General features: G+C 46.7%; 1 protein-coding gene across 5 annotated transcripts; it reads right to left on the reverse strand.

Annotated features, from left to right (window-relative positions):
- Nucleotides 1–455: 455 nt before the first annotated feature.
- On the reverse strand, nt 456–30,451 carry CMBL (carboxymethylenebutenolidase homolog). 5 transcript variants are annotated; one of them, XM_063664665.1, is made up of 7 exons: nt 29,007–29,475; nt 24,141–24,297; nt 12,106–12,339; nt 9,565–9,672; nt 7,489–7,631; nt 3,366–3,457; nt 456–1,802 (listed from the first exon to the last, which is right to left on the reverse strand). In XM_063664665.1, the coding sequence occupies exons 3-7, from the start codon at nt 12,318–12,320 to the stop codon at nt 1,623–1,625; spliced, it is 738 nt and encodes a 245-aa protein (XP_063520735.1). In that variant the 5' UTR covers nt 12,321–12,339; nt 24,141–24,297; nt 29,007–29,475; the 3' UTR covers nt 456–1,622. The 5 variants fall into 5 exon arrangements, with proteins under 5 accessions (XP_063520735.1, XP_054343322.1, XP_054343321.1 ...); XM_054487347.2 differs by lacking the exons at nt 24,141–24,297; nt 29,007–29,475 and adding an exon at nt 30,237–30,451; XM_054487346.2 differs by lacking the exon at nt 24,141–24,297 and having other exon boundaries at nt 29,117–29,584.
- Nucleotides 30,452–62,842: the final 32,391 nt, after the last annotated feature.

The following is a 62,842-nucleotide window of genomic DNA, read 5'->3' on the forward strand; positions in this document are numbered from 1 at the left end:
CGTGTCAGGATAAACAAGCTTCCCGTGAGAGGGACACCTGGCCACAGGTTGGACACTTAGGAATCAGATCGTCTGCCAGGACAAAGAAGGATCCCATGAAAGGCACATGGGAAACACCCACGACCACATCCCCAGGATCCCCGTCAGGGCAGGGCTAGAGTTTACAGCCACTCTCTCCTGAGAAGGACGTCAAGACAAAATTAGGGAAAAAACTACAACATCAAGTCACTTGCCCAAAGTCACACGTACGCACCCCGCAGGTGCAGGTGCAGAGTTTCTCACCGGCTCTCCCCTTTACGCCACCACCAGAAACACAGGAGATATTTCTGAGGTAGCCTCAGGCCCTGGGACCCAAAAATGCCAATGCTTGGAAATCCACTGCTTAGGAGACAACAGCTGGGTGACAACTCTAGCCCACCGTTTTCTGCTATCTTTTTAAAGAAGCTGCAAATTCAAAAATTGAAAAAATTAGTTTATTAGCTTAATATAATTAGGTCAATGGAATCCTGTTTTGATCTCAATACTTCCCATATTGCAATATATACATGTGACAAATTCAGCTGTTTTGTGGCATAGATAAGTGTCTAAGCTGCGCAGTTAGTCTACCCCAGTTTACAGTTCATGTTCTTCACGGCTTTGCAGCATTTGTCACTTTCTATGATGTGTTCAAAGACCAGAAAAGGCCACACTTGACCTGTCAGCTGGTCCTTGAACAGCTGTAGGCTTTTTTTTTTGAGACAGAGTCTCCCTCTGTTGCCCAGTCTGGAGTGCAGTAGCGTAATCTCGACTTACTGCAACCTCTGCCTCCGGGTTCAAGTGGTTCTCCTGCCTCAGACTCCTGAGTAGGTGGGATTACAGGCACATGTCACCATGCCCGGCTGATTTTTGTATTTTTAGTAGAGATGGGGTTTCACCATGTTGGCCAGGCTGGTCTTGAACTCCTGACCTCAAGTGATCCACCCGCCTCGGCCTCCCAAAGTGATGGGATTACAGGCATGAGCCACCGCACCCGGCCTGTAAGTTTTAACTAATAGTTAGGGTATTACTCTATCATTCTCTATCATTCAAATTCTCCAGGTACTGACTTGGTTTTTATTTTATTTATTTATTTATTTATTTATTTATTTTTGAGACAGGGTCTCACTCTGTGGTCCAGGCTGGAGTACAGTGGTGGCACAATCTTGGCTCACTGCAGTCTCCACCTCCTGGGTTCTACTGATTCTTGTGCCTCAGCCTCCCAAGTAGCTGGGACTACAGGCATGCACCACCACACCAGGCTAATTTTTGTATTTTTTGTAGAGATGGGGTCTCACCATGTTGCTGGTCTCAAACTCCTGACCTCAGGGGATCCACCCACTTTGGCCTCCCAAAGTGCTGGAATTATAGGCATGAGGCACTACACCCGGTCAGACCTTGTTTTTAAATTATGATTCGATGTATGTGTTAAAAATTAAATTATTTCACGCATTACTTCTTACTGAATTTGTGTTTCAAATGAAATAATGAATTTTAGTATTCCTACACTTATTTTATAAAAGTGAAAATTAAATCAAATGATCTAAGTATTTCCAAGCAAATTCTGGGATGAAAGCTATTCTAGGAAGGCTTGCCCTTGATTCTTGCTACATGTACTTGTTCAGCCACTCAATTAAATTCCTTCTCGCCTCATCAATGTAGGGCTTGTCTGCAGGTGAGCAATCTTCTCTCTTCCGATGCACGAACCCATGAGTCTGCCCAGAAAATGTTTTAATTTGATATTCAACTTTGCAGTGTTCTTTCAACTTCTGAGTCAGCAAAGATACCTGGTGTGCAAAAGATTTCATGATTTTAACCCTTTAGTGATACTTTCCATTCTCCAAATCTTTAGTGAGTGTTCATAACAGAAATTTAACGTCAATGCTTTAAATTAGAAACAAATTCCACAGTTACACTGAATTCTTTCCCACTAATTTTTTTCTTTTTAGACAGGGTCTCACTCTGTTGCCCAGGTTGGAGTTCAGTGGCACCATCTCGGCTCACTGCAACCTCTGCCTCCCATGTTCAAGTGATTCTCCTGCCTCAGCCTCCAGAGAAGCCAGGATGACAGGCACCTGCCACCATGCCCAGCTAATTTTTGTACTTTTTGTAGAGACAGGGTCTCACCATGTTGACCAGGCTAGTCTCAAACTCCTGACCTCAAGCGATCTGCCTGCCTCCGCCTCCCAACATGTTGGAATTACAGGCGTGAGCCACTGCGCCCGGCCTTGATTGCTAATTTTATAACTAACACAGTTCTTATGTCTGGCAAAGGAGAGATTTCAGGGCAATGTAAAAATGATACATCTATTATTTGAAATAATTTGCATTAATATATTAGTTACTAATATTATAACACTAATTTCTAAATGACTGCTTTTTTTTCTTAAGAGTCAGGTCTCACTCTGTCACCCAGGCTGGAGTCCAGTGGCACAATCGTGGCTCACTGCAGCCTCCAACTCCTGTGCTCAAGCAATCTTCCTGCCTCAGGCTCCCAAATAGCTGGGACTACAGATGTGTGCCACCATCCCAGCTAATTTTTTTATATTTTTGTAGAGAAGGGATCTAGCTAGACTGCCTAGCCTGGTCTCAAACTCTCAGCCTCAATGAATCCTCCCACCTCAGCCTCCTGAGTTTCTGGAATTACAGGCATGAGCCACCACGCCCAGCTAAATGACCGCTTTTGAACCATACTTTTCTTCTGCTTTTTCCTTATCAACTGACTTTGTTTAATAAATTCTTGTCTTTAAGGTCACAGACTTTATTGTAATTTGTGGGTTAGCATGGAGGTGGGACAAGAGGTCCTGTTTCTCCACCAGGTAACCAGGCCATGCTGAGAATACTTCCCTCAGACATTTCCTTAGGCATGTTTTGGGAAGGTTATACTTCCACAGTGGAATTATATAAGTGGAATTGAATAAAATCCATCTTTAAAATGTTAATGTTGGAAATATTTGGAGCAACAAATGCATCCTTCAAGACTTCCCACTCGCCGCAGAATGTCAAATCGTGCTGTTGAATATATAAATGAGGCCAGGCGCGGTGGCTTACGCCTATAATCCCAGCACTTTGGGAGGCCAAGGCAGGCAGATCACCTGAAGTCAGGAGTTCAAGACCAGCCTGGTCAACATGGTGAAACCCCGTCTCTACTAAAAATACAAAAATTAGCCGGGCGTGGTGGCATGCGCGTGTAGTCCCAGCTACTCGGGAGGCTGAGGCACAAGAATGGCTTGAACCTGGGAGGTGGAGGTTGCAGTGAGCCGAGATCGAGCCACTGCACTCCAGCCTGGGCGACAGAGCGAGACTCCATCTCAAATAAATAAATACGAAGAGAAAAGATGCCAACTTACGTCCTTGAGTGGAATCACAACATCATTTTCAGCAAAAATGAACAAGGTGGGGTTCTTTAAATTGTAAATGTCTTCAGAATCCTTGACGATGCCTGAAAAATGAGCACAGAGGCATGATGTCTGATCCCCACACTCATGCCACAGAAAACTGCAACATTTGGGTTTGATTTTTCAAAGTAAAATCTCTGCTTTGCGGGCTTTATTTTCTTTTTTAGCCATTCCACAGAAGTGGCCCTACTTGTAAGATTAGCATAAAAGAAGGCCGGGTGCAGTGGCTCACGCCTGCAATCCCAGCCCTTCGGGAGGCTGAGGCAGGTGGGTGGCTTGGGCTCAGGAGTTTGAGAGCAGCCTGGGTAACATCGCAAAACCCTGTCTCTACAAAAAATACAAAAATAAGCCAGGTGTGGTGATGCGTGCCTGTAGTCTCAGCTACTTGGGGGGACTAAGGTGGGCGGATCGCTTGAGCCTGGAAAGTTGAGGCTGTAGTAAGACATGTTTGTGCCACTGCACTCCAGCTTGGGCAACAAAGTGAGACCCTGTCAAAAAAAAAAAAAAAAAACCCAAAGCCTGGGCACAATGACTCAAGCCTGTAATCCCAGCATTTTGGGAGGTTGAGGAGGGCGGATCATGAGGTCAGGAGTCCGAGACTAGCCTGGCCAACATGGTGAAACCCTGTCTCTACTAAAAATACAAAAATTAGCCAGGTGTGGTGGCACGCGCCTGCAATCTCAGCTACTCGGGAGGCTGAGGCAGGAGAACTGCTTGAACCCGGGAGGTGGAGGTTGCAGTGAGCTGAGATCATGCCGTTGCACTCCAGCTCTGGGCGACAAAGCAAGACTCCGTCTCGGGGAAAAAAAAAAAAAAGAGGATTATAAGAGTAAAAGAGAGATTTATTTAGTCAGATCTTCCTACTCTCTACCTCCCCACTTTATGGACTGGGAATCAGGCAATTAAATAATTGAATGAGACCTCATCCACTGCTTAGTATGGAAAGATGCAGAGCAGCCTGAGGAATGTCCCGCTGGGATGTACCTTCATTTACAAAGAGGATCAATTTTAAACCTTCGCTTGAGAAGTTTCTCAGGTCTACACAAGTCCCACAGGTTCTGGCTTAAATGCACTGAGTAGTTCTGTTTGTAAGAGGAGCTGTCTTTTGAATGGATATTTAGACTTGCACCAGACCACGAGTGTGGAAGTGTGGAAGTGCGAAACTGCCTGGGCCTAGCAGGTCAGTCTATAAAAATCAGTTTTTGGCCGGGCGAGGTGGCTCACACCTGTAATCCCAGCACTTTGGGAGGCCAAGGAGGGTGGATGACTTGAGGTCAGGAGTTCGAGACCAGCCTGGCCACCAATGCAAAACCTTGTCTCTACTAAAAATACAAAATTAGCTGGGTGTGGTAGCCCCAGCTACTCAGGAGGCTGAGGCAGGAGAATTGCTTGGACCCAGGAGGTGGAGGTTCAGTGAGCCAAGATCGTGCCACTGCACTCCAGCCTGGGTGACAGAACAAGATGCTGTCTCAAAAAATAATAATAATAGTTTTCATCTTTCATCTCAGCATTCATTCGAGATTAATTCTGAAATTAGAAGCATGCTCTGCCTGACCCAGATTGTCTGAAAACAACCTGTGGGTGTGTCCACTTCTATGGGAAAATAAGCAAGTAAAAGATTTGCAGCAAGTTACCATTTTAAGATAAGAAGAGGTAAATAACAACTTTTTTCCACTTCCTGCTGGCAGCAGAAGAGCTAAGTAACAGAGAGAGCCTCCTTCACCTGTAACTCCTCTTTAGGAGGCAGGGAGCCACGGGAAAGGTGGTCACGCTCCCGTCCCCACTCTAGCAAAGCTACTTCATGTGGACGGGCCTCTTTTGATATGCCTGGGCCTGAGCCCGGCCACGCTCTGCAGCTCACGCACTGCACAACAGCGGCCAGAAGGTGGCGCCGGGGAGGCATCCACTTCTGACGGCCTTTTGCTAAATCGCGCAAAAGCATGGTCTGGACAAAGCATCTCTCAGCTCCATTGTTCCCAGAGGCAGCTGGCCACTGCCTTTTGATTGATGTCCTTTTGCGTTGTCCTAAGTCAATATTTAAAGGGGTTTTTAACTCTAAAAGTAGTTGAAAATACCACAGTGAGGAACCATTAAGCCAAGAAAGAATCATTAGTGTAACTTTATGATCCACTTCAGATGGTCCCAGGCCTAACGATGGTTCCACTTGTCATTTTTTGACTTTACAATGGTGCACAAGCGACACTCATTCAGTAGAAACTGTTCCCCAAGTATCCAGACAACCATTCTGTTTTTCACTTTCAGTACAGAATTCAATAAACTGCATGAGATATTCAAGACTTTATTATAAAATAGGCCTTGTGTTAGATGATTTTGCCCAACTGTAGCCTGATGCAGGTATTTCGGGTCGGCCAGGTGAGGCTATGATGTTTGGCAGGTGAGGTGGATTAAATGCATTTTGGACTTGGGATATTTTCCATTTATGATGGGTTTATCAAGACTTAGCCCCATTGTAAGTAGAGAAGCATCTGCATTATTTTAAAGGCTGTATTTCCTATGTCTTTTTTGTTTTCGTTTATCTATTGGTCTGAATGCTTCTATATCATGAATTTAGCAAGCAGTTTCTATATACAGACATAATGTTATTTCATTGCTGTAGTAACTTTGGTTTGTTTTGGCCAAAAATGTATAAATTGCTCTTTACATTTTAGAGTGTGTTTTCCTTGGCTTTCTTTCCTTTTTTTTTTTTTTTTTTTTTTATTTTAAGAGACAAGGTCTCACTCCCTGTCACCCAGGTTGGAGTGCAGTGGTGCATTCATAGCTCACTGCAGCCTCAAACCTCTGGGCTCAAGTGATTCTCCTGCCTCAGCCTCCTGAGAGGCTGGGACCACAGGCACGTGCCAGTATACCCAAGTAATTTTTTTCTTTTTCTTTTGACAGAGTCTCACTCCGTTGCCTGGGTTGGAGTGCAGTGGCACGATATTGGTTCATTGCACCCTCCACCTCCCGGGTTCAAGAGATTCTCCTGCCTCAGCCTCCTGAATATCTGGGACTACAGGCACCCGCCACCATGCCCAGCTAATTTCTGTATTGTTAGTAGAGACGGGGTTTCACCATATTGGCCAGGCTGGTCTCGAACTCTTGACCTCACGATCCACCCACCTTGGCCTCCCAAAGTGCTAGGATTACAAGCATGAGCCATCACGCCCAGCCTTAAAATTTTTTATAGAGAGACAAGGTCTCTCTATGTTGCCTAGGCTGGTCTCAAACTCCTGGGCTCAAGCCATCTGCCCATCTTGGACTCCCAAAGTGCTAAGATTACAGGTGTGAGCCACACCGCACCTGGCTGCCTTTGCTTTCTTTCTGTCTTTAGTGTGTGTGCATGTTTGTGTACAGTTAGAGCAATTTGTATCTTGGAAAAAATCAATCTTTGTCTTTCTTTCTCTCTTTTCTTTTCTTTTTTTTTTTTTTTTTTTGAGACAGGGTCTTGCTCTGTCGCCCAGGCTGGAGTGCAGCGGCATGATCATAGCTCACTGCAGCCTTGACCTTCTTGGGCTCAAGCGATTTTGCCACCTCAGCCTCCTGAGTAGCTAGGACTACAGGTGCACGTGACCACACCCAGCTAATTTTTGTATTTTTTGTAGAGACAGGGTTTTGCCATGTTGCCCAGGCTGGTCTTGAACTCCTGAGCTCAAGTGATCTGCCCGCCTAAGCCTCCCAAAGTGTTGGGATTACAGGCATTAGCCACCACCAGAAAAATATTTTCATAGATGTTGCTCATAAAAATCTTGTGTGATACTGATCATCACTACATAAAAAAAAAAAAAAAAAATGCTATCCCCTTCATCCTAGGTGAAGAAATGGAGAGTTCAGATTAGGTGGCTTTCCCAAAGTCACACCACTGGGACCCAGGCCTCTTGACTCCCGGTGACATCCTCTGGTTAACTGCATGACAAACCTCCACCTCTATTTTCAGATTCTTAAAGCCCATTTCCATAAGATGGGCAGTCTTCACATTATTGGGGGTTGTGTTACACTGGATGGGGAGGCTTGTGATTGCTGTCACTCTTCCACACCTCCCTTTTGCATGGAATAAAAATGCACAAGGCAGATTTACCATAGACAGACACCCCTGCCCTGAATTCTGAGTATTTCATCATCAAATGATGGACAGCAGTTCCACCCCAGCAGAATCCCACGATGCCAATTTTCTGGGCATGACACTGTTGTTTCAGATACTTCAAGATAGCACTGATCTCTCTAGAACAGAAAGAAAAAATATTCAAGAATAAGGCTTATTTTGTGAACCCCTCAAAGAGCTGTGCTGATGATAACAAGGCTGTATCAGCAACTGTTTTTGAAGTTGCCAAGGATTCTTCTTTTGGGAGCTCCATCCTCACTACCTCTGGCCCAACTGATGCATCATCCCAGCACGTCTTCCTGCCAAGCCCAGCCCTCCTCCAACTGCCTGACAGCTGCAGGCAAGCTGGGCTCTTCCCAAAACACAGATCCAACCACCTCACTCCCAGCTGAGAGCTGAGCAGTCTTCCACAGCCTCGGGATGAAGGCCACAGCCCACAGCATGGTTCGTAAGACCCGAGTCCACGATCTGCTCCCTGCAGAGTGCCCCAATCTCCTCTGTCCCCTAAGTCTCCCAGGAGAAGAGTCTCCTCTCTCCTGTCTCCCATGACCAGCCATAACTACAGGCAGACGCCCAGACACTCTCTGATTTCACACGTTCACTCTCTCCCCAAAACTCCCCACTCTGCATTGCTCGTCTCCTCCCCCCGCCGCCCAGTGAAGCCAAATTTGGAAAGCCATCAGGACTATTTCAGCCATGAGGGGACCAAGAATAGTGGCCCTTGTCTGGCAAATGATTCATGTGCAAACTGATTGTTTGCAACTCAGAACACATTTTCAACTAGAAGCAATGTACCAAAGCGGAGGTGGGCTGCACGCACATGTTTATTGCAGCACAATTGCAAAGATATGCAACCGAAGCACCCATTGACCAATGAGTGGATAAAGAAAATGTGGCATATATACACTATGGACTATTACTCAGACATGAGAAAGAACAAAATGATATCTTTTGCAGCAACTTGGATGGAGCTGGAGGCCATTTTTCTACGGGAAGTAACTCAGGAATGGAAAACCAAATACTGTATGTTCTCACTTATAAGTGGGAGCTAAGCTATGAGTAGGTTCACAGAGGCACATAGAGTGATATAATGGACTATGGAGACTCAGAAGGGGGAGGGTGGGAGGGGGCGAGGGCTAAAAACGTGTATATTAGGTAAACTGTACACTACTCAGGTGACAGATGCACTAAAATCTCTATTTTCATAGATGGTGCTCATAAAAATATTGTTTGATATTAATCGTCATCACATAATGAATGCTATCCCACCTGGGTGCGGTGGTTCACACCTAGGGTGAGACCCCATCTCTATTTTATTTTAAAATTTTCAATTAATTTTTTTTCCTTTTTTTTTTTTTTTTTGAGACGGAGTCTCGCTCTGTCCCCCAGGCTGGAGTGCAGTGGTGCCATCTCGGCTCACTGCAACCTCCGTCTCCCAGGTTCAAGCGATTCTCACGCTTCAGCCTCCCAAGTAGCTGGGACTACAGGCGTGCGTCATGACACTCAGCTAAGTTTTTTGTTTGTTTGTTTGTTTTTTGTATTTTTAGTAGAGACAGTGTTTCACCATGTTGGCCAGCTGGTCTCAAACTCCTGATCTCAAGTGATCAGCCAGCCTCAGCCTGCCAAAGTGCTGGGATTACGGGTGTGAGCCACCACGCCCGGCCTAAAAATTTTAATTAAAAAAAAATCCCAGCACTTGAGACCAGCCTGGCCAACATGGTGAAACCCTGTCTACTAAAAATACAAAAATTAGCCAGGCGTGGTGGCAGGCACCTGTAATCCCAGCTACTCGGGAGGCTGAGGCAGGAGAATTGTTTGAACCTGGGAGGCGGAGGTTGCAGGGAGCCGAGATCATGCCACTGCTCTCCAGCCTGGGCTCCGACAGAGCAAAAACAAACAAAAAAATTTCTCCTTTGTGCCATAGGAGGGATTCTATTGACCATGGAGAAGTCCTACCCCGAGGTAAGGAGTAGTGTCTGAAAGGTGAAGCCCACCCAGCTCTCACCTCCCTGGCCCACGCCGCGCACATGGCCACATCTGCAGATAACTCACCTATCGATCTTCTGGGCATTTCTTGTTTTCAGCCACTCAGGGAAGATGGACCAGTCGCCAGAGGGGTCCCAAGGCTCTTGCCCTACAAAGAAGTCTGGAACAATGGTTCTGCAAAATATGGACATGAATTGATCTTAGTTTCAGAGTTGCTTGACTCAGTATTTTGCGTGCATTTATTTAAAAACTTGCTATGTTGGCGATTCTGGCTCAGAGAAAAAGAAAAGTAGTGGGTGTGAAGGCCAACTTTGATCGCAGCAAAGCAGCCACCTGGCACCGGGCCAAGCCATCTTAGGTTTCACAACCGCAGGTGCACAGCGTCTGGCAGCCTGCTGGTAACCCAGCCCTGGCAATGAGAAGGCTATCCACCGGGCACACTCCCATGGGATAGGCTGGCATGGGATGTGGGGGCACCTGGGGGAGTGGGCCTGATGCGGGTGGCTTTGAGGGCCCCTCCTGCCCCTCTCAGCCAGCCTGGGGGGACTCCTGGCCTTTCACATGACCCTCAGGCGGGAGGGCACACCTGGCTAACTTGTCCAGTCAGTATGACCAGGCAATGTTCCCAGCCTCCACCAAGACGCCGACGAAGCACAGTTTACTATCAGAGGGTATGTTCTAAGACGGGCAGCAGAGCGCAGACAAGCCTGGCCCCAGTCCAGGTCGCTCTTCCATTGCAAGTCAACCCAGAGGGATAGAGCCAACCGCTGGGGTCGAGTCCTGTTTCCCAAAATAGAACTGCCACCTGGTTGGAGGAACAGGGCTCCTCCTACAGGGGTAGAAGAACACTGAAACTGGAGTGAGAAAATCCAAGTTCGAGGCTCAGTACACCCCACGCTGCTGTGTGGCCTTCACATGTCACCACTTCTAGCCTCATTTTCTCATCTGACAAATAAACAGCACGCTTGCACTGCCTAACCCCAGAGGATCCTCTCGAGGGCAAAAAAAAGCTGTATATATGTGAAAGGGCTTTGTAAAACAGGGGTCTTTCCTCATCTTTTATGTCCTGACCCCTGCTAAAGGACCCGCCGTGAAACAACAGAAACAGCAGTGCCATTTGATCCGCGGCTTGGGCCAGTGATCTGGGGCAGCCGCAAAGCGCTCTCTTTATGGCCTGGTTCCCTAATCTGCAAAATGAGAGCAATAACAGCTCCTCCCTCAAGGGGCTGCCAGGAGGATTAAGGACAATGAGCCCAGTCATGCCCTTAGCACTGCGTCTAGCTGAGCAACTGAAACTAGCTATTTATTTACTTATTTATTTTTACTGGGCTTGCCTCTAGAAAGTTAAGTCCCCTCACATGGGGACGTGAAAAAGGAAAACTTCAAGGAAGGTCTTTTCATTCAGCACCGACTCTGCATCCAGCCAGGTGGGCAGGATTCCTTTAAGCCAGTTTCTCTTCCTAGAAAAACAAGGTAGGCTCACCCTCGGGTTTCCAGCTTCTGTTTCTGTGAAAACAAAGGAAATGCAGCCGTGCACCAAGCTCAGGGCTTGCTGGGTTGACGCTTTCCGATGCTGGAGAGGAAGGAAGGTTCTGGCCCTCCTCTGCGCTTTACACCGAAGCAAATAAGAAGCAATCGGGTATCAGCCTTGGCCAAAGGTGGCCACAGCCACTTGGCCAGACAAAGAGGTAAACTTGGGGAGGGGAGCAAGGTCTCACTGTGCCACTTCTGAACCCCAGTCTAATTCAGATGGGGCCATGACCGTACGTGTATGGACCAGGAGGAGCCTTGGACACCCCGCTCTCCAAATGGGCCTGTGAAATCTGACACGAGGCTGAGCTGCTTGAAGGACCAAGTCACGAGTCCATTTGAGAGCTGGTGAGGTCAGCCCAAGATGTCCAGTGCCTGTGTCTGGCCGAGGCCCCACACGGGAAAAGAATTCTCAATGTCCAGCAAGTCTAGAGGCCAGGTACTCCTAGGAGGACTGGAAGCCCAGGGATGGGGTTAGGAACACCAGGTGGGTGTTTAATTTCCCAAGACATTTCTCATCTATCTTCACCGCAGTGAGATAAGTTTCTAACGTACAGTAGATACTGTAGAGTCAGACCAGTGTGGTTTTATTTATTTTGTTTTATTTTTATTTTTTTTGAGACGGAGTCTCGCTCTGTCGCCCAGGCTGGAGTGCAGTGGCGCGATCTCGGCTCACTGCAAGCTCCGCCTCCCGGGTTCACGCCATTCTCCTGCCTCAGCCTCCCGAGTGGCTGGGACTACACGCGCGTGCCACCACGCCCGGCTAATTTTTTGTATTTTTTAATAGAGACAGGGTTTCACCATGTTAGCCAGGATGGTCTCGATCTCCTGACCTCGTGATCCACCCGCCTCGGCCTCCCAAAGTGCTGGGATTACAGGCGTGAGTCACCCCACCCGGCCAATTTTTTTGTATTTTTAGTAGAGACGGGGTTTCACCGTGTTAGCCAGGATGGTCTCGATCTCCTGACCTCGTGATCCGCCCGCCTCGGCCTCCCAAGGTTTTATTTTTTAAAGGGAACAAAATAAGCCACTGAAATTTATACGAATTTAAACAAAGAAACACAACTTTATACATACGTGTATCCATTTCCTGAGATCATGTCAGCCATATATCTGGTATTGGGCAACTGCCAGCCAAATATATCTTGAATGACAATCACAGCTTTGCCTGCATCAACGGGGGATTTGGTGACATAAGCCTTGATGTGCTCGACTTGAACTTCACGGCCTAGCCCTCCATACTCAAGTCTGTGGCCGATGTCACACGGACAAGGATAAGCTTCGTTAGCCATTGCAGAGATTTAAGTCGGGCTATGGAGAGAGAAACATGCGTTATATTCTGAATGCTGCAAATCTAAAGGCTGTAAATGGTAAGTAAACCTCAAATCAAGGTTATAGAAAAAAATGCATTTTAACTACATCTATGGTATTATGTAAGAAATCAGTGGTAACTTCTGGTTCTGGCGACACTGCAGAGTAAAGCTATAAACACTAGAAATGCCAGATTGAATAACAACAACAACAACAAATAGCGATGAAAGAACTCATAGGGAAAAGGGACTCTTCAGGGGCCAGGATTGGAGAGGAAACAGAAAGCCAGAGTGAGGGTGACACCCACAGATGCTGACGGGGCCCCGTGATGCTGCGGGACAGGGCCCGACCCAGGAGCACACCCTAACAGTCAGGTGCTTAGGATTTTGTGTCGAAGTGTAGAAAAAGCCATTGAAGCACATGAGACGGGAATTTGTAAGAGACCCACGCCTGCAATGTCGAGCCGCAAAGGTTCATGTCTCAGGGAAGGGGGCCAAAGCAAAAGGAGAAGAGCTCCATCCGCCAGGCTCAGGGGTGTGCGAAGAAACCCTCTCCGTCTAGATTCTGAGTGGAAGAAAAAAAGGAAAGCAATCCTCGGCCAGGCGCGCTGGCTCACGCCTGTAATCCCAGCACTCTGGGAGGCTGAGGCGGGTGGATCACGAGGTCAGGAGATGGAGACCATCCTGGCTAACAAAGTGAAACCCCGTCTCTACTAAAAAACAAAAAATTAGCCGGGCGTGGTGGCGGGCGCCTGTAGTCCCAGCTACTCGGGAGGCTGAGGCAGGAGAATGGTGTGAACCCGGGAGGTGGAGCTTGCAGTGCTGAGATAGCACCACTGCAGTCCGGCCTGGGCGAAAGGGCGAGACGCCGTCTCAAAAAAAAAAAAAAAAAAAGAAAGAAAGAAAGAAAGCAATCCTCAAATGTACACCATGCTGCAAAGTAGGAATACCTGGCTGAGAAATTAATACAATTGACCCCGGGCCAGTGAACCGCCTGGAACACCAGGCAGAGGCAAATGCAAATCCACTTTACCACAAGACTTCCACAATCCAGGCCAAAAATACGACCCGCTGAAGAGCAGCTCATCAGCAAAACCTATACACAAGAAGGCAATCCAAATAAACAAGAATCAGCAGACACAACATCCGGGAGGAATTTACAATGGGAATGGGGTTTGAAATTCACCTAGAAACACTTGGTGAATCAAAATAGAAAACCGGAAGGAATTAGGAAATTAAAAACCTGTTCATTAAAAAGCAGGAAATGAGGCGGTGAAAGTGGGAGAAGAGTAGAACAAGGGATTTGATTTGTAAATGACTCAACAATCAACTGAGATAACTCACCGCCATCAGGCCTGCCTAAATTTAAATAAATGGAAACAGATTAAACTCACTAGCTGAGACAGATTCTCAACTTGGATTTTTTTGTTTTGTTTTTTGAAACAGGATCTCGCCCCGGCTGGAGTGCAGTGTCACAAACACAGCTCACTGCAACCTCGACCTCCTCCCTAGGCTCACATAATCCCCCCACCTTAGCCTCCTAAGTAGCTGGGACTATGGCGCACACCACCACAATCAGATCCTTTTTTTAGAATAAAAATTTTATATAGACAAGGTCTCATTATATTGTCCAGGTTAGTCTCAAACTCCTAGGCTCAAGCAATCATCCCACCTCATACTCCCAAAGTGCTAGGATTACAGGTGTGACTCATCATGCCTGGCTCAAATTAGACTTTTTAAAAATTAAGATTCTGGACCAGGCATGGTGGCTCATGCCTGTAATCCCAGCACTTTGTGAGGCCGAGGCAGGCGGATCACAAGGTCAGGAGTTCGAGACCAGCTGGCCAACATGGTGAAACCCCTGTGTCTACTAAAAATACAAAAATTAGCCGGGTGTGGTGGGCAGGCGCCTGTAGTCCCAGCTACTTGGGAGGCTAAGGCAGGAGAATCGCTCGAACTCGGGAGGTGGAGGTTGCAGTGAGCCGAGATTACGCAACTGCACTCCAGCCTGGGCAACAAGAGCGAGACTCTGTCTCACCAAAAAAAAAAAAAAAAAAAAAAAATTAAGGTTCCATCAAAAAAGAGGAACTAGGAACACTAAACCCAAAGACATATGTAATTCCCTTCATGAACAACTGCAGAACAGAGTCTTTACAAGCAGATGTGAACTGCCTGCATATTAACCCACAATCAAAGTTTCAGTAAAGATTTTATATAACAAATGCTATACAAATACAATGAAGAAATTATAATAAAACCCAAAAGATTTAGAACTGGATTACCACGTTACCATGAAAACACTATATAGCAAAACTTGATACAATCAATACAGCAGTACTTAGAGACATCTTTACAGCCGAGACTACATATACTTGAACAAGAGGAAAGAATAAAAGTAAGCTAAATGTCAAGAAGTTAGAAGAAAAAAATAGAATGAAGCCTTAGTCCATTCAGACTGTTATAACAAAATACAGTAAACTGGGTGGCTCATAAATGCAGAGGTTTATTTCTTACAGTCCTGGAGGCTGGGAAGTCGCCGGTCAAGGGACTGGCAGATGCAATGTTGAGTGAGGGTCCCCTTTCTGGTTCATAGATGGTGCCCTCTCCTTGTATCCTCACGGGGTAGAAGGAACTAGCTGGCTCTCTGGGGTCTCCATTATAAGGACATTCCCTATAGTAAGAGGTCTGCCCTCAGACCTAATCACTTCCCAAAGACCCGACCTCCTGATACCATCACCTTGAGGGTTAGGATTTCAACATATGTTAAAACTAAAAAAAAGAGGTAAGAAACAAGAATAGCCACGATAACTGAAAGAAAATGAAGAAGGAGAAATTAATTTACCAAACAACAAAACCTATTAAAACAGTATGGTATTGCTGGATAGATGAATACATCAATAGAACAGACCAAAGACTCTAGACCCAGACTCATGTATATTCATCCAGTCATCCACAGAATGTTTACTGAGGCACCACTCTGTGACAAACACTGTCGAAGGTTCTGGGGAAACAGCAGAGCATGAAACAAATAAAAATCCCTGGCCTCAGGAAGCACATTCTAGTGGGATGAAATATACAAAAACAATATGCTTTTCAGATGGTAATCAATGCTAAGAAGAAAAACAGAGCAGAGAAGGAAAGAAGACAATGTTGGTTGAGGGTGTGGGTTGCAATTTACAATGGTGTATTGTTAGCTTGTTGGAAAGGCACCATTTGGACAAAGGAGGCGAGGGGTGGTGCCCTGCAGATATCTGGAGGAAGAGCGGTCAAGACAGAACAAACAGCAAGTGCAAAGGCCCTGAGGTAGAAGCATGTCTGACACGTCTGAGGAACAGCTAGACCAGTGTGGCTGCAACAGAAAGAGCAAGTCCGGAGACAACGGCAGAGAATAGTGTGAGTTCCCAGAGCTTTACTGGAAGAATTTAGTTTTTCCTCAGTGTGAGACAGAAGCCACTGGAGAATTTTGGGGAAATGAGTGGCTTTATTTGACTTGATTTACAGTATCATTGGCCTGACACAGTGGCTCATGCCTGTAATCTCAATACTTTGGGAGGCTGAGGTGGGAGGATTGTTTGAGACCAGCCTGGACAACACAGCAAGACCCCATGTCTGCAAAAAAAATTCAAAACTTAACTGGGCATGGTGGCACATGCCTGTATTCCCAGCTACTCGAGAGGCTGAGGTAGGGGGATCCCTTGAGCCTGGGAGGTCGAGGCTGCAGTGAGTCATGACTATGCCATGGCACTCCAGCCTGGATGACACAGACAGATCCTGTCTCCAAAAAAAAAAGGTATCATTGAAGATGCTGTTTTAAGAAGAGATCATCAAGTAGCAAAGGAAGAAAAGAAAGTCCAGTTGGATGGCTCCAGCAACAATCCAGCCAAGAGATGAAGCAGCTCACACCAGGATGGTGATGGTGAGAGGGAGGGAATGGTCCAGTGTGGACAGATTGTACGGCAGAGCCACTCAGTTCTGCTGACAGATTGTATGTGTGGGGACATCAGACAAGAGGAGGAGTCAGTGATGACTACAAGGGTTCCTGCCTAAGAAATTGGAGTGTAGAGTGTGTTTAAATGAGAAGGGATGCGGGAAGAGCTGGTTTGAGGAAATAAGGACTTCAGTTTGGGGCATATTAAGGCTGAGGTATCTATTACACATCCCAGAGAAAAGTTGGGTAACATGATAGAAGTCCAAGGGCCAGGGGCCCAAGCTAAAACTACAACTTTGAGAGTGATGTGAGTATACAGTTGACCCTCATTGTTTGCAATTGTGTATTGATGAATTCATCTACTTGCTGATTTTTTTTTTTTTTTTTTTTGAGACAGAGACTTGCTCTGGTTGCCCAGGCTGGAGCGTAGTGGCATGATCTCGGCTCACTGCAACCTCCACCTTCTGGGTTCAAGTGATTCTCCTGCCTCAGCCTCCCTAGTAGCTAGGATTACAGGCGCCTGCCACCATGCCTGGTTAATTTTTGTATTTTTAATAGAGACGGGGTTTCACCACGTTGGCCAGGCTGGTCTCAAACTCCTGACCTCGGGTGATCCCGCCCACCTTGGCTTCCCAAAGTGCTGGGGTTACAGATGTGAGCCACTGTGCCTGGCCATACCTGCTGAATGTATTTTGTAACCTCACCGTCATTCACGGACACTCAAAAAATGTGAACTGTCAATGTCCACATTCCCAGCTGAGGACACACACGGTGCAATAGATTGAATGTGTCCCCAAAAAGTCAGATGTTGAAACCCTATTCCAGTGGAATGATATTTGGAGGTACGGTCTTTGGGAGGCAAGTAGTTCACAAGTGCAGAGCCCTCAAGAATGGGATGAGTGCCTTTTATAAGGGGCCCAGAGAGCTGGCTTGCCTTCTTTCTGCCGGGTGAGAACACAGCCAGAAGGTGACCATCTGCAAACCAGAAACAGGCCCTCAGCAGCCACTGGATCTGCCAGCACCTCGATCTTGGACTTCCCAGCCTCCAGAACCGTGAGAAATGTTTGTTGTTGAAGCCACGTTTGTTAGAGCAGCCCAACTGTCCACAACACTCTGCTTCTCATTTCAGCTCTCACAGTGTAAACAAGTGTCCTTTGCACGGTCTTAGTGCACATTTTTTTGCTTTTTGAGGGGTTGATTTTGCTGTTTCAAAGGGCCCCGCACTTAGTGCTCACATGCTGTCTAGTGTTGCTAAGCACGGGAAGGCTGTGATGTGCCTTATGGAGAAAATGCGTGTATTGGAGAAGCTTTGTTCAGGCACGAGTTACAGTCCTGTTGGCCATGAGCTCCCTGTTAATGAGTCAACAATATATATTAGAGTGGTATCTTCCACAAAAACACACATAAAACCAGGGTTATGTATGGGTCAACTGAGGAAACCGCTGTGACCAGGCCAGAGGTTTACAGGAAGCTAACCCTGTATTTTCCCCAGGAGCAATGGTTTAGGATTTGCTAACTCAGTGTTTGTAGGGACTTTACCACTACAAATACCAAGAATGACTGTATGTGGGTTTGGTTTGTTTGTTTGTTTGAGACACAGTCTCACTCTGTCCCCTAGGCTGGAGTGCAGTGGCGCAATCTCGGCTCACTACAACCTCCACCTACCAGGTTCAAGCAATTCTCCTGCCTCAGCCTTCCGAGTAGCTGGTACTACAGGCGAGCACCACCATACCCGGCTAATTGTTGTATTTTTGGTAGAGATGGGGTTTCGCCATGTTGGCCAGGCTGGTCTCAAACTCCTGACCTCAGGTGATCCACTGCGCCGGGCCTGTAGGTGATATTTAAACTTTAAGAATGAATGATATCCTTCAGGGAATAATGGTGGATGAAGAAAAGAGAAATCTAGAAGACTGAGCCCTGGGGTCCTTCAACACTAACACTTCAGGGAGATCAGAAGGAATCAGCGAGTAAGGAATGAGCCTGAGAAGGAACAGCCAGTGACGGGGGAGGAAGACCCCAAGTGTGGTGTCCTGGACCCAAGTGAAGAATGGGTGTCGAGGGGAGAACAATGAATGCTGAGTGTTGCCCTCCGCACTTGGCAAAGTGAAGGTCATTGGTGACCTCCACAAGGACAGGCTTGCACGAGGGCGTGGGTGACAGCATAATCATAGTGGGCTTAAAGGAAACTGAGAGGAGACTGGGCGTGGTGGCTCATGCCTGTAATCCCAGCACTTTAAGAAGCCAAAGTGGGTGGTTTGCTTGAGGCCTGGAGTTCAAAACCAGCCTGGCCAACATGGTAAAATCCCATCTCTACTAAAAATACAAAAATTAGCCAGGCGTGGTGGCGTATGCCTATAATCCCAGCTATTTGGGAGGCTGAGGCAGGAGAACTGCTTGAACCTGGGAAGGGAGGTTGCAGTGAGCCGAGATCACACCATTGCACTGCAGCCTGGGCAACAGAGTGAGACTCCGTCTCAAAAAAAAAAAAAAAAAAAGAGAAAGAGAATGAGAGAATGAGAGAGGAGAGAACTAAAGACAGTGAACACAGAAAACTCTTAGAAGACTTTTGACAGAAAAAGGAGCAAAGAGGCCGGGCGTGGTGGCTCTCGCCTGTAATCCCAGCACTTTGGGAGTCGGAGGCAGGTGGATCACTTGAGGTCAGGAGTTCGAAACCAGCCTGACCAACATGGGGAAACCCCGTCTCTACTAAAAATACAAAAATTAGCCAGGCAGGGTGGCGGATGCCTATAATCCCAGCTACTTGGGAGGCTGAGGCAGGAGAATCGCTTGAACCAGGGAGGCAGAGGTTGCAGTGAGCTGAGATCGCACCATTGCACTCCAGCCTAGGCAACAAGATCGAAACTCCATCTCAAAAAAAAAAAAAAAAAAAAAGAGCAAAGAGTGTGCAAAAGATGGAGGGAAGACACAGGGATGAGCCTTTGTTTTTTAAAGTGGAAGAAATCTCAGCCTATTTGTATGTGGATGAGAATGATACCATAGAAAGGAAAACAAACAAAACACAATCAATGACCCCGGGAGAGAGGGAACAGGAGAGTGTGAGGGGAGGGTCTGGCGCATAGTGGAGGAGCTGCCTTCTTTGGCAGTGTAGACAGTCCTCACGCACCCAAGGGAGGCTGAGGACGTGGACACAGACACAGGTGGTGGTGGGTGTGGTGCGGGAGAGCGTGGATGCTCCCTGTTGGCATCTGTTTGCTCACAGAACTGAGAAGCAGAGTCAGCAGCTCAGGGTGAGAGGCAGGATGAGGGCTGGGGAGAGGATAAGCAGGAAAACGGGAGACTAGGGAGAAGTACTGTGCTCGGGGAAACGTGTGGCTGTTTCCTCCAGCCAGGTCCAGCAGCGGGAACAGGCGCAGAGCAGGCACAGAGCAGGCAGAGAGAGGGGGTCAGATACAATGGGGCTCTGTAGTCATGAGAGCGGGCAGGAGGGACCTGTGGGGGGAGGAGGGACTGGCCATCAACGGGGCAAGGCTGCAGCACTGAGCTACCCAGGTGAGAAAACAAATCACCATGGATCCCCACCTACCCCAATGCGTGGCTAGAAATCTAAGTAGGAAAGGCGAAATTCAACGATCCGAGGGAAATACTGAATACTTTTTTCTTGTACTTTGGAATAAAGCAGAATTTCTTAAATTTGACCCAAAAAACATAAACCATAAAGAAAAGGATTATAAATCCCATTTCATTGTAACCAATTTTTAAAAAAAGGAAAGACAACTGCAGAAAACTGAATACTAAGTGGATATTTGATGCTATTGCAAATGATTGTGAATTTTGGCAGGGGAAGTTGATGGCATTGCAGCCATGTGTTTTTGAGTCCTTGTCTTTCATAGATGCATCATGATATCATGATGTACACACAGATGACATGACCAGAGGTCTGGGATTTACTTCAAAATAGCCCCATTTGGGCTGAGTGCGGTGGCTCACACCTGTAATCCCAGCACTCTGGGAGGCCAAGGCTGGTGGATCACCTGAGGTCAGGAGTTCGAGAGCAGCCTGGCCAACGTGGCAAAACCCCGTTTCTACTAAAAATACAAAAATTAGCCAGGCATGGTGGTGAGCACCTGTAATCCCAGCTACTCGGGAGGCTGAAGCATGAGAATCGCTTGAATCCAGGAGGCAAAGTTTGCAGTGAGACGAGATCACGCCACTGCACTCCAGCCTGGGTGACAGAGCAAGATTCCATCTCAAAAAACAAACAAACAAAATCCCAAAATAGCTCCATGTGGGGTAGGGTGGACAGGGTGTCCACGTGCTGATGGTGGTGCAGCTGGAGTGTCCTGTGTACTAATCTCTCTACTTTTATATATGCCTGAGATTTTCTATGACAAAAAGCTTTTAAAATTGCATTAATAAGATAGTAACTAGGATGAAAGATTAATAAGATAATGATTAACATTAATATCAAGATAAAAGTCTCCGTAAACAAAGTAAGAAAACAAGATAGACTAGGAGAAGGTATTATTTTAGGGACAGAGGACTTAGTATCTAGATAAAATATATAAAGAATTCTTATAAGTCACCAAGAAAAAGACAACCCAATAGAAAAATTCATATGAATGGGCAATTTACAAAAAAGTACACGTGAATGGCCCATAAACATATGAAGAGATATTCAACCTCACTGTTCTTAAGGAAACTATAATAAAAACAAGAATGAAATACTATTTTCCATCTTGCAGATTGGCAAAAGTCTGTTAACACAGAGATGATGGTACACTTGTAGAGAAATGGGAGGGCATGTGAAATGATACAAACCCTGGAAGGGGTCTAGCAAAGTTAAAGAAGCAGATGCCCTGCACCCCAGATATCCCACCACTAGATGTTTCCCTAGAGAAATTCATGTCACGTGTGGTGGGACACGGTGGCTCATGCCTGTAATCCCAGCACTTTGGGAGGCCAAGGTAGGGGGATCACTTGATCCCACGAGTTCAAGACCATCCTGGGCAACATGGCAAAACCCCATCTCTCCAAAAACAAAAGGAAAAATTAGCCAGGCATGGTGGTGTGCACCTGTGGTCCCAGCTACTCAGGAGGCTGAGGTGGGAGGATTGCTTGAGCCCTGGAGGTCAAAACTGCACCACTGCACTCCAGGCTTGGTGTTCAGAGTGAGACCCTATCTAAAAAAAAAAAAAGAGAGAGAGAGAGACAGAAATTTGCACATGCCCACACAGGCACATGCAGTGATTATGGAAAAATGTTCTTGGCACCACTAATATGATGACAACACCTGGAACCAATCTAATTGACCACCAACAGGAGAATGAATAAACTGTAATTTATTGATTGATGTAGGTTGAATTGTGTTCCCCCAAAATACATGTTTAAGTCCTATCCCCCACTCCCCGTGCATGTGACCTTAACTAGACACAGGGTCCTTGCAGATGTCCTGTAGTTAAGATGAGGTCATACTGGAGTACAGTAGACCATAAATCCAATGACTGGTGTCCTTCTAAGAAGGGGATAATGTGGACAAAGACACAACAGACACACAGAAGAGAACACCATGTGAAGATGGAGGTGGAGACGGGAAGGATGCACCTGCAAGCCAAGGATTGCTGGCCCCCACCAGACGCTGGAATAGACAAGGAAGGGTTCTCCTCTACAGGTTTCAGAAAGAGCAGAGCCCTGCTGACACTTTCAATTTGGACACCTGGCCTCCAGAACTATGAGGCACTATATTGCTTTAAGTCACCCAGTATCTGGTAATGTTATGGCAGCCCTAGAAAACAAATACATTCATAAAAAGTGTATTACACAACAGTTCGATGAACAGCCTGCACCTGTAATTTATCAATACAATAAATCTCCAGACCCGCACGGTGGCTCACGCCTGTAATCCCAGCACTTTGGGAGGTCAAGGCATGGTCATAGCTTGAGGCCAGGAGTATGAGACCAGCCTGAGCAACATAGGGAGACTCCATCTCTACAAAAAAAATTTTTTAATTAGCTGGACATGGTGGCATGCACCCGTAGTCCCAGCTACTCAGAAGACAGAGGAGGATCACCTGAACCCAGGAATTCAAGGCTGCAGTAAGCTATGATCATGCCACTACACTCCCAGTCTGTGCAACAGAGCGAGACCCTGCCTCTAAAAATAAAAATACAAAACTTAAAAAATCTCAAAAACATGCTATGTAAAAAGACATAGCATTTTGATTCTAAATAACAACCAAAAACCATACATGTTGATGCTAAATAAATAACAACCAAAAATACACATTTTATTAATAAATAGAATGTAGGAAAAGTATCATGCATGGGAATGAATTATCACCGTTAGGACAATGGTTTTTGGGAAGAGAGGGGAGAAAAAATGGAGATCATGGGCTTTATTACGTTTTATTTCCTTAAAAAGTTTTGATTTGAAGGTATATAGGGCAAAATGGTATTATCTTTTAAATACGGGTGATTGAAAGGGTGGCTGTTATATAATTTCCTTCACATTACTGAATATTCTTAGTGTTTCATAATTAGAAATAAAGTAATTAGATTTTGAGAAGAAAGAAATTAATAACTAGTTATCCAATCAAGGACAACTGGACTCTAGTTTTCTTGGTTTGGTTTTCGTAAGCTACATTATAGAACTATAATTAGTAAGACTCAATAATTCAACATTGTCATTTGACACCGTTTCAGAAAAACTCTCAAGCCATGTTTCCCTCTGCTCTCACAATACAGTGATCATCAACACTATGACCAAAGGTAAGGGGGTGGGGCGGGGGGGCCAGTGAGGGCTCAGTTCCCAAGACTGCCCCATTCCTCAGGCACAAGCAGCAAGTCCAGGCCTGTAGAGCTTTCTTTTTTTCTTTTTCTTTTCAGTTTTTTTTTTTTTTTTTTTTTTTTTTGGAGACAGAGTCTTGCTCTCTCACCCAGGCTGGAGTGCAGTGCACGATCTCTGCTTACTGCAAACTCTGCCTCCCGGGTTCAAGCAATTCTCCTGCCTCAGCCTCCCAAGTAGCTGGGACTACAGGTGCCCGCCACTACACCCGGCTAATTTTTATATTTTTAGTAGAAACGGGGTTTCACCATGTTGGCCAGGCTGGTCTGGGCTGACTTCTTATCTGGCCTGTTTGTTCTATGAGGACCTAGGGATCCCAGAAAATCCTGGCCATTCCAGGAAGCCTCTAATCTGAATGTTTTTACTTTATGTTCAGTTGACATCCATTTTGCAAAAGGAATGCTTACAGCCAGGCAAGCAGCCCTCTAGGCTGATCCTGCAAGGTTATTCTCCTACAGGAGAGGCCCGTGTGTGTCGAAGGCTGGACTCCTGCCCAGACCCTCCATGTGGGCACAGCAGCCAGGCCACACCTTGTGCCAGGGGCCAAGTCCACAATGGGCAGGGCGAACAGTTTCTACCCTGGCAAGTCTCAGGGAACATACCCTTGACCCTCAACTAACTGTACTATATTTTCTGTAAATATCTTTCAGGATTTTAGTTTCCTCCTGCAAATGCACTCTAAACCAAAAATAAAATTCCAAGCCTCCCAACTAACTAAATGGACCTCTCCTCTTGGCCAAGGCGATTCCAAAGAAACCTGCAAAACTAATTCAGGCCATGACAGGAAGGAGGGGCTGGGCTCAGTGGCTCATGCCTATAATCCCAGCACATTGGAAGGCCAAGGCTGGTGGATCACTTGAGGCAAGGAGTCCAAGACCAGCCTGGCCAACATGGTGAAACTCTGTCTTTATTAAAAAAAAAAAAAAAAAAATTAGTCGGGCATGGTGGTGCATACCTGTAATCCCAGCTACTTGGGCGGCTAAGGCAGGAGAATCACTTGAACCCAGGAGGTTGCGGCAAGACTCTGTCTCAAAAAAAAAAAAAAAAGACAGGAAGGAGGAGTCCAACATACCTCATTATTCCCTCCTCCATTGAAGTTCAGGCACAAATGACCAGCATTAACATTCAAACAGAGGTCTCAAGACTGACGAAACAGACTTTTTGTAGAAATAAGGTATGAAATTCCAACCTGACTCAAATACAGCATCCAAGGATACAGACAGCAGGCCCTGAAACAAATCAAGTATTTTACCCCAAAATATTTTTGATGTATTTTGAAACGGCCCTGCAAAGCTATCTCTTGTAGGGGAAACTTACATTCTGTAGAGAATCCTCTTCCCTTTCCAGGTCTCTTTCTGATCCTGAAAAGATTACCCAAGAGGCTGGCAGCTTTTAAAGGTCTGAACAGAAAACATTTGCTATCTATTGCCTCTAAGGGTAGCCATCTATGAGACTTCACCTACATAATAAGAACTTTGGTCTCCCAAACCTCTTATCTTAAACCAGACCCTCCTTTCTATTGATTCCAGGTCTTTCATTATTAATTTAACTCTTTCAACCAAGCACCAATCAGAAAACCTTTGAATTCCCCTGTGACCTGTAAGCTACCACTCTGACCCTGCCATCCCCGACCTTTGAGTTGTCCCACCTTTCCAGACTGAACCAATGTATACCTCACATGTATTGATTGAGTTCCTGTGTCTCCCTAAATGTATAAAACCAAGCTGTAACTCAACCACCTTGGGCACAGTTCTCAGGCCCTCTGGGGGCTGTGTCATGGGGCATGGTCCTCGCATTTGGCTCAGAATAAACCTCTTCAAACATTTTACAGAGTTTGACTTCCTTCTGTCAACAACACATGTATTTATTAAAAGATAATTTTCAGAAAGAAGTAAAACCATCACTCTTCAAAAGATATAAAAACAAACAACATTAAGGATTGCATTCTACTTGAACGATAGGAAAAATCTAACAGATGTTCTAACAGGCTTGAAGGAAAATCAAAAGAGCACAAATGCATGTGCTGGAAAGTGTAAACTAAAAACTCTAAGCCCCCAACCAACTGACTGGATCATCTCTTCACCAAGGAGACCCCAGAATAACCTTAAAAACTCAGTCATTGGCCATATAACTCAGTTATATAGTTACGGGTTGGGGGATCACACACCTCTCATTATCCACCCCCGACTCACTAACCATGAGGCTTTCTTTTCTAAAGGCTAAACAGAAACTAGCCTCTTCAAACGACCCCACACTGATATCACCCAGCCGCATGACGCTGCCCTCCTTTTTGCTGATAACAAAACACCAACCATGACATGGTTCTGGCCTGTCTACAGAGGGTGCACAGTAAGGATTTTTGTGTCCTCTGCTTCAGCTTTTAACAAGACAGGGCCAAAAATACCACCCTTGGATCACGCTAACGCAGTCATTTTTTGAACATGGGTCCCATGAAGAGGCAAAAAGCTCAATTGCCCACGTACACAGTTCTCCTTCAAAAATATTCATGGCTGGGAACAGTGGCTCATGCCTATACTCCCAAAACTTTGGGAGGCCAAGACAGGAGGATCACTTGAGTCTAGGAGTTCAAGACCTGCCTGGGCAACACAGGGAGACCCCATCTCTACAAAAAAGAAAAAATTAGAAAATTAGCCAGGCTTGGTGGCACACATCTGTGGTCCCAGCCTTTTAGGAGGCTGAGCTAGGAGGATCACTTGGGCCCAGGAAGTCAAGACTGCAGTGAGCCAATGATCATGCCACTGCACTCCAGCCTGGGGGACAGAATGAACCCCTGTCTCAAAAATATTAGCTAACTAATTATTTTAAAAATTCATAACCCCTCCTATAGCTTATTGAATCTGTGTATTTGGCCACACTGTTCAGCACAGATCCCTGTACTATTCTTCCCGCACTGGAAGGGTCTGTTTCCAGCTTCTGGCCAGAGACTACACTTCCCAGCCTGTCAGAATGGCCGCTTTGCAGGCTGCAACACTTTATGAGAAATAAAGCTCTCTTTTTCCAAATTTATGAAACTCATCATTCTTTAGTTGACAAAAGAAATGTTGAGATGAATTGCAAATGAAGACAGAATATCTTTTTGGCCAAACGCAGTGGCTCACACCTGTAATCCCAGCACTTTGGGAGGCTGAGGCAAGAGGATTGCTTGAGACTGGGAGTTAGAGACCAGCTTGGACAACATGTTAGTTTTTTTTTAACTTTTTTCCACAGGAGGGGAAAGAGTCCATTAATTCTGCATAGAGACGGGACAGAATTTACAGATCTATCAGATCTGCCACTTACTCCTAAAAATGGCTCAAGTACAATGAATGGAGCTGGAATCAGACAGCCCAGAGGGTTTGCTGTAGACACGGGTACTTTTCCACTGAGGCACTTTTTATGCATGATGAGGTCCTTTGTTATGAGTAAGAAGGATTCCTTTTCCTCCTGTGCTGGGGCAGGACTGTGTGTCTGAGATGCATGACAGAGTCCTCGTTATACATGTTGTCAATAAAGGCTTTTCTGTAACATGGTAGATGTGTTTGGGACCACCTTCTGGTCATCCCCAGGTCAGTTCTGTGGTCTGCACTGGTGAGGTCTCTGGAAATCAGGACGCTCTTCCTAGCTCTGGGGAGTGCCCTGCAGGACACCCTGGTGGCCATGTTCTTCGGCAATGCCCACACTGGCCACCAGCACAAATGCACAATTCCCCATAGACATTGCTGCAAGGTGCTGCATATGTGTGAATGACTTCTATGTGATGGTACGCACAGGAGAGGAGCATATGGAATTGGAATTTGCAGATCAAATACTCAACAGTGATCCCCATGGGTTTTGACGTGCAATTTTCCAGAGAGACTTGCTTGTGTGAGGCAGAGCTGCAGGGGCCACAAGAGTCACTCTGTAGGGGTGAAGGAGCCTCACTCTGCCTCACACAAGCATGTCCCTCTGGAAAATTACACATCAAAACCCATGGAGATCACTGTTGAGTGTTTTTTGTTTTTTGTTTTTTTCTTTTTTTGAGACGGAGTCTCACTCTGTTGCCCAGGCTGGAGTGCAATGGTGCAATCTCTGCTCACTGCAACCTCTGCCCCACTGGTTCAGGCGATATTCCTGCCACAGCCTCCTGAGTAGCTGGGATTAAGGCACATGCCACCACGCCTGGCTAATTTTTGTATTTCAGTAGAGACGGGGTTTCACCATGTTGGCCAGGCTGGTCTCAAACTCCTGACCTCAGGATCCATCCACCTCGGCCTCCCAAAGTGCTAGGATTACAGGCATGAGCCACTGTGCCCGATCTTACAGTTGAGTGTTTGATCTGCAAATTCCAAGGGTATGCTCCTCTCCTGCGTGTACCTTCACGAGGCATTCCTTTACTCCGTATACATTGGCACTTCTTGACTTCTTTTTTGAACCAGTTACAACATCTGCCTATTTCTCTCTTTAATGAATAAAATAAAATATTTATCACTTTTATATCTGTATAAAAGTCATGATTTCACCTTTGGCTGAAAATTATGTTTTAACAATGTAATCAAACATTCCCTTTCTAACACTGGCAGTCAGAGAGGTAGGAGAGGTGGTAAAGTATGGTGAGGGTGTGGTTTTCCTGATTTCACGCCCTAAGGATTCAAATAACTCAGAAGTCAGACTTCCAGGCACAACGCAGTTCTCCAACAGAAATAGAGAAAACAGATTTTGACAAGCAAAAGGGACTGGTGCAGTTGGGATTAGAACAAGCAGGGAAGTCTAGGAATACATCTGCAGCCTCTTGGGAGAGCCGGAGCCGGGGCAGAGAGGAGGAGGAAGGAGGTCTGGGGGAAGAGAGGTCTGCAAAGTAGGGGAAGGGAAGGCCAGGAGGGAGGGAGGCGCAGTGGGGAGGAGAGGAGAGAAGGGAGGAATACATTTCTGGAAGCTTTAGAAATTTAGAAATAGAAACCACGTGGAAGTGCATCCAGGGCTCAGGGTTACAGAGGACCCCAAGACAACACAGGAAGGTGGGGTCTAACGGGAAAGGCACGAGGTTTCTCCTTTACTGCTTAAACATTGTAGGAACTTGCATGGCAAGTGATTTTCAATCTTGCAGCAGGGAAGACAGGGCCAGTACTTATCCTTAGATGATTCTACAAACATCAAACTTCTCCAAATATTTATTTTTCAGCAGCCATGCTTGTATTTTCCAAGTGTCTATGGTTGAGATAGCATGAATTAGGAAGCTACCTGGATGAGCACACACTGGCCCTCTTAGACATGCCAACGACGCCCCTGCAGAATCTGCTTTTTCTCTGGCTGTTCCCAGGCCTGGATAGGGTTCCCAGGCCTGGACAGGATTCCCCGGATACCCGCGAGGCTCATTACTAACCACTTTATTTTAAATGGGCTTTGAAAACAACAGGTGGCATCTTCCATCAGCAAGTGGACATAAATCTCAGTGCCCAGTGTTTCCAAGGCCTGCCCGACCCACATGGCTGTGGGGTGTAAACTGTCCAGTCGTTCTTGGCACTCATACCCAGCATTTAGGATGTCCCACTCTTAGATCCACAGACCCAGCACCTCTCTTCTTAATACCCACCCTAAAGAAAAGCTGCCGAATGTGGACACTGATTTAGATGCAAATATGCTCAGTTTTTTTATAGTTTTATATTAGTAAAAACGCTACAACCAGAATGTCTCACTGCAGGAAGATAGTTACAAGGAGTATTTAACGGCGTGGAGGAAAGGCTCCTCCGTGCTAAATGGCCAAAATGAACGCAAGTTTGCAGACGGTGTGATTTCCACTATGTCTTTAAAATGTATGGCGACACACCTACATGAAAAATACCAAAATGTAAACAGCAGCTGCTTCGGACGCATGGGATCGTGGGGGCTGCTGTTCTGCAAGGACAACGTATCACTTTTGTGAAAGTCAGCTTCTGAAAACGGACTATGGGAAGTTCCTTACCCGTGCACGCGGCAAAGACCTTCTTTGCCATAGTCAGAACACACGCGCGAGTTCAGAGAAGCGGGGCCCGGGCTTGTGTGGGCTTGTGTGCCCCGGGGACGCGCACGTACCTTGTCCCGCGGCCTGAGACTGCGCTGCACCGCGCGGAGGCCGAACCCAGAGGAGGCGGCGTGGGGCCGGGCGGGGACGCGAGAGGGACGTGGACGCGGCGACCGAGGACGCGGGGATCCCTGCGGGACCAGTGGCTCCACCCGGAGTCGTAGCCTCCTGGGAGAGCCGAGCCCGGAGGGGGCGGAGAGGAGGAGGAGGCCTGGGGGAAGAGAGGTCTGCAAAGTCGGGGAAGGGAAGGAAGGCAAGGAGGGAGGGAGGCGCAGTGGGGAGGAGACGAGAGAAGGGAGGGAGGGAAGTATGAGGGGAGGGGAAGAAGTGGGGTGCTCGGAGGGTGGGGTAGGGAGGAAGAGGGAGGGAGAGATGGGAGAGGCTCCGAGATAAAGAAAGGTGCAGGGAGAGGGGGTGGGAGGGAGGGAAGCGCAGAGAGGAAGGGAGAAGAGAATCAGGAAGCCTGGAGGGAAGAGGCAGGGGGGCCAGGAGAAGGAAGACAGCCAGCCTTCTGTGAGATGTACGTGCGTGCCTGGCTTCCAAGACAAGTAACTTCTGCTGTAAATATAAATTAAGCTATTTTTTGTTTATTTTATTTTATTTTATTTTAGAGATAGGGTCTTATTCTGTCACCCAGGCTGGAGTGCAGTGACACAATCATAGATCACTGGAGCCTCGAACTCCTGGCTTCAAGTGATCCTCCCCCTCAGCCTCCCAAAGTGCTGGGATTACGGGTGTGAGCCACCATGCCCAGCCACAATTTTTTTTTTTTTTTTTTTTTTTTTGAGGTGGAGTCTCACCCTGTTGCCAAGGCTGGAGTGCAGTGGCAGGATCTCAACCTCAACCTCACTGCAACCTCCACCTCCCAGATTCAAGTGATTCTCCTGCCTCAGCCTCCCCAGTAGCTGGGATTATAGGCACGCGCCACCACGCCCAGCTAATTTTTGTGTTTTCAGTAGAGACGGAGTTTTACCGTGTTGGCCAGGCTGGTCTCGAACTCCTGACCTCAAGTGTTCCACCTGCTTCGGCCTCCCAAAGTGCCGAGATTACAGGCGTGAGCCGCCGCACCCAGCCCCAGCCCCAAATTAAACCTTTTCTAAAAAAAGAAATTAATACACGTTTCATACTTGCCTCCACCTTCCTGTTTTCTCTGGTCATCTGCTCAAGGTTATGACAACAGCTTCAACTTGGCTGCAGAAGCACACCCCTGTGGCTCACTCAAACTGGAAACATACAGGAAAAGGCAATTCTAGGAATATAGCTCAGCCTGGACAAATGGGCACATTAAAAAGCCATTGCACCATGGTGGCCGCACTTCCTGCCTTCCCCACTGCAAAGGTGTTGTTATGGACTGAATGTTTGTGTCCCCTCCCAAATTTGTATGTTGAAATCCTAACCATGGTGGTATTTGGAGGCGGGGCCTTTGGGAGATGCTTAGATCATGAGGGTGGAGCCCCCAAGAATGGGATTTGTGCCATTACAAAAAGAGGCAAGGGAGCTTGCTTCCTCATCTGTATGCCAGGAAGAGGACACTCACCAAGAACCCAATCCTGCTAGCCCATCCCAGACTTCCAACTTCCAGAACTATAAGAAATAAATGTTGTTTAAGCTACCCAAGTCTATCTATGGTGTTTTTGTTGTTGTTGTTGCTGTTTTTGAGACAGAGTCTCACTGCGTCACCCAGGCTGGAGTGCAGTGGTGCCGTCTTGGCTCTCTGCAACCTCCGCCTCTCGGGTTCAAGCAATTCTCCTGCCTCAGCCTCCTGAGTAGCTGAGACTACAGACGTGTACCACCATGCCCAGCTACTTTTTGTATTTTTAGTAGAGACGGGGTTTCACCATGTTGGTAAGGATGGTCTCAAACACCTGACCTCAGGTGATCCACTGGCCTCAGCCTCCCAAAGTGCTGGGATTACAGGCGTGAGCCACCTCGCCCAGCCTGGTGTTTTTGTTATAGCAGCCCAAACGGACTAAAACAGTGTTTTCCTGCTAGAGATACACTAATTTTCTTTCAGACAGGATCTTTCAAAACCCAGTCTGAAGCATCTGCAGTTGAATTATTTTATGGGCTTGGAATTTCTCTAAAATAATGGTTAGGGATTTTTTAAACACCAGAATAATTTAAAAAGTTACCAAAGTGTTATTACCCAGAACAAATTCAGGGTCAGCCCCAAAGAAAAAAATTTATTTACTTTTTTTGAGGCAGGGTCTCACTCTGTCACCCAGACTGGAGAGCAGTGGAACAATCACAGCTCACTGCAGCCTCTACTTCCCTGGGCTCAGGTGATCCTCCCACCTCAGCCTCCTAAGTAGCTGGGACTACAGGCATGTCACCCAATTAAGTTTTTGTTTGTTTGTTTGTTTTTGTTTTTGTAGAGATGGGGTTTCGCCCTGTTACCCAGGCCGAAGAAAAATTCTTGTTTCCATCCTACAATGTGTAAATTGCTTGTGACACCTAAAAGGACAATTTTTCAACTTCACCAGTTTTAGTGCCAAACTCCATGGAAAATTAATCACACAAGTGATTATTTAACCTAGGATCTTAAAAAAATTAAGTGTCCTTCTTATAGAAACTCTCAGCAGAAATGAACTCTAAGATTTCATGGAGTTCCCTATAAATTAAAGAGCTATGACTCAGCGTTTGCTGCTCGTTACCCCTCCAAAGTTATCTTTAGTTTTCATTATAAAATAGGTAACTAAATTCCAGGGACAGAATGAGTCCAAGCTGAATTAACAAACAGGGCAAGGTCAAAGTTAAACAAAATTGCTGACTCTGCTCAAACTCCTGTGATTTACACTGACCTTGAAGGCAAGGTCAGGAAAAGCATTCCTTGGAGTTGCTCCTCTAAAGACGCTTGGAACAAAATCAGAAAAAGTGCTGCTGTGTTTCAGAACATCTCAAAATAATACCTGAGGGCAAACATATTCTGTGTCATCTGTTACCATTCCTGGCCGTGCTGCTGACTCAGCCTCCAGCACTCCTTGGTGGAGCTGCAGGGAGCCTGCTGGGAAAGCGCTGAATCCCGTGCACAGGGCAGGCACTGCTGGTGAAGACAGGTGAGAGGCTGGGTAGGTGATTTCTAGAAGGTTCTTGAGCACCAGTCGGCCATCTTGTCATCCCCAGATAGAAAGCTTAAATTTGCTTTTGTTTTCACTTTTTATTAATGAAAATGTACAAACATATAGAAAGGTAGAAAGAAGAATACAATTAATTCCCATATACCCCGGGCCTAAATATCTTTAGTATTTTGCTAAACTTGCTTCATCAATTTTTTTTCAAAAGCGTAGAAATTACAGACAGCCTGACATTTTACCCCTTAATAATTTTGTAGTAGTCAGCCTCCAAGATGACTCATAACGTGCCCTGCCTCTAAGAAATCACAACCCTATGTAGTCTCCCAAACTTACCATGGTTGGTCTGTGTGACCAATAGAATACCGACATAGTGACGGTGTATTAGTCTGTTTTCATGCTGCCAGTAAAGACATACCCGAGACTGGGCAATTTACAAAAGAATGAGGTTTAATGGGCTTACAGTTCCACGTGGCTGGGGAGGCCTCACAATCATGGCAGAAGGCAAGGAGGAGCAAGTGACATCTTATGTGGATGGTGGCAGGAAAAGAGAGCTTGTGCAGGGTAACTCCTTCCTATAATACGATCAGATGTTGTGAAACTTACTCACTATCACGAGAACAGCATGGGAAAGACCTGACCCCAGGCCAGGTGCCATGGCTCACGCCTGTAATCCCAGCACTTTGGGAGGCCAACGCGGCCAGATCACCTGAGGTCAGGAGTTTGAGACCAACCTGGCCAACATGGTGAAACCCCATCTCTACTAAAAATACAAACAAAGCCAGGCATGGTGGTGGGCGCCTGTAATCCCAGCTACTCAGGAGGCTGAGGCAGAAGAATCTCTTGAACCCAGGAGGTGGAAGTTGCAGTGAGCTGAGATTGCACCACTGCACTCCAGCCTGGGTAACAAGAGCAAAACTCCATCTAAAAAAAAAAAAGTCCTGCCCCTATGATTCATTACCTCCCACTGGGTCCCTCCCACAACACATAGGAATTCAAGGTGAGATTTGGGTGCGGACACAGCCAAACCATATCAGATGGTACGTCTCTTCCAACATTAGATTACAGAAGACTCTGGGACTTCCACCTCTCCTCTCTCTCTCTCTGTCTCTCTCTTTCTGTGTATGTGTTTCTGCGTGTCTGTGTGTGTGTGTGTGTCTAGCTTTCTCTCTCAGATCACATGCTGTAGGGGAAGTCAGCTCCCAGCCATGTCTTGAGTAGCCTCTGGAGCAAAGAAATCTGTGGCCCACAGCCATGTTCCTGGGCCATCCTGGACAAGAATCCTTCAGCCTCAGCCAAGTGTCAGATGCTATAACCCCATGGTAACCTCCTGAGAGACCCTGAGCCAGAAACTCCAACTAAGCCACTCCCAGACTCCTGAACCTCAAACTGTGCAAGATAATGTTTATTGTTGTAAGCTGCTAAGTTTTGGGCTAAACTGTTACACAGCAATTGTTAGTTCACACAGATGTTGATACCTTTGATACCTGGAAGTGGGGTGCTGCTATGACAACACCTCATGTATGATAGTGACTTTGGAACTGTGGCTTTGGATTATCGAGAGTGTTAGTGAAAACCTTGATTTACGTGAAAAAAGCTGTTGATAAAAGATTCAGGTCTTTTGTTTTTGTTTTGTTTTTTAGAGACAGGGCCTCACGCTGTTGCTCAGGCTGCAGTGGCATGGTCATAGCTCTTTGCAGCTTCAAAATCCTGAGCTCAAGGGATCCTCCTGAGTCAGCCTCCCAAAGTGCTGGATTACAGGCACGTGCCACCACACTGGGCCTAAGACTTGGTTCTTTAAAGGTTGCAAGTGAGCACTTGTAGGAAAGTGAGGTCAATGAACTAGAACCTGGAGGAAGGGGGTCCTTATTATGCAGTGGCAGGAAGTTTGGCAATGCTGTTGACTGCAGTTATGTAGACAGAAGCAAATTAGCTGGGTAATCTGGCCAAGGAGATCTTCAATTGGTGTTGAAAGTACTACCTAGTTTTTTCTAGTTCCTTCTAGTAAGACCTTAGAGGAGAGGTCAACAAAAGGAAAGACAGTTAAATATAAATGAGTTAGAACTGGACAGTTCTGGAAATTCTCAGTCTGCCTAGATGGCAAATGTATTAGGCCGTTCTTGCACTGCTATAGAGAAATACCTGGGCCAGGTGTGGTAGCTCACACCTGTAATCTCAACACTTTGAGAGGATCACAAACAAAACAGGAGGATCACTTGAGCCCAGGAGTTTAAGACCAGCCTGGGCAAGGTAGTGAGACTCCGTCTCTACGAAAAAGTGAAAAAATTAGCTGGGTGTGGTGGTGCATGCCTGTAGTCCCAGCTACTTGGAAGACTGAGGTGGGAGGATTGCTGAGCAAAGGAGTTCAAGGCCGCAGTGAGCCAAGATCACACCACTGCACTGCAGCAACAGTCAGGCTCTGTCGCTCAAGATGGAGTGCAGTGGCATAATCGACTCACTGCAGCCTCAACCTCCCAGGCTCAAGTAATCCTCCCACTTTAGCCTCTCGAGGAGCTGGGAATACAGGTGCGACCACCACACTCAGCTATTTTTAAAATTTCCTTGTAGAGAGAGGGTTTCACCATGTTGCCCAGGCTGGTCTCGAACTCCTGGGCTCAAGCTATCTGCCCGCCTTGGCCTATCGAAGTGTTGGGACCACAGCACCTGGCTGTCAGACACTTACACAAGCAGATCTCGTGGGAACTCAGAACAAGATCTCACTTATCACCAAGAGGATGACTCAAGCCATCCATGAGCTTCAGTTTTGAATCATCCCCATGATCCAAACTCTTCCCTCCTACCAGGCCCCACCTCAAACACTGAGGATTATATTTCAACATGAGATTTGGGTGGGGACAAATATCCAAACTATATTAGCAAATTATGAAACAATTAAGAAATGGCTTCTAAGCAAAGATCGAATGCAGGTCCTGCCAGAAAAACTGTGGTCCAAGATGAACCCTTAGGTGTGACTGTAAGATTCCAAAGAGATATAAGGCGGCATCTCAGAGTACCACTGAGTCAGACAAAGGGCCTGCTCTATAGAGTAAAGGTGCACCCCACAGACTCTCTCAATCAAAGGAGAGTGCTTCTAGGAAGCTTAAGGGCTTTGTCCCTCAGCTGTCTGCGGAAGCCAAAGGTAGAGAACAGATTTGTGGGTGTTGCATTTGTCTATGGAGTGAACCCCAATGAAATTCACAGAAACTCCATAGTTTAAGAGAATTGTATATATGGAAACGTTACCAGCTTGGACTGAAAGGAACAGAGATAATACAACCTAAAAAGAAGACCTTATTTGTTACTTATTTTTGGGGGAGGGGACAGGGTCTTGCTCTATCAATCAGGCTGGAGTGCAGTGGCACGATCTTGGTTCACTGCAGCCTGGACCTCCTGGGCTAAAACAATCCTCCCACCTCAGCCTCCCCAGTAGCTGGAGACTACTGGCAGATGTCATCATGCCTAATTAGCCACGTCATCATGGCTAATTTTGTTTTTATTTTTTGTAGCAATGAGGGTTTCACTATGTTGCCCAGGCTGGTCTTGAACTCCTGGGCTCAAGTGATCCTTCCACCCCAGCCTCCCAAAGTGCTGGGATTACAGGAATGAGCTACAATGACTGGCCAAAAAGAAGACCCTAAAAATTCTACGGTCAAGCAGTGGACTGAGGCTGCTCCTCAGCCACACACATGACACCTTTTTTTCTCCCTTTGTGAACAGGGGCGTCTGGAGTAGTTATTCTGTGTTTTCTTATGTGTTCAATTGGTGAGGGAGAGACAGAGGTAGAGAGACAACCTATCAAGAAGAATTATAATGTAGAAACTGTATTTAAGGAAATAAAGTCCCACCTGGACCTGATTTAGATGATCTGGAGATGGAACTGATGCTACAGCAGGATAAGCTTCTGGGGAACTTTGGAAGGAGTTGATGGTATTTTGCGTGTGGGAAGGATGTGAACCTTTGGAGACCAGAAGGTGGACTGTGGCTGTCTGCTGGCTGGCCCATGCTGATTCTCACCTTCTAGCAGTCATACCCTTCAGTAGTCCCCAACCCCGCTGTGCCTTATCACACCATAGTTGGTCTGTGAGACCAATGACATGCAACAGAAGTAATGTGCTGTGGTTTGAATGTTTGTCCCCGCCAAAGCTCACGTTGAAATTTAATCCCAAATGTGGCAGTGCTCAGAAGTGGGGTCTTTATGAGGTGACTGGGTCATGGGGGCAAAATGGATCAATCCATTCATGGATTCATGGATTCATGGGTTATCTTGGGAGTGGAACTGGTGGCTTTATAAGAAGAGGAAGATCTACCTGAGCTAGCACGCTCAGTCTCCCTGCTGCCTGATGCCCTGCGCTCCTTGGGACTCTGCAGGTTCCTCCAGCAAGAAGGCCCTCGCCAGATGCAGCCCCTCAACTCTGGACTGCTTGGCTGCCGTAACTGTAAGAAACAAGTTCTTTTCCTTTGCAAATTCCTCAGTTTTAAGTGTTCTGTTATAAGCTACAGAAAAACGGATAAAACATAGTATGCTGTCACTTCTGATGTTAACTTATTTTTATAAGTGGCTTCATCTTGGCCTCTATTTTCCACTCTCGCTCCCTCTGTCAGATCGCTTGCTCTGAGAGGTGCCAGCAGCCCTGTGAGAAGGCCCACGTGGTGAAGAATGGAGGCTGCTGGCCAGAGCCAGCCATGAACGGAGGCTTCCTTCCAGGAGCCATGTGGCTGGGTCATCTTGGACACAAATCCTCCAGCCCCAGTGAAGTTTCAGATGACTGCAGCTCTGGCCAACATCTTGATGGTCACTTCCTGAGAGACCCTGTGCCAGAACCATGGGCTAAGCCACCCCCAGATTCCTCACCCTCAAAAACTGTATGAAATACTACATGTGTGTATTTTACATCACTAAGTGTATTAAGCATGTTTCTTTTTCTTTTTTTTTTTTTTTTTGAGATGAAGTCTTGCTCTGTCACCCAGGCTGGAGTGCAATAGCACGATCTCGGCTCACTGCAACCTCTGCTCCCCGGGTTCAGCAACTCTCCCACGTCAGCCTCCCAAGTAGCTGGGACTACAGGCACGCACCACCACACCCGGCTAATTTTTTTGTATTTTTAGTAGAGACGGGGTTTCACCATGTTGGCCAAGCTGGTTTTGAACTCTTGATCTCAAGTGATCTGCCCGCCTCGGCCTCCCAAAGTGCTGGGATTACAGGCCTGAGCCACCACGCCTGGCCCAAGCATGTGTTTCTGATTTTTTTCACAGGTGAGGCCTTGCTGACCCTGGAAAGGCTGCCCTTCCTGGGGCTGGCCAGTTCCTACTGGAGAGAGTGCCTGCCTTTCAAATGCCAACCAACCAATCCAGAGCCCCTACTGCACCACCTCCTTCACTGAGCTCTCACAGTGTTGCGGGACTTCTCCTTAGTTCAGCTAAAGATGGAGTCCTTATCACACAGCGATGAAAATTTAGGCTCGCAGACAATTGAAGAGTGAGAAAAATGGGGTTTATTGGGCAAAAAGAAAAAAATGGGAAAGAGAGACTTTTAGCAAAGCAAGAGAGCGTGCTTCCTGCCGGCTTCCCGCCTCGCAGATTGAATTCCAGCTTCCACACAGGAAGAGGAGGGGCCAGGTTCCTCCCCGCCGCAAACTGCGCGAACTAGGGTGTCTCCACTCCAGTGCGCAAGTAGGTCCGAGGCTCTGCCAGGGAGCCCTTCCCACCTGGCTGTCTCAACAGGGCTCTCAGGGCCACTATCCACCTGCACTAATGACTCTAGGGCCAGGTACCAGACAACTAGAGTTGGCCCTTATGCCCCGGAGCCTGCCGAAAGTATTCAGACTCAGCACTCCTACTCCTGCTTATCCTGCCTTGCCCATTCCTTCCTTCAAAAACCACAGTCAAGCCTCTTGTTCACATTTGCGCTGCTCCTTCTGCTTCTTGACCCACCACGGTGCTTCCCAGCGTAGCCACCTGTGGCGTGGTGTGTTTCTTTTTCTTTCTAACTTTTTTTTTTTTTTTTTTTGAGACATAGTCTCCCTCTATGGCCCAGGCTGCCAGGCTGCAGTGCAGTGGCCGGATCTCAGCTCACTGCAACCTCCGCCTCCCGGATTCAAGCGATTCTCCTGCCTCAGCCTCCCGAGTAGCTGGGATTACAGGTGCCCGCCACCACGCCTGGCTAATTTTTGTATTTTTAGTACAGACGGGGTTTCACCATGTTGGCCAGGCTGGTCTCGAACTCCTGATCTGAAGTCATCCACCTGCCTTGGCCTCCCAAAGTGCTGGGATTACAGGCATGAGCCACCAGGCCCAGCCGCTTTTGGTTCTTTTATCTCGGTAGTCTTTTTTAACCTAAATAACCCCATTGGTGATTTTAATTTTAAAATATGTCCACAATGCTTTTCCCTTCCTTCCTTCCTTTTCTTTTTTTTCTTTTTCTTTCTTTCCTTTTTTCTTTTTCTTTCTTTCTCTTTCTTTTTCTTTCTTTCTCTCGTCTCTCTTTCCCTTCTTCCCTTCCTCTCTCTCTTTCTCTTTCTTTCTTTCTCTTTCTCTCTCCTCTCTGTCTTTCCCTTCCTCCCTCTCTCTCTCTTTCTCTCTCTCTCCTCTCTCTCTTTCCCTTCCTCCCTTCCTCCCTCTCTCTCTCTTTCTCTCTCTCTCTCTCTCCCTCTCTCTCTCTCTCGTGACAGGGTCTCACTCTGTCGCCCAGGCCAGAGTTCAGTGGCATGTGCCATGATCTCAGCTTATGGCAACCTGTTCCTCCTGGGTTCAAATAATTCTCCTGCCTCAGCCTCCCGAGTAGCTGGGATTACAGGCACGCACCACCACACCTGGCTACCTGGCTGATTTTTATTATTTTAGTAGAGAGGGGTTTCACCATGCTGGCCAGGGTGGTCTGAAACTCCTGGCCTCAGGTGATCCACCTCAGCCTCCCAAAGTGCTGGGATTACAGGTGTGAGCCACCGCACCAGGCCCCACAAATGTTTTGACTGTCCGCATTCAAAAGACACAGCTTCCCCTTGAGTGTGGGCTGTACTTAGTGAGTCACTTCTAATAACTAGAATCTGGCAAAAGTAAAAGCCTGTGACTTCCGGGACTAGGTCATAAAAAGCATGTGGCTTTCCCCTTGATTTCTCTTGGGCCACCTTGTGAGCTGTTGTTTACTGGTGTTTTAAGTGTTGGAGTAACTTATTACTCAGCAATAGATACCTGAGACGGTGTCCATTTAACTCACTCCTTTACCGTATTTCCTGTGAACCAGAAATTAAATTTAGAGGCTAGATTAGTTTCAGGTTAAACATTTTTGACAAGAGTATTTATAGACTGTCTTAAGAACTTCGTGTCACAATAAATCAGGAGGTACATGCTAGATACTCTACTATTAGTGGTGTTAAGTTTGATCACTTGGTTCCATTACTAAACATCTGATACCACGTGGTAGAGTAGATTATTGCCCAGAAATCCTCTCTGGCCCATCCAGTTCTCATAAGAGGGGTGTTTCTCAGATCTCACTGACTTGGCTCAGCCATGGGACTTGCTTTGGCCAATAGGATATTAGTATACATGATGCAAGTTGAGGCTTGAAGCATGTTAGTGTGCTTGGGCCTGCCTTCCTGTGTCTGCCATTACCACGAGAAGGGTTTCTCCCAGACAGCTGTCCTCCCCTGAACCTGAGCCCCAGCCAGAGTCATCCCTTGAAGCAGCACTGTCCAGCCAAGCCCAGTCTGCATCAGCTGGCCTCCAGATCTGTGAAAATAAATAATGTTGTTTTCAGGCACTTCATTTTGGGTTGCTGTTTTTAGGCAGCACACACAGCCAAACGAGATTGCTGCTACATTCACCAGCCTGCTTTTCTCAGAGCATCAGCCTGCTGGTCCATAGGTGTGGGCATGCAGCTGCCATGTTTAGACAGCAAGATCCTGCCCCCGGGACCATGGTGGATCAGACTAGGGTGGGCACCTGATGTAAGTTAGGCCTTTGATTTAAGGTGACAGTAAACTAGCTAGTGTGCGGGAATAGTAACAGATAAATGCAGGAGCGTGGGTTGGCCATATTCTGCTAGGGAAGCAGGTCTAATGTGAGAAGAAACAATGAAGAAGATGAAAATTAGGGAGGGTCCTGCCAATGTTTTAGGTTCTGGTTCCCATCCCTTTCAGAGGCCCAGATCCACCCCGACCTTCAGTTCTAGCAAACTCCATCCTTAAAATTGTCCCTTTTACATTTCAGATAATGTCACTTGTCAACTGAGGAATGACGAGGTTCATAAACCTAGAAGGAAGAGCTTCCTTCTCATAAAGGGGCTGCAGCCTGCAGGGCAGCCATTGTGACAGGCTGAGAAGCAGAGCCTCCAGCCAGAAACAGACCGTTCCAGGGGCAGAAGAACAAGACAGGAATTTATGCTGAATGAGGTGGCCAAATACACACATTCGAAAAGCTATGGGCGGAGCATTGAATATTGATGAGAAGAGAAATGCGCACACGTGCAGTCGAGCTCCATGCCTCTCCCTAGGACCTGTGTTCAAAAAATGGCAGGGTTAGCATGATCCGAGAGTGGAGTTTTCAGGCCTCTGACATCAAAAGATGAGTCAGAGGACATGAAAATCCTCACTTTGCATCCTTTGGAGACCTGCCAGAATGACTTCATGGCCAGCAGTCTCTTATCTAACTACTCCGCAGCCAGTAGTCCTCTTACCAAGGATGCCGGTCAGTTATTTTGTCCAGACCACATGAGGGCAGGGCAGCATTAGGTGGCTGGTTGATACCAGGAGTGAAGCCTCTTTCCCAAGGGTTGGTTTCTGTTTACCCCCCTGGGAAGGAAAGCCTCATGGTCGTTATCCAGGGCATCGGGGTATAATGAGGCATGTCAACCTTCCATACCATCATGGTCAGGAACTCAGTTTTCAGGATTTCTCTGGGGTCCCCTTGGCCAAGAAGGAGTCTGGAGACCGTCAGTTGCTTGGGAGGCTTAGAATTTCATTTTTATTTCTCATACTGGATTTCTAGCAACTTTAAAAAATTTTTTTGAGACAGGCTCTCACTGTGTTACCCAGGCTGGAGTGCAGTGGCTCGGTCTCCAGTGACGCAAGCTCCCTGCAACCTCTGCCTCCCAAGTTCAAGCGATTCTTATGCCTCAGCCTCTCCAGTAGCTGGGATTACAGGCGTGTGTCACTATACCTGACTAATTTTTGTATTTTTTGGTAGAGACAGGGTTTCACCATGTTGGCCAGCCTGGTCTCAAACTCTTGACCTCAAGTGATCCACCCACCTTGGCCTCCCAGTGCTGGGATTACAGGCATGAGCCACCGTGCCCTGCCTATATTTGCAATTTAAGATTCTTAATACACATGCCTGAACCAACTTCACGCAGGTATGCCCCTGACCAGACCTATATTAGTTTCTTGTGACTGTCATAACAAATGACCAGAAACTTGGTGGATTAAAACAACAGAAGCGTATTCTTTCACAGTTCTGAAGACCGCAAGTCTGGCAGGGTGTGCCCCCTCTGAGGACTTTAGGGGAGTGTATTATTCCGATCTCACATTGCTATAAACAACTGCCTGTGGCTGAGTGCGGTGGCTCACACCTGTAATCCCAGCACTTTGGGAGGCCTAGGTGGGCGGATCACTTGAGGTCAGAAGTTCAAGACCAGCCTGGCCAACATGGTGAAACCCCGTCGCTACTAAAAATACAAAAAATAAAAATAAAAAAAAATTAGCCGGGTGCGGTGGTACATGCCTGTAATCCCAGCTACTCGGGAGGCTGAGGCAGGAGAATCGCTTGAACCCAGGAGGCAGAGGTTACAGTGAGCCAAGATCGTGCCGTTGCACTCCAGCCTGGACAGCAAGAGTGAAACTCTGTCTCAAAAGAAAAGAAAAGAACTACCTGAGACTGGGTAATTTATGAAGAAAAGAGGTTTCATTGACTCACAGTTCCACAGGCTGTAGAGGAAGCATGGCTGGAAGGCCTCAGGAGACCTACAATCGTGGTGGGAGGGGAAGGGGAAGCTGGCACATCTTCACCTGGCTGGAGCAGGAGGAAGACAGAGGGAAGAGGGAGGTGCCACACACTCTTAACAACCAGATCTCATGAGAACTCATGATGAGGAGACCAGCAAAGGGGAAGTCCACCCCGCCACCTCCATGATCCAGTCACCTCCCACCAGGCCCCTCCTCCAACATTGAGGGTGACAATTCGACAGGAGATTTGGGTGGGGCACAGAACCAAACCATATCAAGGAGAATCCCTTCTTGCCTCTTCTGGCTTCTGGAGGATCCACGTGTTCCTTGGCTTTTGGCCGCATCACTCCAATCTCTGTCCCCCTCCGTGGGCTGCATCATCTTCTGTCTTTTACAAGGACACTTCTTGAATTCAGGGCCCACCCAGATCATCCAGGAAGATCCCATCTCAAGATGCTTGACTTAATCACATCTGCAAAGACCCTTTTTCCTAATAAGCTCACATTAATGAATTCTGGGTATTAGGGCAAGCACCTCATACCTCAGGCAGGATTCTTGCCAGGCCTCAGTCAGAATACCCTCAAAACTTGGTGCATCTACCAGCAGCGGGGGCTCACGCCTGTAATCCCAACACTTTGGGAGGCTGAGGCAGGCAGATCACTAGAGATTGGGAGTTCGAGACCAGCCTGGCCAACATAGTGAAACCCCGTCTCTACAAAAAAATACAAAAATTAGATGGGCATCATGGCATATGCCTATCATCCCAGCTACTCAGGAGTTTGAGGCACGAGAATGGCTTGAACCTGGAAGGCAGAGATTGCAGTGAGGCAAGATGTTGCCACTGCACTGCAGGCTGGGTGACAGGGTAAGACTCCGTCTCAAAAAAAAAAAAAAGAAAAAAAAATTGGTGCGTGTGTTATATCGATTCCAAACATATAGCATTTTAAATATCCACAAAAGTTGTGTGTGGTCTGAAAAATAAGAAAAAGCAAGATTCGAACAAGTTTTAAATTCGTTCATATTGAAAGGAACAAGGATTTACATATTTATGGATCCCTATTAAAGGTGTTTGAATTAAGCAAATTGTATAACTGGAGTGTAGCAACATAAGCCACACTAACGCTTCTTCAGGTTATGGGGGTGGGTCATTGACAAAGCAACTGTAGAAAGGGCTCTGCATGACCAATGGCAATGGGAAGAGTCATTCGAGATCCCTGCAGCATTGGGACTCACGTTTGCCTACAGTCCCTGACCTTAGTGGCCTCAATTAACCAGCATGGTAACTGTCCTTTTTTCCAGACTGAGCCTCGCTCTGTCACCCAGGCTGGAGTGCGGTGGTGTCATCTCGGCTCACTGCAGCCTCCACCTCCCAGGTTCAAGTGATTCTCCTGCCTCAGCCTCTGCAGCAGCTGGGGTTACAGGTGCACACCACCACACCAGGCTAATTTTTGTATTTTTAGTAGAGATGGGGCTTCACCTTGTGGGCCAGGCTGGTCTCAAACTCCTGACCTCAGATGATCCACCTGCCATGGCCTCCCAAAATGCTGGGATTACCAGTATCATGAAATGCAGGTGAGCCACTGCGCCCAGCCATCTCTCTTTTTACTACTCAGCAACCTTGGCACACGCCACCATGCCTGAAGAATTGTTTTAAGTCATTTTTTGCAGAGATGGGTGGGGTCTAGCTATGTTTCCCAGGCTGGTTTCCAAGTCTTGGCCTCCAGTGATCCTTCCACCTCAGCCTCCCGAAGTGCTGGGATTACAGGCATGAACTGCCATAACCAGCCAGGTATGTATTTTTTGGTTGGAGATTTATAATTAAGTACTGAAAACTTGTGAGACTCAAAACCATACCATAGTATTAATCTGAAATGTGTTTAAATAGGTATATGTGCATATTTGGTATTTTATGTTCTTAATATAGTTAAGAGAATTTGGCCTGTTAAAAAGGTCAGACATGTAACACAAAGTTAAAAGGTATAAGTAAATAGTTAATTTAGACTTGTGATTTAAGGATGAAGTCTTAATTAGTTTATTTACCATATCGAAATGCTTAGAAGAGAATTTGTTTTTCTTCCTTTGCAAATTTAATGTATTAGATTTCCTATAATTATTTAGTACTCAGGAATTTTTGTTGTTGTTAATTCAGACAGCAAAAGTACTCTAAAAGGAAATCAGTTACATTAAATTTATAAATGTGGTTGAAAAGGTTTGAAGATGGTTAATTAACTAAGTTAGGCTGGGCGCAGTGGCTCACACTTATAATCCTAGCACTTTGGGAGGCTAAGGCGGGCAGATCGCTTGAGTTCAGGAGTTGGAGACCAGTCTGGGCAACATGGTGAAACCCCATCTCTACAGAAAATAAAAAAATTAGCCAGACATGGTGGTGAGTGCCTGTAGTCTCAGCTACTTAGGGGGCTGAGGTGAAAGGATCACTCAAGCCCGGGAGGTTGAGGCTGCAGGGAGCCAAGATCGCACCACTGACTCCAGCCTGGGTGACAAAGTGAGACCTTGTCTCAAACAAACAAAAAAAAAAATCTTTTTTTTTTAAATTAACTAAGTTAGTAAATAGGACCAAGTATTATCCAAAGACCTCTTAAAACGGATTCCTGAGTATCCTAGATGTATATGAAAAATGAGATCTATAACCTAAACTTTAATAACTAATGAAAGAATACACATTTAGGATTTGTACATTTAATATGTTGAAAATCAAAACATAAAGCCAAAATGAACATCTGCATAGTTCCTCTGTACCTACAGACTACCCTCAAGGATACCAAAAACCTCGTTTTAACAAATCCATGCCATCCCTTGTCCATTTCTGGCTGCCAATGTATTGAGTACTTTTTAAGGTCCAACTACAATGCACCAAGTTAAAATGTTTTTTTAATTCCTACCTTTCTGTAATTCAGATCACATGTTAAACTGCCCTGCTCTAAACCACCATTTTACGTGATTTAAAACTATTATGTGAACTTTAAGTGCTTTGCCTAAGTTGTCATGGTTTGTGAAATGTGTTAAGTCATGGTAGTTAAGCAGCAGAGCTCTGAGCTCTGGAGCAGACTGCTTGCGTGCAAATCACAGCTCTGCTGCTGTGCTTAACTCTCAGTGCCTCTTTGCGCATCTGTAAAAGGGGGTAGAAATTGTGTCTACTGCACACAAGCTATTTTAAGGATTAAACTATATGATTAACAGATTAAATTGTATATTAAGTGCTTAGAACAATGCCTGGTACTTGGTAAACATTCAATCAATAAATAAGATACTATCATGTTTGTGAACCTCAATGCTCCTAAACTGTACCATGACAATGCAAGCTCGTTGTGCAAAGAGATCAGTCTTACTGAGTTGAATATAGAGGCAGGATTTCTCAATCTCTGCAGCAAGGTGGCTGGGTTCAAAGAAATGGATTCTGGATCCAATGCTTGTTCAAACAGCAGCCTTGGTGGGCTGACTAGAAAAACAATCCCCTTAGTCATCCATTAATTCTTCTATCTACAAAGCAAGATGACAAAGAGCAGCAATGTGGAGGAAGACATCTCTTATCTCTGTTCCAAATGAGAGCTTTCCTAAAATTTGATGGACAGTGTGATGGTTAATATTATGTATCACTTTCGCTAGGCTATGGTGTCCAGTAGTTTGGTCAAACACGAGTCTGGTTGTTGCTGTGAAGATAATTTGTAGATGTGATTAACATTTAAATCAGTTGACTTTAAATAAAGGAGATTTTTACCCTTGATAACGTAGGTGACCCTCATTCAATCAGTTGGCCTTAAGAGCAAAGCCTGAGGCTTCACAGAGAATAAGGAATTCTGCTTCAAGACTGTAATATAGAAATCCTGCCTGAGTTTTCAGCCTGCCAACCTGCCCTACAGATTTCAGACTTGCCAAGTTCCACAGTTGCATAAGCCAGTTCCTTAAAATAAATCTCTATCTATGTTAGTCTGCTAGGGCTACCATACAAAGTACCACAAACTGGGTGGCTTAAACAACAGAATTTTATTCTTTCACAGTTCTGGAGGCCAGAAGTCCGAGATCAAGGTGCTGGTAGGGTTGGTGTCTGTTTAGGCCTTTCTTCTTGACTTGCAGGTATCTGCTTCTCGCTGTGTCCTCACGTGGCCTTTCTTCTGTGTACCTGCAGAGCAAGAGATGTCTTGGTGCCTCTTCCTCTTCTTACAAGGACCGCAGTCCTATTGGGTTAGGGCCCCACCCTTATGATTTCATTTACTCTTATTCACGCCCCTCAGGGCCCTATCTCCAAATGCAAACACACTGGGGTTAGGGCTTCAACCTATGAATTTGGGGAGGACACAATCTAGGGCAGAACTCTATCCATCTGTCTGTCTGTCTGTGTCTATCTGCCTGTCTGTCTGTCTATGTCTGTCTGTCTGTCTGTCTGTCATCAATCTATCTTCTGTCTGTCTGTCTGTCTTTCTATCCATGTATCTATCTATCCATCCATCCTATTTGTTCTGTTTCTCTGAAGGCCCCTAACTGAGACAGCAGAATGAAATATGACACTTCTTCATATACAGTCATTCAGCTGACTCCAGTGCTGGCCTTTATAATCCATCCAACCTATTGGTTGTTTAACGTAAGCGGTTACACCTAGATTTTCTTTCTTTTTTTTTTTTTTTTTGAGACAGAGTCTTGCTCTATTGCCCAGGCTGGAGTACAGTGGCATGGTCTCAGTTCACTGCAACCCCTGCCTCCCAGATTCAAGCAATTCTCCTGCCTCAGCTTCCCGAGTAGCTTGGATTACAGGTGCACACCACCACACCCAGCTAATTTTTTGTATTTTTTAGTAGAGAGAGGGTTTCACCATGTTGCCCAGGCTGGTCTCGAACTCCTGAGCTCAGGCAATCCAACCGCCGTGGCCTCCCAAAGTGCTAGGATTACAGGCGTGAGCCACCGCACCCAGCCTGGTTATGCCTAGATTTTCTAAAAATAAAAGTGATAATGCAAAAAAAAAAAAAAGCTTAACTCCTCCCCCGAAACTACTTGAGTACTTTTTTTTTTTTTTTTTTTTTTTTTTTTGAGACGGAGTCTTGCTCTGTTGCCCAGGCTGGAGTGCAGTGGCACGATCTAGGCTCACTGTGAGCTCCACCTCCCAGGTTCATGCCATTCGCCTGCCTCAGCCTCCCGAGTAGCAGGGACTACAGGCGCCTGCCACCACGCCCGGCTAATTTTTTTGTATTTTTAGCAGAGACAGGGTTTCACCATGTTAGCCAGGATGGTCTTGATCTCCTGACCTCATGATCCATCCACCTCGGCCTCCCGAAGTGCTGGGATTACAGGCATGAGCCACCTTGCCCAGCCTTTTTTTTTTTTTGAGAAGGAGTCTTGCTCTGTCACCCAGGCTGGTGTGCAGTGGTACAATCTCGGCTCACTGCAACCTCCGCCTCCCAGGTTCAAGTGATCCTCCCACCTCAGCCTCCCGAGTAGCTGGGTCTACAGGCGCACCCACCACGCCCAGCTAATTTTTGTATTTTTAGTAGAGATAGGGTTTCGCCATGTTAGCCAGGCTGGTCTCGAACTCCTGACCTCAGGTGATCCACCCACCTCAGCCTCCCAGAGTGCTGGGATTACAGGTATGAACCACCATGCCCGGCTCTTGAGTAAATTCTTGAAATAAAAAGTAAAGTATCATAAACTACTGTGTAATATTTCTGCTGACAAAGTAGCTTTGAAATCAACAGCATTAACAGATTTTTGTTTATTTGTTGTTTTTGAGACAGGGTCTTGCTCTGTTGTACAGGCTGGAGTGCAGTGGTGTGAGCATGGCTGGCTCACTGCATCCTTGAGCTCCTGGGCTCAATGTGCCTGTGCCTGGCCTTGCATTACTGTTGTTGTTATTGTTCCTAATTACCAGGTCTGTGAATATCGCATTACAGTTTTATGAATTCAAATGAAGAGGCCAGGCGCAGTGGCTCAGGCCTATAATCCTAGCACTTTGGGAGGCTGAGGCGGGTGGATTGCCTGAGCTGAGGAGTTCAAAACCAGCCTGGGCAACATGGTGAAACTCCATCTCTACTAAAAATACAAAAAATTAGCTGGGTGTGGTGGCATGCACCTGTAATCCCAGCTACTCAGAGGCTGAGGCAGGAGAATCGCTTGAACCTGGGAGGCGGGGGTTGCAGTGAGCCGAGATTGTGCCACTGCACTCCAGCCTGGGTGACAGAGCAAAATTCTGTCTCCAAAAAATAAAAAAATGAAAAAATAAAATTTTAAAAATAAAAATAAAATGAAGACATGTTTATAGCAGCTCTATTTGTAATTGTCCCGAACTGGAAACAGCTCAAACATCTCTCAATGAACGAATGGATAAACAAATCTTAGTAACCCATATAATGAGATACTACTCTGATTTTCTTTCTTTTTTTTTTTTTTTTTGAGACGGAGTCTCACTCTGTCACCCAGGCTGGAGTGCAGTGGCGCAATCTCGGCTCACTGCAACCTCTGTCCTCTGAGTTCAAGTGATTCTCCTGCCTCATCCTCCTGAGTAGCTGGGATTACAGGCTCCTGCCACCGTGACCGGCTAATTTTTTTTTTTTTTGTATTTTTAGTAGAGACGGGGTTTCACCATCTTGGCCAGGCTGGTCTTGAACTCCTGATCTCATGATCCGCCCGCCTTGGCCTCCCAAAGTGCTGGGATTGCAGGCGTGAGCCACTGCGCCTGGCCTACTCAGATTTTTTTAAAAAGTATTCATACATCTTAAAACATGAATGAATAAGTGAAAGAGGTCAGTCTCAAAAGGTTACCACCTACCTGACTCCATTGATATGTCACTCTGAAAGGGAAAGCTGGTGATTGTGAGTGGCTGAGGTCGGGGGTGGGTTTGACAGCAAAAAGGTACTTGAGGGGGTTTTCTGGGGGAAGGAAGTTGCTCTGTGTCCTGATTTTGGTGGTGGATACATATATCTGTACTATCTATACACCTGTTAAACTCACAGAACTGTACACCAAACTCGAAAGTCAATTTTGGCTGGGCACAGTGGCTCACACCTGTAATCCCAAAACTTTGGAGGCCAAAGCAGGAGGATTGCTTGAGCCTTGGAGTAGGAGATCAGCCTGGGCAACATAGTGAGACCATTTTATAGTATGCAAATTAAAATAATGTTAAGATACAGAAATAGACAAATATCATACAACATAGACAATAATTTCTTTTCTTTTCTTTCCTTTTTTTAATTTTTGAGACAGGGTCTCGCTCTCCTGCCCAGGCTGGAGTGCAATGGCACAATCACTGCTCACTTGCAGCCTCCATCTCCCAGACCTAAGCTCTCCTTCTACCTCAGCCTCCTGAGCAGATGGGACTACAGGCATGCGCCACTGTGCCCGGCTGATTTTTGTATTTTTTTGGAGAGACAGGGTCTCCCTATATTGCCCAGGCTGAGCGGGGGCTCCTGGGCTCAAGCAATCCTTCTGTTTCGGCCTCTCAAAGTGTTGGGATTACAGGTGTGAACCCACCACGTCTGACAATAATTTCTTGTTCTTTTTTCTCCAGGTATTTGCTGCTCAGAATTGGCAAATAGACGAATAAATTCTGTTATCAAATTCCTTAATTTCAGGAGAACCCATGAAAGGAGTATCATCCAATCGGGTGGGTTTTTTCCGCTAAAACAACAGAGAAGTTCTTCCTGAAATCATAACCTGGGGGCATGAGTTTTAATTTAAATTCTTGCAAGTGACGTCATGATGTCAGGGTGAGACCACAGAGTACACTTTTGGAAACAGCAATGTCTACTAGTGCAGAGAGAGCTGCTCTGAAGAAAGAGCAGAAAGGGAGAGCACGATTTCACTAATGCAAACAGCAGTGAAGTGCAAAGGAGGGCAGCCTCCAGCTCCTTCCAGTTGGGAGTGAGCAAAGCACTGGAAAGGGCAAAATGAGGCACAATCATCAAACACATTTATCAAGTTCTTTTTTTTTTTTTTTTAAGGCCGGGTCTCACTCTTGTCGCCTAGACTGGAGTACAGTGGTGTAATCTCAGCTCACTGCAATCTCCACCTCCTGGGTTCAAGTGATTCTCCTGCCTCAGCCTCTCAAGTAGCTGGAATTACAGGCATGTGCTACCATGCTCGGCTAATTTTGTATTTTTAGTAGAGATGGGTTTTCACCATGTTGGTCACGTTGGCCTCAAACTCCTGACTTCTGGTGATCTGTCCGCCTCGGCCTCCCGAAGTGCTGGGATTACAGGCGTGAGCCACTGTGCCCAGCAACAAGTTCTTTTTCTTTTCTCCCTGACTAGCTCTTCGTCTCAATGATCAAACTCCTCAGCGTGTTAAGTGGGTAAAGAGTATTTTATTTTGGCATTTGAATCTAAAATCATAGGCTTTCTTGAACAACCTTGCTCTCTTATTTCAAAGGTGAAACCCTACTCTACTGTTCCGGAAAGTTTGGAAATGTCTCATTTCTTTTTAGAGATGAGGTCTATTTTTATAGGAAAATGAATCCATTCTGTCACCTTTTAGGATACTATTTGCATTAATTATGTGCTGCTGCAGAACAAATGTCCCTAAAACTTAGTGGCTTAAAACAGCAATGTATTGTTCCTCACGATTCTGCTGGTCTCCTCTGGGCTCACTGAGGCTGGAGGGTATAGGTGGCTTCATTCCTATGTCTGGGGCCTTGGTACAGCTGCCAGCTGGACTTTTCATCCATGGACCCTGGGTGTTCCAAGTGATTAAAAATGGAATTTACAATACTTCTTAAGGCCTATTCTAGAGGCTTCACAATGTCACTTCTGCTGCATTTTATTGATTACAACTAGTCTCAAGGCCAGCTCAGAGTCAAGGGATAGAGAAATAAGTCCCATCTCTTGATTTAGGGAGAAGCAGCAAAGTCACATTGCAAAGGAGTGAGGACACAGGGACACTATTCACTGGGGGCCATGGCTGTAACAGTCTACCACACAATTGTTAGTGATGTTTAAAGTGGATATAAACATTGATTAAATTGCTCTTGGCTCTGAACCATTAGTAAACTGGATGAAATTAGGCTAAAGATGAATTTTGGATTAGAAGCCCACATTCAGCTCAGCTTTAGTTAACCCTTATTTCAAAACTATGAGAAATTACTTATAGATGAGTCAGAGAACCTTGACCCCCTGTTTTTTTATGGGGATTTTAACTATCAACTTAGAGAAAAGTAATGCGGAATCCGTTAGCTATTTTAAATGCACTATTATTCTCTAATTGTAGGTCAACTCTCTTTGGTTTCCTAATGTCTAAACATTTCACAATTTGTGGAATTATGAAAGGATCCAGCTCCCCAGAGGATGTGAGCACATCTGAACACAATTATACACTACAGCCAGACCACTGTTAGCTTTCTGGGGCAAAAGACACAGAGAAAGACCAGGATAATCCTTGTGCGTGCAGCTCAGATTTGGCCCCTGTCGCCACAGGCTGCCAAGCCTGTCACATTCTGGCAATAAGGAGCAATGCTTGGATGGGGACCAGGACCATGCTGACATCTGACCACCTCTGCAGTCTGGGCGAATTCCAAGAAATCCCTCCGAAGAAAGTGCCATGCAGAAATATCCTGGCGGGGAACTGCCCACACACCTGTGCCAGTTATTCACCCTCGCCAGATTCTTCATGCTCTTTCCTACTTCATTAGCTGTTCTCCCTGACCATGCCCTTGACTCTCAAGAACATTTAGGTAAATCATGTCCTTACCTAAGCTTAGGGGCTTAAGCGAGGGACTTGGCGTCCTGGAAGTACTCCCTAGCTCGCCACTCCACGTAGCACACAGTCCAGATCTTCAGCCTCCATCCATCCTTTGAGAATGTTTTATCCTCTGATCCCTTGAGATGTGGGCCCTTTCTGTGACCCACCAGCCTGTGCCAGAGCCCAGGGCCTTAATTCTGGAGGAGACATGATGCTACCCTGGGAATGGGTCCTTCCGGGACACGAGGCAGCTGGAGAGCTCTGGGTGTGACAGAGGAATAGGGGAACAGGGAGAAGAAACACAGAAACAGAGAAATGAGGAAACGAGGAAGGAAAAGGTGGCTCCTGGAGACAAATGTTTGCTTCTCCACACTTCTGCTGATGCTGCGGTGGCCTTTAAAGTGCCAGCAAGGAGGAGCCGGGAGGGGTTTGCACATGTGTTGCTGGGCATGGATGGGGTGGTGTGTGTGCCAGGATGGGAGCCTTCCTGGGCAGTCACTACTGGGTGGGGCGCTCCAGTCAAGACATCAAGACAGAGAGCTAAGGCTTTCTCCCAAACCAAAAGAACTTGCAAACTTCCCAACAAGTTCTGAGTTTTCTTCTGAAGCTAACTTCTTGGAACTCAATGGAGTGAAACCGTCATGCAGTTAAAGCATTTAAGGGCTGTATATGCCCTGGGGGCTGTCAATGTCATAGACACTGTCATTTCTCTCTCCCTGCACAAAAATAACTAAAATCTTGATGAATCCAGCTGGCTCTCCCCTCTCCCTCGCTATCTCCACCTTTTATGCAGTCCTGTAGACATTCTGATCTGTTTCCTCCTCCCCATCCTCCCCTTCCCTCCCAAGTATACTCTCAGCTCTTTGTGGTCTCTCGCTCCCAACTGCAGCCTCCTCCAAGGCTCCATCTTCAGGCCTCCTTCCCTCACCATCTCCAAGGCCGTGGCTTCAGGACACAAGCTGACCACCCTGCCCAACACCAAGTCCTCGACTGATGCTCAGCACTTATAGGTTCAAGTCCAAGCTCCCTAGCATAGCACTGAAGTCATGGCTCAGTTTACCCTTCCAAGCCTGTCTCCCTCAAGTCCTGCCCTCCTCCTCTCATCACTGCCAAATACATCAAGCACTCCCACGTGGCTGGGCTTTAACCCAAGCTGCTCTCTCTTCCCAGAAGGCTCTTCTCTGACTTGCTGCCAAAACACAAAGTCGCTTGGAGGTGAAGGCAAATATTAGTTCAGCTGGCAAGCTCCTCTCCACGTCCTCATCAAAGCCCCCAGCTCCATGAGCTTCTGGGCTGTTCCTGTGGATTTCTGCACTCTCTGTGTTGAAACATCTGTAATGGGTTATAGCTGGGAGTTGGAATGTCTGCCTCCCTTTTCGCTGAGAAGAAGGGGGTCTTTACAGGATCAAACCCTCCCTGGGTTCTGTCTCCTTCCTTTCAATAGAGTGAGCAGTTCCTCCCACCTAGTGGGTTCTCCTTAGATATCTGGGAGGTCATCTATCCCGTGCTGGCTGTTGCAGATCTGTGCAGTTGCTTTTTGAACAGGACCCACATCCATCTTCCCAAAATATCTGAAATTAGGTCTTTGACAGTTCCTGAAAATGTTAGTTATCATATAATCCAGCAACTCCACTCCAAGGTATATAGCCAAAAGAATTGAAATCATATTCCACACAAAAATGTATACCTGAATGCTCATAGCAGCATTATTCACAATAGCCAAGAAATGGAAACCACCCAAATGTCCATCAACCCACAAAGGCATAAGTGAACTGTGATATAACCGTACGACGGAATACCGTTTGGCTGTAAAAGGAATGAGGGACCGATTCGTGCTACAATGTGGATGGGCCTTGAAAACATGCTAAGTGCAAGACGCCGATTACAAAAGATCACATATTATATGATTTCATTCCTGTGAAATGTTCAGAAATAGTCAAATTTACAGAGAAAGAAAGCAGATTAGTGGTTGCCATGGGCTGGGGCAAAGGAGGGCATGACAGTGACTGTGAATAGGTATGGCTTTCTTTTTAGAGAGGAAAAGGGGGTTGTGGTCATGGTTGCACAGCATGTGACTTACGGAGTTTGTGCCCTTGAGAGGAGGGACTGCTGTGGCAGTTATATATAATTAGGCCTTCAGTGCTGTCAGCATTCTCATCCTTGGAGGGCCAGGTATCTTTTCTGTTCTTGTTTTTGTTGTTGTTGTTTTTTTTTTTTGAAATGGAGTCTCACTGTGTCACCCAGGGTGGAGTGCAATGGTGAGATCTCGGCTCACTGCAATCTCCATCTCCCGGGTTCATGTGATTCTCCTGCCTCAGCCTCCCAAGTAGCTGGGACTACAGGCACCTGCCACCACGTCCAGCTAAATTTTTTTGTTTTTAGTACAGACGGGGTTCCACCATGTTGGCCAGGATGGTCTCTATTTCCTGACCTCGTGATCTGCCCGCCTCAGCCTCCCAAAGTGCTGGGATTACAGGCCTTAGCCACCGCGCCCGGCCGTATCTTTTCGGTTCTAAGCACAAAACAATTGTCTTGGGAACACCTCCCGGCTCTTGGCCTCAGTATCTTTTCTTCAGCCCTACGTTTCCCCTTTGCTCTCTCCCCGCGTGTGATGGGGGCTGCCTGGGTGGGGCTGTCACAGCGGCAGGTGGGTGAGGAGCCCCGAGGCGCGTGCGGAGGAAGGCTCACCCGGAGGCCGCCTGAAGGCGCCCAGGTGCCAGCCACTGCGGGCCTCTGGGGCCGAAGCCGGCGGAGCGAGAGACGCTGGGTGGTCCGCGACCCTGCCCAGACCCCGGGGACTCACGTCTAGAAAAAAGCTGACTCGTGACACCAAAGGAGCTCTTTCAAGCTTCCTCCACACTCTTAGCGCCAGAGCACCCCAGCCGTCCTGGGAGCCCCCGAAGCCAAGCATATTCGAACTCCGAATCCGCTCGATCGCAGGGGACCTGACATCTGGGTTCGGTTCCCCCAGGTCGCCGCCGACCTTAGGCCGCGGGGGTGTGGGGCGCCGGGTAAGGAGACAGAAGGACAGGCGCCGCCCAGGGCCGCGGGGCCACGTGGGGCTGCGTCCTGGGTGGGCGCGATGCACCCCCAGAACGACCGGAGATGGAGAGTGTCGGGGAGGAAAACGGGACACACGAATTCAGGGCGCTGAGTCGGCGGAATGCGCCCTGACTCCCCCTGACAGAGAGCCGGCTCAGAATGAAAGAGACAGCGCGGAGTGGGAGGTCTGGGAAATGGCAATATTTGTATTAGGGAGAGAAGGAAACAGGAGTGTGAGCCGCACGGCTTGGGGGCCGCGGGAGATCGCGGATCGCGGGGATAGCGCAGCGCGGCTGCCCGGGGCTGCTGGGAGGGGCCGGGCGAGGCCGGGGCGAGCGGGGTAACTGCGGCCGGCCGGACGGCGGCGGTAACCGGCTGCACCCAGGTGGTTCCACCACCGCGCGGGGCGCTTGCGGTTCGTCTCCTCCAACCAAAGCCGCGTCCCACGGTCCCTGCCGCCGCGAGGCTTTTGCCTCCTCAGAGGGGCAGCGGCGACCCAGGGGATGGCGGTGGATGTCAGGAGTGCGCTTTCCTTCTAGGCCTTCTCCCTTATGACTGGTTTTGTTTTTAGATTACAAAAATAACTTATATTATTTAATTAAAAATACATAAAATATATTGTGATAGCGCAGAATAATGGCCTTCCAAGAATGTCCACGTCCTAATGTCTAGAAACTGTTATATGGCAAAATAAATACATAAATAAGGTGGAAGGCCTTTGCAGATGTGATCAAGCTAAGGATTTTTATTTTTTTATTTTTATTTTATATTTATTTATTTTATTTATTGAGACAGTCTTCCTCTGTCGCCCAGGCTGGAGTGCAGTGGCACGATCCCGGCTCACTGTAACCTCCGCCTCCTGGGTTCAAGGGATTATCCTGCCTCAGCCTCCCGAGTAGCTGCGATTACAGGCTCCTGCCACCACACCCGGCTAATTTGTGTATTTTAGTAGAGACAGGGGTTTCACCATGTTGACCAGGCTGGTCTCGAACTCTTGACCTCAAGTGATCCATCTGCCTTGGCTTCCCAAAGTGCTGGGATGACAGGCATGAGCCATAGCGCCTGGCAAACTAAGGATTTTTAGACCGGGGATTACCCTGGATTATCCAGGTGGACACAATGTCCAGTGATCACAGCGGTCCTAGAAGAGGGAGGCAGGGGAGGCAGAGGAGAAGTGAAGGCAGAAGGAGAGGTCAGAGGGATGTGTTTGCTTCAAGGATGGAAGAAGGGGAGCACTGGCCAAGGGATGTGGGCAGCTTCTAGAAGGTGGGAAAGGCAAGGATGCAGATTCTCCCTGAGCCTCCAGAAGGAACCCAGTTCTGCAGACACTTTGATGTTAGCCCAGTGCGACCCTCTGCATACTTCTGACCTCCAGAACTGTGCGAGAATAATCTGTGTTGTTTTAGGCCCCTCAATCTGTGGCGATTTGTTATAGGAGTCATAGGAAATACATGAACACATACATTTAAAACATAAAGAAGTCACCTGTAATCCACTTCCCAGAATGAACCCATTCAGCAGCCTGAGGAGCAGGGCTGACTGATGAAAACACTTGAAAGGAGGAAGTGCTGTCTTGCTAAGGCTGGTGTGTTCAGAAGAGGACACCGCGAATGATTCTCCTGACTAACATGGTCCACTAAAAGGAACCAGGGCTCCGTGGAGAAATGGCGACTTCTGGGATTAAGGCTGGAGAGGAGCCAGATGAACCCAGAATATATTATTCTGGCAGACAGTGAGGAAGTGCCCAAAGAATGGTAGGAACTCATCCAACTCATCCAAAGGACAAAAGCTTGAAGGGGCTCTCATTGGCCAAATCTGGAATCTTTTGAGTAACAATCATGTTGGTACTGAATTGTAACTCTTTTTTTTTTTTTGGTAGCTGGGATTACAAGTGCCTGCCACTATGCCTGGCTGATTTTTGTATTTTTAATAGAGATGGGGTTTTGTCATGTCGGCCAGGCTGGTCTTGAACTCCTGGCCTCAAGTGATCGGCCCACCTCGGCTTCCCAAAGTTCTGAGATTACCGGTGTGAGCTACCACGCCCGGCCTATAACTCTTCTTACTTTATTATAAGCGCAGTCTAAGAATCCATGAGTACCTACAGGTACAGTAATATAAATGAAAAAATAAAGAGGGAGAAGAAAACTCTTTCTTATCAACTAATAAATGCAGAAAGATAATGGAATAAGAAAATACCGCTTGGAACCACCATAGTAATGATTATGTCAGGGAGAATCATCAGTGAATGCTAAATTGTGAGAAAAGTTTGAGAAACAGGATTTGTATATGGTCTCAAACTATCTCCCCACGAGGGAGATTCCCAGTAATGACCGAGGGGAAAACAGTCACTTTACTGTGGGGAAACCTGACAAATCTTATTCAAGCGATCAAAGTTAACATCACCAGCAACGGGACAAATAGGCAATACGTGTCTCTGGTGTGATGCACCAGCCCTCCGTGATACAATAGCCCTTCATGGTGCTCGTGCTGGCCGTGCAGAACCTGCATTCAATTGTGAGGAAATACCAACACATGAAACAGAGGGACATTTTCCAAAACACTGGCTTCTGCCCTACAAAAATGTCAGTGTCATTTTTGACAAAGACTGAGGAACTGTTTCTTATTGAAGAGGACTAAAGAGGCCTGACAACTAAGTGCAGTGTGGATTCTGGATAGTGGGCCAGATGAAAAATGTTTGTTTGTTTTAATTATAAAGGAAGTGAATTGTACTAAGGCATAGATGAACCTTGAGGACACTGTGTGCGACGAAATAATCCAGACACGCCAGGCACGGTGGCCCCTGCCTGTAATCACAGCACTTTTCGGAGGTTGAGGCAGGCAGATTGCTTGAGCTCAGGAGTTCCAGACCAGTTTGGGAAACATAGTGAAATCCCATCTATGCAAAAATTAGCTGGGCGTGGTGTCCCAAGCTTGCAGTCCCAGCTACTTAGGGGAGGTGGAGGCTGCAGTGAGCTGTGATCATGCCTCTGCACTCCAGCCTGGGTGACAAAGAGAGACCCTTTCTCAAAAAAAAAAAAAAAAGTCTGGGCACGCTGGCTCATGCTTGTAATCCCAGCACTTTGATAGGCCAAGGTGGGTGGATCACCTGAGGTCAGGAGTTCTAGACCAGCCTGGCCAACATGGCGAAACCCCGTCTCTACTAAAAATATAAAAATTAGCTGGGCTTGGTGGCAGGCACCTGTAATCTCAGCTACTTGGGAGGCTGAGGCACGAGAATCGCTTGAACCCAGGAGACGGAGGTTGCAGTGAGCCAAGATCACACCACTGCACTCCAGCCTGGGTGACAAAGTAAGACTCTGTCTCAAAAAGAAAAACAAAACAAAACAAAAAGTAGAAAAAAAGAGAAACAATCCAGTCACAAAATGACAAATTATTGTGTGATTCCACTTATATGAGGTACCAAGAATAGTCAAATTTATAGAGACAAAAAGTAGATGCAGGGTTACCAGGAGCTTGGAGGAGACGAAATGGGGACTTAGCATTTAATGTGTTCAGAGTTTCCGCTTGGGGTAATGGAAGATGGATAATTATGATGGCTGCATAGCACTGTGAATGTAATCAATGCCATAAGTTGTACTCTTAGTGGTTAAAATGGTAAATCTTAAACATACTTTACTATAATAAAAATAATTTCTTAAAAAAGTCTTCAACTTTCAAATAAATGGGTAGACAATTGACAAAATTTACGTAAGGTCTGTAGATTATATAATAATGGTATGTCAAGATTAATTTCATCATCCTGATAAATGTACTGTGGTTATGTAAGAAAATGTCAGCTGGTCCAAAGGTAGTGAGTTATCTCAATTGATTGCTCCCAGTTACAGATCAAACTCCTTCTACTCTTTCCCCACTTCTCACCACTGCACTTGACTAGTTTTAAGATAAATAAATAAAATGTCTGTGTGCGTGTGTGTGTGTATGTGTGTATGTGTAAGAAATATACATTGGGGCTGGGTGTGGTGGCTCACGCCTGTAATCCCAACAGTTTGGAAGGCCAAGGCGGGTGGATCACCTGAGGTCAGGAGTTCGAGACCAGCCTGGCCAACATGGTGAAACCCCGTCTCTACTAAAAATGCAAAAATTAGCTGGGCATGGTGGCGCATGCCTATAACCCCAGCTACTCTGGAGGCTGAGGCACAAGAATCACTTGAACCTGGGAGGCGCGGCTGCAGTGAGCCAAGATCACACCACTGCATCCAGCCTGGGTGACAGAGCAAGACTTTGTCTCAAAAAAAAAAAAAAAAAAAAAAGAAATATACATTGAAGTATTTAGGGACAACAAGGCATCATGTCTACAATCCCCTAAATGGTTAGAAAAAGTAATATATACAAGTTATACCTGTATGGACAGAGAGAAAGAGAAGGGTAAAGCAAATGTGGCAAAATGTTAACATTTGGGGAATGTGGGAAATGTATATAGGAATTTGTACTATTATTCCAACTTTTCTATAAGCTTAAAAGTAAGCAGTTTAAAAAGTTAGAAGAGGATCAACCAACTGGAACGGGGCGTGCTCTAAAGGAAACAATTCTAAGGCCTTAACGTCAAGATGCAGTGAGCTGTGTGGGCAGCCAGGGCTCTGGGATGTCCTAATGAGGCAGGCTCAGGAACAAGGGATGCAGCGTCCCAGCCACACTGACTGCTGGGGCAGAGAGAGGTGAGGAACGTTGGATCAGACGCCCCATCCACTTACAGAGATGGGCCAGGATCCAAGGAGGCATGGTGAGCTGGGTTTGGTCAGAAACTCCATCCAAGGAGTTTCAATGGGAAGGTGTGATGGTTAATACTGAGTGTCAACTTGATTGGATTGAAGGATGCAATATTGATCCTGGGTGTGTCTGTGAAGGTGTTGCCCAAGGAGATTAACATTTGAGTCAGTGAACTGGGAAAGGTAGACCCACCTTTAATGGGGTGGGCAGCATCTAATCAGCTGCCAGCGAATATAAAGCAGGCAGAAAAACATGAAGAGGTGAGACGGGCCTAGCCTCCCAGCCTACATCTTTTTCCCCTGCTGGACGCTTCCTGCCCTCAAACATCGGACTCCAAGTTCTTCAGTTTTGGGACTCGGACTGACTCTCCTTGTTCCTTAGCTTGCAGACAGCCTACTGTGGGACCTTGTGATCGTGTAAGTTATTACTTAATAAACTCCACTTTATATATATATGATATATATATATATGTATCTCCTATTAGTTCTGTCCCTCTAAGAGAACTCTGACTAATACAGAAGGTGAGGTGGAAAAGCCAGGAGACCAGTACTGTTGCTGGGGGTGGAGGAAAGCATGCTCAGCAGCACCACCCCCATCCTCCGACTGCACACCCAACACGGGAGCATCTCATCAACATAGTGATGAGTGAAGTAAGCTGCACACAAAAGGTCCTTACCATAGGATTCTATTCATGTGAAGCTCACATACAGGCAAACCAAACAGATGGTGATGAAGGTCATATCCATGTCCACAGGGGAATGGATATTAGCTGGGAAGGGCAGGAGGGAAGTTGGTGGGTCCTGGAAATGTTCTATATCTTGATCTGGGTGTTGGTTTCAGTTTATCAAGATGAGCACTTATGCTTTGTGCATATTTTTCTGTATGTGTAAATCCTCCATTTAAAAAGGTTCGGATCGCCCCACCCCCACCTTGGCACAGAGCACTGAAATCATGGTCATCTAAGTGAGGTATTCACGGAGATTCAATGGAGACACGATTTACGCTGTTTGTTATTTTGTTGCTAAGCAACGCAGTCTAAGCTGCATAACCAAGTGACACCATTAATAGCCAACATGGTGGGGAGGGGTGGGTGTGCTAAGACACGGATCCCAGCGTGATGGCCATGAATGATTCCTGCTCCCAGCCCCCATTTTGCTGTTGGAGGTGGGGGCTGGGGGTTGGGGGTGCAGCAAGCAGCACAGACTAAACAGAAAGCCTGGCCCCTCCTGGCGTGGGCTGGCTGCAGTGAGCCCTTCCTATGTCTGCCTGCTGCATCGATCGCTATGGCAACCACTTCCCCAGCACCGGGGCTAAAATCAGCTTCTGTGGGTGTCTCGGCAGTGATTGGAGATCTCCCCTGCCATAGAATTGAGTGGCCTGATAAGGAGACAGAGAAGTCACTGCAGGGAAAGGCTGAGACTCGCTAAGCAGGGCCATTCCTGCCAAAGTGGCACAGATTTGAGGCTGGCGCACAGGCCTGAGAGAGAGTGGTGAAGGCTGTCTGAAGGCAGGGGTGGGCAGGATGCCAACAGAAAGACTTAAGGACTGGTTAAAACGAAAACAATGTGGAGATAAACAAAGACCACCCAACGAGAACAAGCAAAGGTTATTCAGGGCTTGCTGTAGAAAAGGAGGCGGCTGCCATTCCTAGTGCTTGGCAGAGACTTGAAGGCAGGCAGAGGAGTGGAAAGCTTCATAGTGGAGGAGGAGAGGCTCCAGGTGTGCCCTGAGTGAAGGCCGCTGGCCTGGGGAAGCCTCAGGTGGCTCACCAGAAGTGAAGCATCCCATACGATTGGTTAGCGGAGCATGTTGGGCTTTCTCTGGTCCTAAAGTGGAAGCAGCAGGAAAAAGTAGGGAAGCCAGTGGTTATTGATGATGTCCTGACCGTTCTGGGCAGATTGCTGTGGACGTTGTGGTTTGGCTTCCTGGACTGGCTGCTGCAGATTGTGGGTCACACTTCTGCTGTCATCTATGGGCTGGCTGCTGTCTGTATATTGTCTCTCTATGCAGCAGTGCGGCCGGTCAAGAAAGAGGTCCCTACCATCTATCAACGAGGAGATGGGGCCCTTTGCAGTGTAGGGAGACAGCTGTGAGGGCTACCCCAGGAGAAGTAGGACATGAAGCTTCACAGGAAGGAAGGCATAACAATGCCCTTGTCTGTTTGGGGAATACAGACAAGAAGAAAGGTCTATACATGTTTAGTACAGATGAACCAGTCCTTGATCCACAGTTGGTTGAAGTCGTGGATGCAGAACCCATGAGTAGAGGGACAACTGTATATTTAAAGAGACTTATCTGTTAAAGAGCTACTCATCTGGAACTTAGGGAGCTGACCTGATACCCATTGCAACCATACGCAGCACAGGAGTTTGAAACTCTAGGCAAGGGAGGTAAGTGAGGTTAAATATCTGGCTGAACTCAGAAACCTCCAAGGAGCCCCACATGCTTTTCCTGACACAGGCCCTGGGGCCATTTCTCAAGTGCAGCTACTCAGGAGGTGTGAGGCCTGGGCAACTCTGCACCTGAGTGTTCTCCGCCTCCGCCCTGGCCTCCTTGGTTGGATGGTGCTTGCGCTCAGCAAGTGCTCCATCCATACTAGATACTGTAATTATTTTAGAGCTTCTGAATAACCGGTTACAATTTCAATTAAAAATATTGTTAGAATCAATGTCAGTCTCTGTTGGTGTAGCCATGAACTAAATGTCAGAAGCCTGGACTCAGAGTGGGGGAGAGAAGTGGATGGAAGGGCCAGCAGTAGAAACACAGCACCTGTGGGTACCAGGGGAGGGTACATGTAGTCCTGCCTCGGCTATCCGCCCTCCCCAGACTGGCCGATTTCCCCTAGAACTCTGTGTTTTGAGTGAGGGTGGCACAGTTCTCTAAAAGAAAGGAAGATATTATTGCCAGGAGAAGGAAGGAAGGAGAACTTAACAGACAAACATAACATGCACATGCATTCAACGTTTGTGGTCAAATAGAAGACTTAAGCCTAAGGGATCTAGAAATTCTAGTTAGATCCCGAAGTTACATCTAAGCAGTCATAATGGTGATCATTATGTGGCTTCTCCAACTGATGTTGTAAAAATGATTCTCTCCCAGTAAAGCTAGGCAGTAGTTCCTAATCTGACTGTAGCCTTCGCCTTCTTTGAGGACAGAAATCAGGCCTTAGACTTGCCTAATCTGCTTGTTTTGGTGATCTTTCATAGCATATTATACAGAATAAGCGCTCAAATGATGTTTGATGATAATTGTCTTGTTTCAGTTCAGGCTGCTATTTCAGAATAT

The sequence above is a fragment of the Pongo pygmaeus genome, chromosome 4 (genome assembly GCF_028885625.2).
Source record: "Pongo pygmaeus isolate AG05252 chromosome 4, NHGRI_mPonPyg2-v2.0_pri, whole genome shotgun sequence".
Lineage (NCBI taxonomy): Eukaryota > Metazoa > Chordata > Mammalia > Primates > Hominidae > Pongo > Pongo pygmaeus.

What these genes read in the sequence shown, in the direction of transcription:
- CMBL (XM_054487347.2), bottom strand. Translation starts at nt 12,320, where the DNA reads ATGGCTAACGAAGCTTATCCTTGTCCGTGTGACATCGGCCACAGACTT. An exon ending in AATGCCCAGAAGATCGATAG is followed by an intron (nt 7,632 to 9,564) that starts GTGAGTTATCTG and finishes TTTCTGTTCTAG; the next exon opens with AGAGATCAGTGCTATCTTGA. An exon ending in GGCAGGGGTGTCTGTCTATG is followed by an intron (nt 3,458 to 7,488) that starts GTAAATCTGCCT and finishes CTCATTTTTCAG; the next exon opens with GCATCGTCAAGGATTCTGAA.